Source organism: Cibotium barometz, chromosome 48, assembly GCF_041138505.1.
Source record: "Cibotium barometz isolate CiBa-2024 chromosome 48, ASM4113850v1, whole genome shotgun sequence".
In the NCBI taxonomy this organism is placed as follows: domain Eukaryota; kingdom Viridiplantae; phylum Streptophyta; class Polypodiopsida; order Cyatheales; family Cibotiaceae; genus Cibotium; species Cibotium barometz.
In genome coordinates, this window is record NC_141093.1 from 33,117,869 (window position 1) to 33,189,957 (window position 72,089).

At 41.8% G+C, this 72,089-nt stretch overlaps 1 protein-coding gene across 1 annotated transcript; it reads left to right on the plus strand.

Moving 5' to 3' along the window:
* Positions 1–14,859: 14,859 nt before the first annotated feature.
* LOC147611094 (transmembrane protein C9orf5 protein) lies at positions 14,860–41,752 on the plus strand. Its single transcript, XM_086785755.1, has 2 exons — positions 14,860–17,604; positions 41,297–41,752. The coding sequence occupies exons 1-2, from the start codon at positions 15,448–15,450 to the stop codon at positions 41,390–41,392; spliced, it is 2,253 nt and encodes a 750-aa protein (XP_086641881.1). The 5' UTR covers positions 14,860–15,447; the 3' UTR covers positions 41,393–41,752.
* The last annotated feature ends 30,337 nt before the right edge of the window (positions 41,753–72,089 follow it).

The window sequence follows — 72,089 nt, forward strand, 5'->3', positions numbered from 1 at the left end:
CCCTTCCATGGCTTCTGAGTCGGAGGATGAGTCACTATCCACTATTCGTGGATCTTGGGTTGCACTCCCTTGGGTTCCAGCCGAAGGCCAAGATGCCAACGTGGAGGGATGGTGTGAGCCTGCGTAGACTGAAACGCTTTCTAGTGGCTCAGACTCCAGCACCCGACCAGAGCGTAGATGCATGTGACGTGGGTACCCTACGTGCGTTGGTAACTACCCTTGAAACTCACACAAGTGGTTTCTTAGGTGTTTTGCACCCCGTTTTTACTTGTTTTTGTGTTGTTTTTAACCCGTTTTTGACCCCCTTACCTACGGTCGAACTTGGACTAGGGCGTGTGATAGCTCGAAACGAGCGTATCGTTTAAAGGGTCCTAGTGTGCTTTACAGCACCGTGTTCGCCTATCTAGAGCTCCTGTAGTCCTCAAAACAGTCCGTTTCCTTTGGGGGAAAAGGGCAAAAGCCTATTTGCTTGTGGAGGAAAGGGTGAGGGCTTTATCCCACATGCTCACTTTACTCCTTGGGGAGTGGGCTACATATAGGGCACAACTTCCCATAAGCTCTCACTTGAGAGAAAGCTATGGAGGCTCACTCTCCTATATATATATATCAAAAGACCGAGGCCGGGGCCGGGGCCAGGGTCGTGGGTCAATTGGGGTTCTTTCTTTTCAAAATTTTTTTCTCCAATTAGAAAATCTTTCCTCTCCACATGTTTGGTTCTTTCTTTGAAAATAAAATTTAATTTTTTGTTTTTTATTTTTTATAATTTTTTTTATTTTTTATTTTCTGTTTTTTTTGGTGAGATAAGTTTTCTAGGGTTTCCTTAGGGTTCAGCCTTGGCCGCGGTGCAGTTCGCACACACAGCACAGATCTGGGGATTCAGAAATCCCTCTCACACGCGGAAACCAGATAACAGAATGCACGCCCACACGCGGAGCGGAAAAATAACAAAAAGAAACAGAAATGCAGAAGACAACTTGCAGAAACAGAGATTGAAAACCACAGAAACACCACAACAGCAACACAGACGCCTTTCCTACAGTAGTGTAAATTAAACTTCACGCAGCAGCAGCCGAGCTGCAAACTGGAGCTTGGTGCAGGGCAACTCCCCGGCAGCGGCGCCAAAAATGTGCGCTTTTGCCGCACAGGTCGTAGCTGGGGACTTGCCGGACACCGTATGCGAGCCACGAATGGCTGCAAGCATACAACCAGGAAGGCAAGCTCAAAACAGAATGCAGAAGGTGTGTCACTCACCGCTTAACTGCCGCCTTGAAGGATTCCCGCGTCGCAGCCGTGAAGGAGGAGCCGCCGTCGCCGCTCTACCGCGCCGCCGCCGCCGCCGTGCCGCTACACAGTGCGCTCGATCGCTCTCTCACTCTCTCTCTCTCTCTCTCTCTCACACGCAGGAGAAGGAAACCAAGGAGATAAGGCAAGAGCACTCTTGTATTCACAACACATGAGAATGAGGATTTTAGGGTTACATTTGACTCATATAGGTGACTTGGCCGTTCACACTTGGGCGCCCATACATGGCCGGCCGACCCTAACCCTTATCCTACTGATATCCAAGGTGCGCCTCTCATCGGCGATCACCCAATCCCTTCATCCTTAACATATGGTGCCGACAAGCCCGGCCCATGACTCAGAATATTTAAATTAATGACGTAAAATATAGTATGTCGCAATGTCCGCCATGGGTTAACATAATTAGAGTAAGGAAAGGGACACAGCATGTGTCGGCCGATCATATGTCAAGAATTCCAAATAGGGAACCAGCGAAATTGGTGTTGATGATGACCTCCCTAATGCTTGTTTGTTCAAACTGGACATGGTGCCCGAATGGAGCGAGGAGATATCGGATTATCTAGTTTATGGTTTTCCCCAGGAAACTGTTGAAATATACAAGTGAATAGGGTGTGTGTGGGAACAAGCTCTTGGATAGAGGCTGTAAAAGAGGAGATGTAATTGTGAAAGAACCTGTGAAAAGGTTAGGAGAATCTACTGGGAGAGAATAATGGGTAGCATGAGGGAATTTAGGAGTGTGGAGTTATTCTGGGAGATAATCAGGGAAAAGAGAAGAGGTGGAGAGAATCAGGCAAAAGGTGGAGATATTCTGGGAGTGAATCATGGAGAAATCAATGGGATTTGATGCTTGATGTAAACTCTATAAATTGAGGCATAGCCCTAATGAGAATTTGCTGGTTTTTGAGTATCCATGCCTACATTAATCTATGTGCTAATTATTCACTAATTACGTCTTAATCACTTGCTAATCACTTTGTTAATTATATTGATTCTAGTGTTTGATCCACCATAGCTCATCATTTAGCTCAAATTTTAACAGAAATACCCTTGAACAAAGATAAAATGCGACGGCTTATCAAGCTTGCTGCACCTTATCAATTACAAGAGAACTATATAAGCTAGGTAAGGACAATGTCCTAAGAAGATGTGTGAGAGAAGATGAGTTCGTCATCACAATATTGGATGAGGCTCATTCAGGGATAGCCGGAGGGCATTTTGCTAGAGAGATATAGCTTGCAAGGTACTTCAAGCAGGATTATGGTGGCCTAGGTTGTTCGGGATGCCATAGAGTTTGTCAAAAGGTGTGAAAAATGTCAGTGATTTGCTATCCCACAACAAAGGGACAAGATGCCGCTCACTCCCTATTAGTGTAAGACAACCTTTCGAGAAATGGGGGATTGATTTTGTTGGACCTATTAGTCTAGCGGCACTTCTATCGCTCGTAAGCCCGATATGTAATTGTGGCCACCCACGGACTACTTCACCAAATGGACAGAAGCCAGAGCCTCAAAGCGAGCTGATACATGAACAACAAACAAAATTCTTATATGAGAAAATTATCTCGAGATTCGACGTTCTCATTAGAATTAGTTAGTGATCGCGGTTCACATTTTATTAATAAGGTGATTGATCATTTACTTCCTGGATTCTTATTAGTCCTTCAGAAGTCATCATCTTATTATCCACAAGCTAATGGTCAAGCAGAGTGTACAAACAAAATTTTGTGTACTATCTTGATGAAAACTTTGGAAGCAAGTTGAACGGACTGGGAGCATAAGCTGACAACCTTATGGGCATATCGAGGTAGTGACGGGATACACTCCCTTCCATCTAGCTTATGGTGTTGAGGCAGTAATGCCTATGGAATACTTAGTTCCGAGCTTAAGGATTGTAGTGCAAGAACATCTGACGGAGAATGCATTAGCTGAAAGGTTAATCGATTTAGAGAAGCTTGATTAGACCAGACTAATTACATCACATGGATTCATGGCCGCCGTGAAGCTCTGCAGCTCCCACCACCAATCAAGATACACACCCATGCCTTTGACAAGATGCTCCTGGATGCTATGATGCTGAAGAAGAGCTCCTATAATTCCAATGGAGCTGAATATGACAACATCAGAGATGAAGCAATAGAGAATGCATGCAGGCAATGTCTTTAATCATCATGCAAGTGAAGCCAGTGGACCGATACAATAGGGTACCACTGAACAAAATTGTGAAAGTCCATGAAGAGGAGGACTGGGCATACTACATGCGCTGGGAAATGGAGAACTACCTCAAAGCCCATCAATCCAAGATATGCAACCCATACCTCATGACACAAGTCCTAAACTATGTGGCTTAGAGGACCCTTCCAGAACCAGCAGAGCAGATGCAATTGGCACTCCTTCCAGAGGAGCAACCAGCACTGACTGCTATAGAGATGCAAGAAGGGCAAGCTGCCCTCGTGGAAAAAAAGCCATATTGAAGGAGATCAAGAAAGAAAGAAAAAAGAAGACGAAAAGAAAGATGAGGGGCATCATTCCATACGTGGCTGAGGAAACACAACAGATTGAGGCTGAGCTCACACAAGAGATCAAATCATACCATGAAGTATTGGAACTACAAGAAGCCACTGTTAGTGAGGCCACACAAGAACAAACACAGACGACTCCTCCTCAACTCAGCTAATATTCAAAAACATGTCTTTGCTCAAGGATTCTACTATGATAGACACACCTGCGGGAATGAAGCCAGAGACAGCAGCAAAAGCAGTGCCAGCTGAAGAATCCCGAGAAGCTTAGAGAAGCAACATCAATCCCAGTGCAAGATCCAGCAACACCACTTGATACAAGTAAAAGACCAAGAGATGAAGATATATCTAGTCCGAGAGCAAAAGAAGGTGTCTGGAGGATTAAGAAAGAATACCAGAGTTGTCATTCCTACAGAATATAGACTATGAACAGTTCATGCAGGAAACTGTGGAAGGCTTGGATGAGTTACTGAATCAGTTGCATGCTGGACTGGAAGGGGTAGCAGTGGGCACAAGTGCATCACTTTGGGAGTAAGAGCAACGAGTATGGCGGTGCCATCTTCTCACAACACATATGCTTCATGATCGTAACGCTACCCTCTGGAAGCAAGTTCAAGAGTCCAACACACAAGTACAAACCATAAAAGAACACTTGACAGCAATAGAGGCCACACATCGAGATGTGATCATAAGAGTTTAAAGGCCACTGAGGAGCAAGAGGCTAGATACAAAGTGTTGGAAAACAATAATTTGGTTCTTAGCCAAACTATTGTCCAAAGAATCTAAACAGAATACGAATCTCAAGGCGAAGATAGAGCAGGCTAAAGAGCAACTCTAGAAGGAAGTTACCCACAACCATGAGCTAACAGCCATCCATGCCCAGCAAGTACAAGAGCTCTAGCATATTTCCTTAGCCAAAGAAGAGCTACAAAGACAGATCCAACAGTTATCCTTAAGTCTGAAGGAAGCATAGCTGCGCACTTGCAACAAGAAAGGGAACAGACAAACAAGGCACATGTAGAAAAGGTGCTTTATGCATTGTCCTGGCACTCGGCATTAGTAGGCAGTGAATTGTCTCTTCTGATACCTTCAATGCATTGTTTTACAGCAATGTGTCTTCTTTATGCTTGTGTGCCTACATAGACAGTTGACCAGGCAGGATGTTCTCACACAAGAGTGTCAACCAGTGGATATTGTTTCCTTCTTGGCAGCCCATGTATCTCATGGCTCAACAAGAAGCAGCCAATAGTAGCCACATCCACTTATGAAGCTGAATACATGGCAGCATTGACACCTATTGTGGAATGTGTTTGGCTTCACTGTCTTATGGCTAATCTTGATACCAAACAGTAGTGTGCTACCACCCTTTACGGTGATCATTAGAGTGCATTAGCAGTTGTGCAAAATCTTATATTCTAGGCACGAACAAAGCACATTGAGGTGCATTATCACTACGTTAGGGAACATCTCCATGCTAGAGAGATAACCTTAACCTATGTGCCAACACATGCCAATGTGGTAGATGGCGTTACCAAGCCCCTTTCTAGGGAGAAGTTTGAAGATTTTCGACAAGCTCTGAACTTATTACCTCTACCAGGGTAGTCTGCTATACCCTATATCAGTTCACGCCATTCACTCTAGGGTGGTTTGTTAGCCTTCTGCCTCTAGGAAGTTTAGGTGTGAACGGAGCTGACGGGCACTTTTTACCATGTGCTGGCAAGGGTTTTTTTCTTGTGAGAACACACCCCTAGTGTGTTACTGGCCATGTCAGCTCTCTAAGGGCTACTACTATGCTGTATTCCACATGCTCATTATCCAATTGAGTACATTCCAACTATCGCTCTATTGTCTCTGTTGCCCTCTAAGCTTGTGTGTGTGTTCCACATGCTCATTATCCAATTGAATACATTCCAACTATCGCTCTATCGTTGACTACTATGTTGTATTCCACATGCTCATTATCCAATTGAGTACGTTCCAATTATCGTTCTATCGTCTCTGTGTTACTGGCCATGTCAGCCTCCACATGCTCATTATCCAATTGAGTACATTCCAACTATCGCTCTATCGTCTCTGTTGCTCTCTGAGCTTGTGTGTGTGTGTGTGTTTTGTCTGTGAGTCTGTGCAAAGCATCTCCTTTCACATCTCTTAGTAGAGGAACCCTCTATTATGGTGGAGAGCTAGGGTCCTCAACCTTGCCTGCCTTGTTGTAAGGAAGCCTTGCAAATGGGTGGGGGAGTAAAGAGGGAGATATAGCATTATATATGGTAGTGATGTGTGTGAACACACTTAGGACCGTTGGGGCACTTTTTCCCTCACTAGGAGGTTTTTTCCCCCATGCATATGTACACCCTCTTATCTACTCATCTTGGGGTGTGTACTTATCTTTTGTATCTGGCACACGTTTGTTTATTCTAATCTAGTGAGTTTGTGTGCTCTCAAGCTTCTCTATCTTGTGTGTGTGCATTGTTGCAACCCTAACCCTAATTCCAACAATTGGTATCAGAGCTAGCTTCCTTGACACTTGATCTAGTAGTCTCCCTCCCTTCTTTCACGACCCTATTTTTCTATCTCCGATTGAGATACCCTCTTAGGAGAAGAAGGTATATAATGTAGTGTTATGTATACGAACTATATAAAATTTCGAGGTTAGCAGCACAATTCGAGTACGTTTTGGGCACCACAAGGTTTTTGCAAACGTTCTAGAGAGGCATCATTTTGGATCGTTTCTACTTGATTTTGGATGTTTGGGCTATGTTGCGGGGCAAAGATTTGGTGTACAGCATCTACAGTGTCTTCAACAACATCAACCATCATACTTTTGGTGTATAGCAGCATCTACAGTGTCTTCAACAACATCGACCATCATACTTTTGCTAGTAACACTCTATTCTCTACTTTTGCGGGCAAAGATTTGGTGTACAGCAACATCTACAGTGTCTTCAACAACATCGACCATCATACTTTTGCTAGTAACACTCTATTCTCTACTCTGTATTATTTTTCATACACTTTGCAGGTAACACTCTATTCTCTACTCTGTGTTATTTTTCATACACTTTGCAGGTAACACTCTATTCTCTACTCTATGTTATTTTTCATACACTTTGCAGGTGATTCAGTCACAATTGGCAGCCATATCCAAGGCTACATTCAGTGAATACTAAGTACTTGGCAATGTGTTGAAAGATTTTGTATTTGGTAGAAAGTCATGGCTAGGAGTAGAAAGTCATGGCTAGGAGTAGTGATGTATTTGGTAGAAAGTCATGGCTAGGAGTAGTGATGTATTCAACATGTCTGCTGCTGTGAGGACAAACTTGATGGGACTAACTACACATTGATGGTAGAGAGTCATGGCTAGCAGTAGTGATGTATTCAACATGTTGTCTACTGTGAGGACAAACTTGATGGGACTAACTATACATTGTGGTCCTATATGATGAGGCATGTATTGGTTGCTAAAGGCCTTTGGAATGTGGTCAATAGTAGTGAAACTCGTCTTGTTTCACAACTACCAGTGCAACCAGGTGCTGCAGGTAAATCTGAAGTAGAATTTGATACAGATGTGGCTCCTCCACATGCACCACCAGTACCTCCCACTGCTGTGCTCAAACGAGAAGGGATGGAAGAAATGCACAGGCACATGCATTGCTTGCACTTTCTATGAAGTGAAGCATTATTCCTCATATTCGGTCATGTAAGACTTCAAAACAGGTACGCAATGAAGCATGTGTTGCATATTTGTGCAAATAGTTGGAGTCTGAGCACATGAATGAGGGAGACTCAATGGACAGCTTCTTGACCAAGATCAAAGATTTTAAGGAGCAGCTTGCTAGTGTGGATGAGATATATCCTGATAGTACATTGGTGCCCACAGTTCTCAATGCATTGCTAGATTCTTATTAGAGTTTTGTCTCTACCCTTAGACTCATGATAAAGGGAAATCCAAATGCCCTTACATTTGATGAGCTGGTTTCAGTGCTCTTACAAGAAGAGCAGTCTAGGCAAAACAGATCTAATATGCGAGTTGGTGACCAAGCTTTTGTTGCCAATCAGAAAGGCAAAGGTAAAGCTTCCTCTTAATCCTTAGGTAAGGATGCTAGAAGGTGATAAGCCTAAAAATAAGGGCAAGTGTCACTATTGCAGGAAACTAGGGCACTACATACATGAGTGTAAGAAAAGGCTAGAGAAGGAGAAAAAGAAAGATCGGGCATGGCTGTAGCTGATGCATCTGCACCAAGCACAGGAGGAGAAGGAATCTGCAAGTTTTGCTTAAAATGATTGGGCATGGACTATACATTGCAGTTATGACATTGCAATTATGACCCTTCTGTTCTCATAATGTAGAATCAGATGCTTGGTACTTTGACAGTGGTGCTAGTAAGCACATTACTTGACAAAAAAAGTTATTCTCATCTCTGGAATCTGTCCCAAGTGCAAGAACCGTCACAGGTGTAAATGGTTCCTCATATCCTATCAAAGGAGTTGGTAGAGTTGTGCTCACTGCTACAAATGGGGGACATTTACTCTTTCTAAAGTTTTATATGTGCCAGGAATTAAGAAGAACTTGCTGTCAGTTTTAACCTTAGCCTTGTTAGGCTTGACGGTGAAATTTGTGGATGACAGATGTACAGTTCAGGATATGAATGATGGTTATTCTATCATTGCCTCAGGTACCTTGTTTCATGGCCTATATAAGATGGATGTATTTGAGAAGTTGCAGCATGATGGATGTATTTGAGAAGTTGTAGCATGATGCTTGCTCAATCTCTCTATGACTCGTGCTGTGAGTGATGCAGAATTATGGCATGCACGATTTGGACAGTTTGTTACACCTTCACAAAGGCATGATATGGTGTCTGAGTTGCCAACTCTTGAGACCCCTACTAGACATGTATGTATTCTTGGTAAAATGAATCTGGCATCATTTCCAAAGGATGGATCTGTGAGAGCTATTAAGAAATTTCAGCTTATACATAGTGATGTATGTGGTCCTATGAGGACACCATCTATAGGGGGATATCTTTACTTCCTCACTTTTATTGATGATTACTCTAGATATAGCTAGGTGTATCCATTAAAGTAAAAGTCAGAGGTTTTTATGTGCTATAGGCACTTTGCATCCATGACTAAAAATGCATGTGAATGTAAAGTTGGCACCCTTCATTCATATCGAGGGAGGGAGTATATGTCCAAGGAATTTCATGCATATATGGCTGAAAAAGGCATAAGGCATCAATATACAATGCCATACACACCTCAACAAAATGGTGTGGCTGAGAGGAAGAACATGTCTCTTATGGAGATGGCACGATGTATGGTGAAAGCCCAAGATTTACCTCATGCTTTTTTGGTGAGAGGCGACTATGTGCGCAAACTATGTGCGAAGAAATGCCCTACCAAGGCCTTGCAGTCTAAAACTCCTTATGAAGCTTGGCATGGCAGGAAGCCTTATGTGGTGTTTTTGGTTGTCTTGCTTATGCTCTTGTGCCTGAGCAACAACACACTAAGCTTGATGATAAGGCAGTTAAATGCATATTTGTGAGATACAGTTCAGAAAGCAAGGGATATAGACTCTACCATCTGGTCTCAAAGCGGATTTTGGTAAGTAGAGATATTGTTTTTGTCAAAAACTCAGTTCAGCCCATGCTTTCATGCAAAAAACAACATAATGTACGCTCACAAGACATGTTTGATTCGCTCCTACCTTTGTTTAATGGAGAGCAGCCATATATAGAGCAATTGAATGCTCAACCAAGTGTTAAAATTCAACCTTTGCAAGTGCAAAATCAGCCTACAAATCAGCCTTTTGATGAGGCAATTATTGAGGATATAGTGAATGAGGAGAGAGCAGCCATAGAAGAATCTAGGCGTATGCCAAAATGGCTTATGCAGACATTAAGGGATAGCAAGTTGGCAGCTCCTTTACCTAGCAGAACTTGTGCAGGCTCTCATCATGAAAATTATTCTCATGTGGATCATGTTCTCATTTTTACTTTATGTAATGAGAAAGAAGCATAGAATGATGATCATTGGATGCATGCTATGCAAGATGAGTATAACTCTATACTCAAGAATGACACATGGTATTTGACAGATCTACCTCATGGCAAGAAGGCCATTGTTACTAAGTGGGTTTACAAGTTAAAACACAAAGCAGATGGTAGCATTGATCACTACAAGGCCAGACTTGTTGCAAAGGGGTATGCCTAGCAAAAAGGGCATTGATTATGTGATGAGACCTTTGCACACACCCACATCTCGTATGACTACCATTAGGTGTCTCATTGCTTTGGTAGCACATCATGGGTGGAATGTGCATCAGTTGGACATTAAGACCGCATTCTTGAATGGTGATTTACATGAGGAGATGCATGTATCACAGCCTCCTGGTTTTGTAGTTTTGTGAAAGGAGAAAAGTCTAAAGTATGCAGCTTGAAAAAAGCTCTTATGGCATTAAGCAGGCTCTTAGAGCATGTCATGATAAGATTCATACATACTTGGTTGCAAATGATTTTTGCAACAATCCAATAGAGAGTACCCTCTATGTGAAGAGGAGTAAGGATACATTTTTGGTCATCGTTCTATACTTGATTGCAAATGATTTTTGCAACAGTCCAACAGAGAGTACCCTCTATGTGAAGAGGAGTAAGAATACATTTTTGGTCATCGTTTTATACATTGATGACATGCTACTCAGGGGACCCGATATAGATCAGATTTCAGCCTTTAAGGCTAATTTGGAGTCATTGTTTGAGATGTCAGATTTAGGACCGTTGCATTACTATTTGGGGATTGAGTTTATGCAGCGCAATGATGGTATTGTTATGCTGCAGTCTAAATATATACAGAAGCTATTGAAGAGGTTTAATCTTGAAGACTGTAAATATGTGGCTACACCTATGGAGACAGGTACTCGACTTAGTCTTCAAGATGCAGGAGACTCTTTTGATGCTAGTTTGTATCAGCAGGTTGTTGGATCCCTTCTTTATGTATGCAACACGAGGCCAGATATATAGTATGCGGTCTCACAATTGAGCAGATTTATGCATAGCCTATGTACGAAGCATTGGCAAGCTGTTAAGCGGGTTTTTTGCTATTTATAGGGCACTCAGTATTTTGGATTATTTTATCCAAAAGGGGGTGAGTCACAGCTGCATGCTTTTAGTGATTCAGATTGGGTTGGGTGCTATAACACACAAGTGTACACTAGTGGGTTTTGCTTTCGCCTTAGTGATTCATGTATAACATGGCTCAACGCCTACAGTGGCCACTTCCAGTTGTGAATCTGAGTACAGGCTAGCTTTTATAACTACAGTTGAGTGTGTGTGGCTCAAACATCTTATGGGGCTGATTTGGGTGTCGGTGGACAGTTGTCTAGCACTACGATTTTCACTGACAGGCCAGAGCGCATTAGCAGTTGAGGAACCCAACGTTTCATGCTCACACTAAGCACATTGAGGTGCATTACCACTATGTCAGGGAATGACTCTCTGCAAAACAGAGATCACCTTGGTCTATGTGCCTACACATGACAACATGGAAGATTTATTCACGAGGATGAAGGCTCTTCCTCATGAAAAGTTGGAAGCTTTTCGTAAAGCTTTGGGGGGGTTACTGCCTTTTTTTAGATTGATCAGCCATACCATGTACATGTTCACATCATCACTCCAGGGGGGATTTATAGCATTATATGGTAGTGATGTGTGTGAACACACTTAGGACCGCCGGGGCACTTTTTCTCTCACTAGGAGGTTTTTTTCCCCATGCGTATGTACACCCTCTTATCTACTCATCTTGGGGTGTGTACTTATCTTTTGTATCTGGCACACATTTGTTTATTCTAATCTAGTGAGTTTGTGTGCTCTCAAGCTTCTCTATCTTGTGTGTGTGCATTGTTGCAACCCTAACCCTAATTCCAACAGGAGATAGCTATGGAAATCTTAACCTCTACTTTAATGCCTTGAGAGAGGCAAGGAGAGCTACATCACACTATCACTCACACACACATAATCCTCAAACAAGCATGTACCAAAGAGAGGAGAGATCAATCAACAAGAGCAAGAAAGGCTCAAACTCAATTATGAGAATGGGATTATGTCTTTTCTCATTAGTCAAAATGTCTTATATACAAGACTCATATTTACAATGCCCAATCTAGACTAATTTCCTAGAACCATCATTACACATGTCATGAGCTATGTTTTGACTATCTTTTGACATTACACAAGTCGTGAGCTTGGAGATTTCCCATAATCATTTACATGAAGCGCTTTTCCCGATATAAAAAGTATGGCTCAAAAAGTGTTGCTGCATGTTCGGAGTAATGTTAGCTAATGTGGTTAATATTAGAGCTCTTTGGTCATATGATGTGCACACTAGTACTTTCTTGGTTTTGTAATATTATTGTGGAGTTATCTATATTATGCTAAATCAAAGGACCAATTGGTTCTCTTTACTCTTAAAGTCTCTATAAATTCTTTATTTTTCAGGCTTAACAAACTAAAATTTCTAGTTTCTCCACTTGTTAAGGAGGGGAGTCTCTTTGGATATCTCCTTCCTCATTCTTAATACTCCATTATTTTTAGTTAGTAAAGGGTTTCAAGCACTTCCTTGACCACTCTTTCTTCCAATATTTTTGGGAATCTTATCCCAACATCTTATAAGCTAAGTCACTCAATATTCCACACCGAAGGGAGCTTTGAAACTAGTAGGGTGACTAGCTAAATCTTGTAAGCTAAGTTACTACACTAAAGGGAGAGCTAAAATTTATAGGGATAGAAGTAGCACATCACATAAAGCTCATCATTAAAACTTATCATAACGAGCTAGATTTGACTCACCTCATAGTTTCCAATTGCTAGGCTATGATGGAATTGGATTTAATGAATGTGACATCAAAATGTTAATCAACAAGTTGTCTTGACTTTTTATACATCATATACATACCACTATGAAAAGCACACAATAAACTCCATATCTCCTCCTCTTTGGTGCAAACGATGAGAGCCTTGCCATGCTTGGCATAGGAGATTTCCCTACTGATCATGTTCCATACTTCAATGGAAAGATTGTTGTTAACATTTTTTACAATCAAAATTAAATTATGTTACAATGAAGTCAAGAATATCAACCACCCAATTACTAGAAACATACAAACCAATGACATGATTCAACTTTAGGTTGGTGCATGCACATGATTGAACTTCATATTGGCATATTGACATGAATAAGAAGTAGATCAATTTTACTCAAAAGAAAAACATGAGATACATGCATTCATACACGATAAAAAAATGGTAGAGGTTATTATGTCACACCCGAAGTGCTCATTAAAATTTATTGTGGCATGCTCATGTACAACAAAGCTGAACACTTTATTACATTAAAGAGTTGGTTAGATATCATTACAACATGCTTGTTTCTTATTCGTAACATGCTAACGTCAAAATGTTGTAGTGCTTAAACAAAGCACCTTAAATTTTAAAATTAAGATCGCACTAATTGCTACTCTCATAATTAACCATATAGCCATTCACTTGGTTCACACTTGGAAGAACTCTACAAATTTTCAAAAAAGGACCACAAAAGAGGAATATTTTAAGATAGGTAGCAAACACTAATGGTAAACGTAGTGTAGACAAAACTATATGTTAATTATTTCAAGATAATGATCTAGAGTAAAAAAGATCTACATCAACAAAGAATGATGGGTATTCACCAAATCGCCAACTATGTCATAAATTTCATCCAAGCACATTGCCATTGTGTTGATATTGTTTCTTAGTTGTATTGTAGCTATCATGTTGGCTTTGATTGACCTCGTGATGTGGTTGAGGTGTAGCATCCATGTTATAAATTTCATCCAAGCACATTACCATTGTGTTGACATTATTTCTTAGTTTATTGTATTGTAGCTATCATGTTGGCTTTGATTGACCTGGTGATGTGGTTAAAGAGTAGCGTCCAGTAGCTCCTCTCTCACTTTACAATGACACACATTGTTGGCTTGAGACACAATTGTGGACACACCCATATATATAGGCCCATGCCCTTTAGCCAATCCATGCCAAGGATATAACGTAATAAATACATCATATAACATGTAGTTTTTACCTTGATTATGTCGGTGTGGAGGACTCTTGCAATACGTGGGAGGTCTTTGAATCCTATGAAGCTATGGTTTTTTTTGGCACATTGCAAGGATTGAGATACGATTGCCTCCCAATTTTTGAAGGGGAATCACATGAAAAGTAGGGACAATGCAGTAAGTGCCTTTTTCTCGGCCATGGATATGATAGCTTGTTGGTAAACTTGGTCTTTTTAAATGAAATTGTCTCCATTTCGGCACACTTTTGTTTTGTCTCGAACAGCAGCAGCAGCGAGCTGTCTAGGGGAGTCCTCTTGGTGGTAGGAATATTGTCTTAGGCACACTCTTCTCAAGCATCCGAAATTGGGTGGGGCAACATCCCCAAGCCACTTGATCAACTTTTCCACTCCCATGTCCTTTGGGAACTACGTAGCAACCATAGGTGCAGAGATCCACATCCCTACCTTCTAGCTTGCTTACATTGCATCTACAACCTAAGACTTTGAGTAACTCAATTAAAACCTAAGACTTTGAGTAACCCAATAAAAAATGCAAACATTATGCTTGCTTTGCTTAAGGAAGATCACTCTATCATTCATTGTGCCTTTTCAAGTGCCAATGTGAATAGACATTGTCAAGATCCAACCAGAAATACCATAAAATACTACACGTTTTTTATTTCAAAATTAATTGTCGCGGCTACAAGGACGGCGCCGACTGAAACATGGCGAGGAAAAAGGCGTCAGTCTACAATTTTCTCTCGCAGAAGCTCATCAAAGGTCTTCGTTAAGAGGCGGACCTAAGGGAGGGCAAAGAGGCCATGGCGGGTTCACAGCTGGAAAGTGAGAAGAACCTTCGGCAAAGGAAAGTGAAAAAATTGCAGAGGGCGGGCCCGTTCCTGCAAGAGCATGATTGTAAGTGCTTTGGGACCCAAATCCTTTGATGTGGAGTCTGGACCACGGGACGTCACGATGCTTTTTGTGTCCTGATAATTGCTCCCATTCATCCAATTCGCTTCATCATCCTTTTCAGCAAAGAAGTCCATCTTTCTCGGCATAGCAGTCGCAGATTCGTCTGCAGAAACTGTTGTTTTTTCACGCTTCCAGGTGCGCCTCTCTGCACGGCCTCAACGTGTACGGTTATGGGTCCTACGTCTTGCTCGAATGGGCAATCGGCCTTCAGGCTCTAATAAGCACCCACTTAGGTGATTCGAATTGGGTCCACTCGAAATTGTACGACCTGTTGTGGTTTTCTGTTTCATGTGCCGCCCAGAACCTCACATACCTTACAACGCCTGTCCATTAGTGTTTACAAGTGCCCAATCGCTTGGACTGGTCTCCTTGAAATTGAGTGTAGTGTTTTGGGTCCCTCTGAATTTAGGATTACTTAATTGGATCTGTGTCGGGTCCTGTGGGATGCACAAAGTGTGTTGGATGCTTTGAAAGCCACATCCTGTGTTGAGTCCTCTTCAATTTGAGTATACTGTGTTGGATCCTTTGGAGGCTACATACTGTGTTGGGTCCTCTTGAACCTGCCCACCATGAGCTGGAGTGACACAGATCAGAGCCGAAGTTCAAGCCCCATACCATGGAAAGAGATGTTCGAGAGCGCTTCCAGCCCTTTGGTTCCCCTTGTTCCATCAAGCTTGACAGCAAGTCGCTCCTCTCCGGCTCTTGGCTATGTCTCCAAGTCACTTGAAGCCAACTCTCGTCTCAAAAGAGACGCGAAGAAACCTCCTCTCCCCAGCAAGGAAGAAAACGGGCGCTTTCTCACCAGCGGGAAGGTCTCCTTTGATCGCTCCTCCACAACCATGATTGGAGAAACGGCTTCTAACAACATTCACTCTGTCCATGATGATCCTGCTGTCAATGTGAGTGATCAAGCGTCTGGCCCATTCCATTCTAATGAGCTCTCCAAAGAGCCTACCGACTCCAACCAACAGAATTTTCAACTTGCAGTCTACATAGCAATGGCGCATGCTGTCCTTATATTTTTGGTCATTGTATTGTATGGGGTTTGGAAGCTCTTGGAATGCTATCGGAAGCCCATTCAATGGGCAGTACTCTGCTCAATGCCCTTGAGAGCTATCCATGGAACCATTGTAGCCTTTTGGGAGACATCCCTGAAGCAGGGTCTTCTTGGAACAGTCTTAGCAATTCCTTTTGCCTTCTGCAGAGCTTTAATAGTTACCACACTGGATGCTCGGCTTGCTTTCCTACATCTCATTGGAAAGCGGCGATCACAACAAGGGAGGACTGTTAAGTTTAACACTCTTATGGAGTGGTTGGTCTCCTTTGCAGTTATGACACTTGCATATGAATACATGGGCCCAATTGCCTTAGCATTTATACCCTTTGTGGTGATCACTTTGTACTCCTTAGGGGTTTTTCTTGGTCTTGTGCCGGAAATTGAGGATCTGGAAATGGAGACTAAGCGGTCTTTACTCTCTGCTGAGCCTAGCCAAAGATGGGAACATGCCAGAAGTTGGCTTGGATGGATTCTCTTACCAGTCACAAAAACATACAAACTATTAGGGGTACGGATCACTGGTGCTTTTCTGAATAATTTGCACCATCTGGTTGCAATCTTTCTTATGGTGTTGATGATTGTTGGGTCTTTGTCTGGGCTGGTCCTGTTCTCTTACAAAATAGGTCTGGAAGGCAAGGGTGTAGTGGTTGCTTTGAAAACTCATGTAGAGAGGAGTAATTATGTAGAGAAGGTAGGATTAAAGCAATGGATCGAGGACAATAGAGTTCCTGAGCTTATTGACACTTATGCAGGCAAGGCTTATGATACTGTATCTAGCCAAATTGATGTTTTTGCAGCAAAATATCAGATGACAGAGCTGGCAGATGTGGGCAAACAGTACCTTATAGGGCTTGCACAGGGACAGTGGAGAGGAAACCTGACAGCTAGAACTGAGTCATCAACCCCAGTTTTGGACAGAATGCATAGCATTATGGAAAGATGTCGAGAATATGATTTTAAAGGTGTGTATTCGGAGCTTCAACAGGGTGCCCTTCTTATACTTGAGCATTTCAATATTCCTAGGGAGGAACTGTTGGACAAGGCAAAGCAAGCAGCAGAGAGATGGCTAGATGTTGGGAAGCATGTATTTGCAAATAGCTCAAAACTTGTTTCTGCTCTTACACGCCTGTTTATTGCAACTGCCAGCACCGTCCTCTCAGGGGCTCCTGAACTGATAGGTTTCTGTGCTGATGCTTTTGTCTTCTTTTCTGTACTCCATTATTTAATTGCTTCCAAGTCTGGAGGTGTAATGGAGCAGGTGCTGGGTATGCTTCCTTTGTCTGACTCTACCAGGACCAGATGTGCAGTTGTTCTGGATCATGCTGTAAGCAGTGTGTTGCTGGCCACAGTGAAGGCAGCCTTTTTCCAGGCCAGTTTTACATGGCTTCTCTTCCGTGTTCTGAAAATCCACTTCCTGTATATGTCAACCCTATTGGCATTCTTCAGTGCATTACTTCCAATTATCCCGACGTGGTGGTCATCCATTCCTGCTGGTGCTCAGTTGGCTATAGAGGGGAGGTACATTCAAGCAATTCTTCTTATGGCCACGCACATAGGACTTATGGACTATGGAGTTGGTGCCATTCAGAGTGGTATTCCTGGCCATAATGCATACCTGACAGGGTTGAGTATTGCAGGAGGCATGGCTCTCTTTTCATCTGCCATAGAGGTTAGCTCCCTATCCTTTCCCTTTTCTACAGTTGTAATGAAGCATGAAGTATTGTGTGATAAAGAGGTGGTGCCGATTGGCTCATGCCAATTGTTTTATAGTTCCATGCTGTCAAGGTCACCTTTCTCGGTGTTTCACTTGTGTTAATGGTGTGCAGATGGACCCAGCAAGGGTGTAGGCTATTTTGTATCGCTAATTTGTGGCCAACTGCAAGATTTTTACAATTTCTTGGGTTTGACATTGTTCCACCATATGTTTGTCAAGCATAAGTCTGGAGAGGAACCTGTTAATGGGATGGACAAAACTAGGTTCACGAAGATAAAGACACTGTGTTGTTGCCAGCAGTTGTGCTATAGCTGTGAGAACTATTCACAACAATGGCATGCAAATGCATTTGGACACGGGTTGCCGTGCAACAATATGAAGGGCTGGCCACCTTACCTGCATTGGAAGGTTCTCCAAGGTTGGGCTAAGCTTATGTGATCACTCAACACTAGATTGTGTCCTGAACATATAATAAGGTGTGCCAGGCATTTCCATTGGAAGGTTCTCCAAGGTTGGGCTAAGCTTAAGTGATCACTGAACACTAAATTGGGTGATCAACAGCTTATAACCGCTGCTGCTACTAGGAGCTATTTCTGCAACTGGTTTTGTCAGATGCTGTAGCAGAAATGCTTTGCAAATGACTGAAATATAGGCATAGAATCCTTAGACAACAAGGCAGAGAACTGAGAAATAGTGAGCAATTTATCCAAACATATGAGAGTGGACAAGATTACAAGGCGGCCTGAAACAACAGTTGCCTCATCATGCGCTTGCAGTGCTATTCAGGCCATAACTGTAGAAACGATTGATTTCCCCCTTTCATGTTGCTGGAATGTGCTTCTTTTTTGGTAAGTTATGGGCTTAATCTGGCAGTCTTCTGGCTGCTGATGGTTTGATAGCCAAAATGGGGAGGCTAATGGCCTATTTAAGGGAAAAAGGGGCGGTGAATCCTCCATTTTACTGATCCTGTCTTTTGCCCCTTGCTGATTTGTCTCCATCTCTGCTGTTGAGGTGTTGTTCCTCTTGCTATTGGTCTACCACTCTTCTTATGGAATCCTTTTATAGGTGTGCACCAATGCTATTTACATGCATGGTTATGGAATCCTTTTATAGGTATGCCCAATGCTATTTAACGTGCATATTTAACCCCTTTTGCTGTCAGGGCCTTTCTCCCTTTAATAAACAGGGCTCAACAATGGCCAGCACTCTCTCCTAAACCCTAACACCGGTGTTCTTCAGTAGTCAATGATACATGCATCTGCTGTTTTTGGATGATGCACGTGGTCTTTCCGTCTTATTTTTGAAGGGGTGGGGAGGATTATCAGATAAGGTGCTGAAAGTGTTTCTGAATGAGGACTGTTTTAAACATTAATGAAAACACTTAAAATTGAGGAAGATTCACCCCACAAACAAACACCAGCACTGCGTACCAATGGCCAACCCCCCCCTCCCCCACACCGCCCACAACTTCTTCCCCCTCCCCCCTCCCCCCTGCCCTCTTCCCTCACCTTCCTTTCCCTTGTGAACTGTTTGCTCTATTGATATGAGAATTAGAAAGTACAAATCAACGGCTGAAATATGAACAAAATTTGCCTCCATGTGCTCTCTGTACAATTTAGGTCCGGAATAGAGCTACAAACAAAGTTTCTCCTCTGCCAAACTACAACTACCTTTGCAAGATTGAGCCTAGAGATTTGTTGCTGTATTTCTGAGTTATTAGGCTGACTTTGCTGCTAATTTCTGCTCAAGAGGGCCTGAAGGCTGAAATGAAGAATGGGTCCTTAAAGAAAATTTCAACCTCCTATTTTGTTCTTCAAATTGATCATTGTCTTGCTCAAAACTGTTCCATATGCGAGGTGGTAATTACCAGATAGCTCATGGAGCATGAATTGTGATTTGTATATCTTTTGAGTAGCTAATTTAGCTAGAATGCTCATTTCTATTTACGGGTGGCCATTGGCGAGAATGCCCAAAGTTTTTAGTTGGGTGGTCCTAGACCAGATGCCCAGATGACTAGATTTAGCACTCGGGTGGTCAAATTGACCAGAACGCCCGAATGAGTGATGAGTGGTTTTGAAGGCGAAACCAGATGCTCAAATCATTTGAACAAAACATGAATAGGTGAATCTTTACAACGAATCCTTCTTGGACCTGAAGCATGCAACTCCTAGAATCTAAGAGAGTTGCTATTTTTGATAGACTTATGGAAATTCTGTTCGTGTCAAAACATCCGGATTTTCGCTAGGATCAAGAGTTACTACAGCCCCTTTGTCAAATTCTTTATGAGTTGGGATATTTTTAGCATAGAAGGTTATGGAAGAATTGATAAAGTTGCTCAATGCGGAAGAAAAACATAGGAGAGAGGGAGAGCAAAGGAGAGAGAGAGACATTAGACAATGAACATCATGTTATGCAGCAAGAGGCTTTTACAATGGTAATATCAACCAACAGATGTTGTAGAACTAGTGCCTATGAATGACTGAATTGTTGGATGACAAGTGGGAGGAGATGAGGCCTTTATATAAGGAAAGGTGAAGCTGGGCGATCTATAGCAAATAACGGTTAACTCCCACGACTAGGAAATCCTCACGACTAGCATAAATACATGAGATAAATGTCCAACCTAATACAAGACCAAGATCCGACTCAAAACTGATGAAGAAGATGCGACCATGGATATCCTAGTACCGGCTGGATATTGAGTACACTATGGAAGATGCACCTGCCAACCTGTCTCTTCAAAACAAAATGCCACCCTGAACAACAAAGAAATCTGCTTGGCTCCAAATTCCCACACGAGTGTGCAGTGAACTCCAAGTATAGAATGATGAGTTGCTGGACATACCGCGCCCATTATCCCCCAACAGTGGACGATGAATACATCACGTCTCAGAAAACCTCGAACAATGAACTTGGAACTCATCCAGTCCATAATCTTTGCTACATCAACCAATAGACATGGAATACATCCATTCCATAGCTCCAAAAAATGAACTTGTCTTGCTAAATATTTTTAATCCTTGGAACTTCGACTCATGGATCCCATGCACCAGAAATGGAGCTACTTACAGCCACCTCTCCTTCCCACAAGCCTCCTCTGGCCCCGGAAGCACATGGGAGAGAACTATTTGTATAACTATAGAAGTTGACTATCCAAGTCCTCCCTAGCTTGTGCAGCCTTGGCGAGACTAGAAGTATTAGAGTCATCCTCTTGTATATGATCATTGCCTATCTTTGAAAACGTGGTCCTGGCTTGGGTTGTACCTTTGGTCTTGCAATCCTTGGCCAAATGAACCTGCTTTCTAGAAGAGTAGCAGTGGCACCGTCCTGTTTGTTGCACTGTAGCAAGTGCTTAATCCTGTCCACTAGGAGGGAACCTTACCTGCTCTTGAGAAACAAGGATAGATATCTCCTCCAAGAGGGAACCCATATCCACGGCAATAGCACACCTCTACACGGAAGGAGATAGCACATGCGGAAGCATAAACAGTAAACATATGAGAGAGTGCAAAGGAGATAGAGAGAGTTGGACAAGATCACCTTTTATAATAGCAGTGAAGCTTTACAATGGCAATGGCTAGCAACTGAGTGGTGAACTATGTGCAAGGGAATTGGATGAATGAGTGAATAATGGGGAACTCCTTATATAGTGCATGAGTGAGCTGGCTGACTGCTCATAGGACAAATAAATAGGAGAAATACAATAAAATACCCAGATAAATGGTAAAGCTACAGAACAGTGAGATGCACAATTCTAACACCCCCTGTGCAGCTCATAGTGTGCTAGAGTCGGAAGAAGATAAGTTGATGAAGATGCAACCATGGACCCTCCAGCACCGCGAATACGGGAATCACCTCGGAGAGAGCATCCACCAACTTGTTTCCTCGAAACAAGATGCTACCACGAACAGCAAGGAACTTTGCTTGGCCACGAATTCTTACATAAGTTTGCAGTGAACTCCAAGAATAGATGATGAGCTGCTGGACATACTGCGCCCATAATCCCCAACAGACGGAACACATCATGTCCCAAAAGCCTTGAACAAGGAACTTGGAAGTTGGAACAGATCCAGTTCATAATCTTTGATGTACCAAAGATAACCATGTTCTGCCAGATGCTTGGAACTCCAAATCACGGTCCCCATGCACCAGTAGGTGGAGTTGTAATCAGCCCCCTCTCCCATGGGGGGAAACTGCATGTGTACTAGAGAAGCACACCATCTGGGGTCTCCTGAGCCTAGAAGTGGTACTAGAATCTGTATCACTATCTTGTGTCGTGTCTTTGCCTTTTCTCTGAGATGAAGCCTTGCCCTTGGTCTTGTCCTTCTTCTTGGACAAACAATCCTTGGACAGATGTCCTCTTTTCCTGCAAGAGAAACAGCGACTCCGACCTTTCTTTTGAACTGAGGAAAGTGCCTAGTCAGAATTGTTGACTGACACCTTCAACTTACCCTGTGAGATGAGAACGGACTCCTCCTCCAACAGTAGGGAGCTAAGATCATCGAATTCCAAATGAGTGGAAGTGACTTGGCACCGCAGAGATTGAGAAATAACGTCATAGTCCGGAGGAAGCTTGGTGAGGATAAGAGCAGCCAGTTGAGAAGAGGACAAAGCAGCACCCATAGCCAGTAATTGGTCATGGATACCCTTGGTCTTCATGAGAAAAGACTGTATGGAATTGCCTTCAGGAAATAACAAGCCGTAGAGCTGCCCCTACAAGGTAACTGTCCTCATTGATGAATCTCGTGCAAAGAGATCCTCCAATTTTGACCATACCTGATGAGCATTGGTGAGAGTTTGCACTGTCAGTGATGGTCTGCACAAGCACAGAATGCGCCTTCGAGTCCCGATTCTCCCAGTCTTGTAATTCCACAGCAAATTCATCCTCTTGATCTTGAGTCCATCGCTGAGAGTTTTGAGGACGCTCGGTCTTCCTTTCAGTGCCCTGAACAATGTCGCACAAACCCTTGTGGATGAACCAGACCCGCATCTGAAGCTTCCAATGAGCGTAGTTGGGTCCTTTCAACTTGTCATCTTTGTTCGTACAAGGGGGAGCCATATCCTCAGTAGCAAAGAACAAATCTCAGCTCTCGAACACTTCTCTCAAGTGCTTTCCAACGAAGCGAGGCACCAGGAACAATCAGCCCCTTCTCAAACCGTAGAGAGGAGGAGGCGGGACAGCAGCAAAACAGTCCAAGATCCACCGGGAGCCTCCTACTGGAAGGGCAGGGACTCGTGGAGGAAGAAGACAATGTAGGGCCACTTGTCTGGGAGCACCACGAGCAAGAAACGCACCACCAACAGATACTGTAGTAGAAAACGCAGCCAAAACACTTCAAAATCTGCCTCTGAAGAGCAAAACACAGTCTGTAGGGTTGGTTGACAGCAACTAGAAGAGGGCTGGACAGAAACGCGGCAAGAACGCAGCTACTGTATGGACTGATCTGCAGCGGGAGAAGTGATGGAAGCAAAACGCACAACAAGGTGGGCAGATTTGCAAATTTTGGAGCAGCCTGGACCTAAGCGTATGATACCATGAAGGAGATAGCACATGCGGAAGCATAAACAGTAAACATATGAGAGAGTGCAAAGGAGATAGAGAGAGTTGGACAAGATCACCTTTTATAACAGCAGTAAAGCTTTACAATGGCAATGGCCAGCAACTGAGTGTTGAACTATGTGCAAGGGAATTGGATGAATGAGTGAATAATGGGGAACTCCTTATATAGTGCATGAGTGAGCTGGCCGACTACCTCTAGGGCTGGCCGACTGCTCATTAGGACAAATAAATAGGAGAAATACAATAAAATACCCAGATAAATGGTAAAGCCCCAGAACATTGAGATGCACAGTTCTAACATACACCACCGCCGCCTTGAGGTGCCGGTCACCTAAGCGAGTGATACCATGATAAATGTCAAATCCCCATAGGATCTCCTCGTAGAACGCTCGTGGTATAAGACTCAAAACCTGCAAACAAACCAAACAAACGTGAAGGGGGTGCAGGCTTGACTCACCTCCCAACCTCGACAGCCGTGGGCAAGCCCACAAGTCTTGGTTGTCCCCACCGAGCCACGAGCTGAGCTAACTAGATGGATGTACCGACCAATCTCTACCTCGTGACGTCCCATACCGCCACGAAGCTACTCTCGTGGGCCTTGAGACTGTTGCCGGCCTTGGTTGCATAAAGCAGGTGCACGTCTGCACTAGATCCAGGCTCTTGACCATAGAGCTCTCACAAAGACACACGAGACTCTATGAACTAATGATTAACCTTGGCCATCCTTTTATAGGCTCTTGGCCGGTCATCGGGTGTCCACACTTGGGTGCCCGCCCGTTAGTCTATCCCTAACTCAGCTCGCCAATCAGCCTGCCTAGCTCCAAGCTTCCCCAAACCTCGAAGCTAGTCTTGTGTGCGTGTAGCACACGGTAGATACACACTGTGCACATGACATACTTCCCTTCCTCTAAGAGCTCACTCCTGAGCTCACTCCTGAGCTCACTAAAAAGCTAGGGTAATCCCTATGAAGAGTAGTCAATGTCTTCCATGTAGCTTCCTCCTCAACATGATCCTTCCACTTGATGTTATATTGCGTGATAAGTGTATTACGCAATCGTCTTTCACGAAATCCAAGAATCTTTTCAGGTTCGTGTGGAACAAATGTCATATCCTCGACATCTATGATTTCTTGAGGAGTAACTAACTGGTCTGTTCCACCCAGTACTTCCTTAAGTCTACTGACATGAAATATGGGATGGACTTTCACATGAGAAGGCAAATCCAATTCATATGCGACTGAACCAATCCGTCGTGTAATACGAAAGGGTCCACAATATCTAGGGGATAATTTTGGAGATCGATCTGTCCGTAAAGTCTCCGAATCTTTCGGAACTCGCAAATACACCATCGTTCCTTCAGAGAACTCTCTGGGTGAATGATGTCTATTAGAATAAAATCTGTCTTGGTCTTGAGCACTTCTAATAGATTCCTTCGCAACTTGTAACATTTCTTGCATATCTTGCAAAAAATTACGTGTTGCATCATGCTAAAGTCCCGAGAGGTTGAAAACCATACATAAGCATGAAAGGACTAAAACCTGTACTCGTATGCTTAGTACTGTTATATGCAAATTCTAACATAGGAAGATAATCCTCTCATAAACTCTGTCTTTTGGATACATATGCTCGAAGCATATCCTCCAAAATCTGATTCACTCTTTCAGTCTGGCTATCAGATTGAGGATGATCGGAGGAACTCAAATTCGAAGTTGTTTCCAACTTCTCAAAAACGAGTCTCCAAAAATCACTTGTAAACTGTCCCACATATCCTTTCATCTTCGGCCAATAAAAAGTGTGCTTCACTAACGATAATGTCCTGTGTACCCCAGGGTGTCCAGCAGAAGAGGCGTCATGACACTCCTTAAGAATCTTGGACCTGATGTCCGGGATCTGTGGTACACAAATTTTGTCATTACGGAATAGTAAACCATTTCGAATCATCTACTGACGTCCTGCAGCCTGAATGGTAGGCTGCTCAGTCATTGAGTCTTGGTCAATCAATGAGCTCCCGTCCTGGATCTTCTGCCAATATGGACCAAAATAACTATCAGTCTTGCAAAGCCCTCTCAATGACTGAAATAAGTCAGTAGAAATCTCGGTGAACGACAAAGTATTCACCTCTCTAATTCGACTAAGCGTATCTGCGACACTATTCATGGACCCCTTTCGATAACGAATCTCAAAATCAAAATCTTGCATTAATTCAGTCCATCGAGCTTTCCTTCCTCTCTCAAATCATCTGCATCACACACATACTTGATTGACTGATGATCAATCAATACCACAAACTTGGAGCCATATAAATAATGTCTCCAAAGCTTGAGAGCGTGAATGACAGCATAAAGCTCCTTCTCAAGAGTTGGCCAACGAAATTGAGTGTCGTCGAGCTTTTTACTTTCAAAAGCAACAAGTCTACCATCTTGAAATAGAGCAACCCCGATTGCATAGTCACTGGCATCAGTTTCAAGAACATAGGGCCGACTAGGATCGGGTAATGCTAAGATAGGTGCTTCCTTGACTTTATCTTTTAAAAGTCTGAAGGCCATATCCAGATCGTTATTCCAAGTGATAGGTTGATTCGACTTACGTCCACGACCTTTCAACAAGTCGGTCATCGACAGTGTGAGCTGAGAGTACTCTCGCACAGATTTTCGAAGAAAAACAACAAAACCGAGAAAAGAACGAAGTTGTTTCACTGTTTGCGGCATAGGCGAGGCTAGAACCTTTTGAACTCGGTCATAATCAATGCTCAATCCATCTCTAGTGATCTTGTGTCCCAAGTAAATGATGTCGGTCATGAAAAACTCACATTTACTTAATTTAGCATATAGTTGATTCTGTCTTAAAATAGTTAAGACAATCGTGAGGGGTCTAATGTGATCCTCAAGAGTACGACTATATATCAAAATATCATCTAGGAACTCAACCACAAATTTCCCCAAATGTTCACGAAAAAGATCATTGATCATTTGCTGGAAAGTGGCTGGAGCATTGGTTAACCCAAAAGGTAGTATGAGAAACTTGTAATGGCCATACCTAGTCCGAAAGGCGGTTCTTTCGACATGCCTTTCATGAATACGTATCTGGTGATAGCCAGTACGTAAATCTATCTTCGTGAAATATTTCGCTTCCGCTAACTGGTCAATCAGGTCATCTGATCCAGGGAGAGGATAATGGTTCTTAATTGTGTTTAATCTCTTGTAATCTATACACATTCGCCAGGTGTTGTCCTTCTTTCTTCTGAGTAACACAGGTGCACCCCAAGGTGATTTACTTGGACGTATCTGGCCCATCCTCAAATAATCTTCGAGTTGTTTGGCCAACTCATCTTCCTCAGCTTGGCTCATCCTCATCCTGTAAGGTGGAATACTAACAGGGTGAGCACCAGGGACCAGGTCAATACGATGATCTACTGCCCTTTCAGGTGGTAAGCCTGATGGCAGTTCCTTAGGAAATACATCTTGAAACAAATCAAGTATCTTCTTTAATTCTTTGCTTTCAAACACACTTAATTCATTAACATCCATAGTAGGTATGAGAAATGAAGAAAGTGGAATCAAGACACAATGGAAAGCAGTATACAAGGAAGAATCCATTATATTTTCAAAATCAACTGTATGTACAAGAGGTCCCTAAGAGGGATGTATACAATCACCTAAGATACTATACTGGGTGTTCCTATGTTCAAAAGAAAAAGTATGACTAGACCAATCTATCTGGACTTGAAGAGTCTTAAACCACTCAATCCCTAATAACAAGTCTACATGCTCTAAATGCATAATATAACATTCCAGAGTATTTTCGTAGTCCTGAATCCGGATCAGTAGCGTCTCCACCTTTCGATCCCATACTTGCCAACCCGTAGGTAGACGTACCTCATAGGTATGATCGTTGGGTGTTGTGTCAAGACCCAATGAAACCGATCCCGTCAAGTGGGAATAGACTCCGTTGGACACCCACACGCGTAATAGCACAACTTAATACCACAATTTGAAATGGACAACTTAATAACAACTTGAAATTGAAATGAAATGAAATGAGACAGATGGACACCAGCACTGGGGCCGGAACGGGCTGACCCTCCCCTCAATATATGATATATTTATTGGGAGTATTTAACAATACAATGCTCCATGGGTTCCAAGAACCAGATGATGTCCATGTACAAATGAATACAGTACCAAACAAATAGGCTCGAAGTAGATATTCGAAGCAGAACGACCACCAGCGTGGTCCAGTCTCTACGGTCCTGTGCTTTCACTGGACTCCGCGGAGAGCGCCTAACTGGTGTTCCAGGACTATGCACAAACAGGCGCTCCCGTACTAACGCCTGAGATCAGGAAACGCCTGGCTCTCCCGATCTCAGCACCTTTGGACCGAGGGTCTCCAAGAGCTTGGACTACCCGGCACCGAACGGGTGTTGCCGTGGAGAGAATCCTTTATCAAATTTATCACAAAGTACCTTACTTAAATCTGAAAATTCACTTACTTGTGGATGGTGGATGGAAGGCCAATACCCATGGTGTCTGTCTGTGTGCAGCTACTAGTGGGAGACACCAAGGTACAGCAGCATGTCGGCTGCCTGGAGTAAAGTATAGCCTCTTGGCTGCGGGAGCACAACCACCAACAGGAGGAGATGGAGGAGTAGCCACCAGTTTGCAGAGCATAGCCGCCGGCCGCCTGGCTGTCACAGTCGCTTGGTTGCAAGGAGAAGATGGAGGCGCCTGGTAGCCTGCTGTAGACAGGCGCACAGTCGCCTGGCTATAGTGGAGAAGGTGTAGGCGCCTGCAGAAAACAGGCGCAATCTGTTGGTCGGGTAAAACATGCACAATCTGCTGGAGATGGCAGCCCGCTGGAGGTGGAGCCACCTGATCACCTTGAAGGGTCCATAATAGCGAGGAGATAGCTTAGGATAGGATCCTTCTCGTCCTGGCCTCTTCCAAAGCCTAGCCTTCTCAAATTTTAGCAAAACCCAATCACCTTCTTTGACTTGCATGTCCCTTCTATGTTTGTCAGCAGCCATTTTATGCTTATCTTGTGACCTTGCAATGGTTGTCCGTACCTGACCAAAGGCTACATCCAAGTCACGAACATATTCATCAGCTGCAAAAATCTCATCCTTTGTACGAAGGATGGGTGGCAATACCACTCTGCCATAAATAATCTCGAACGGAGCCTTTCCCGTGGAAGCATGGATTGTATTGTTGTAGGCAAACTCAACAAGTGGAAGATACTTCTCCCATGCAGTCTTTTGATCTGCCACATAACATTTCAATAAATCCAACACGGCTGAATTTACAGCTTCACTTTGGCCATCCGTTTGGGGATGAGAAGCTGATGAAAACTCAAGTTTAGTACCCATATTATCAAATAAAGCCCTCCAAAAGAGGCTTGTAGTCCTGGAATCTCTATCCCCAACAATGGATTTAGGCATACCATGATGCTTGAAAATATTAGCAAGAAAAGCCTTTACCATATGTTCAGCTTTAATGGTTTTCTTGATGGACAAGAAATGAGCTTGCTTGCTAAACCTGTCCACAATGGTCCAAATAGCATCATTCCCATGCTGGGATCTAGGCAAATTCATAATAAAATCCATAGTAATACTTTCCCAAGGTTGCGAGGGAATAGACAATGGCTGAAGCAAACCTGGAGGTATTTGCCTGTCAAATTTTACCTTTTGGCAAGTAATACATGCACGTACATAAGCCTCAATATCTTTACGCATGCTTGGCCAAAAGAAATATCTCTGAATCATGCGTGTAGTGGGCATAATACCTCTATGACCAGCATAAGGTGGAGCATGACATTCGTCCATAACCTTTGGACGCAAATCCTTCACCACACATAGGCAATTATCCTTCATAAGATAACCCTCGTTGATAACATAAGAGGGATGTGAATGACCAGCCATCAAATCAGTCCATATATGGCAAAAATCAGCATCCAAATGATACAATTCTCGCATAGCAGATAAGTCTCCATGAGAGGCCACTGAGACTGCAGCTACACAAGACCTCCTGGATAATGCATCGGCCACCACATTTTTCTTTCCTGGAGTATGCACAATCTGAAAATGAAACATGGAAAGAAAGTTTGCCATTCTCATCTGCTTCTCTGAAAGCTTTGTTTGAGATAGAAAATATCTCAAGCTTTGATGATCTGTCTTGACTACAAATTCAGCCCCAAGAAGATAATGTTTCCATATCTTTAAGGCATGAATTACAGCCAAGAGCTCTTTCTCATAGATATCCATATGAAGCTCAGCATCATGCAAACGACGGCTTTCGCATGCAACTGCATGCCCTTCTTGATTTAGGACAGCTTCTATACAATCACCACAAGCATCACATTCAACTACGAATGACTTGTGCAAGTCAGGAACAATCAATACTGGACCACATATAATAGCATGCTTGAGCTGCAAGAAAGCATCCTGTTCTTTTGAAGTCCATTTGAAAGTGATTTTCTTCTTTGTGAGATCATGTAGAGGAGTGGCAATCATAGCGAAATGCCTTATGAAACGCCTATAATATGAACATAATCCCAGAAAACTATGTACTTGATGTACGTTTTGCAATTCGGGCCAATTCCAAATGGTCTCTATCTTTGTAGGATCCATTGTTACTCCATCTTTGGATACAATATGACCCAGATAATGAATCTGTGAAAGGAAGAACTCACTTTTCTTGGCATTAATGAAAAGTTTATGCTTGTGCAACTCTTCAAACACTGTGACCAAATGAGTTCTGTGTTCTTGCTCATTCTTGGAGAAAACCAAGATATCATCAAAGAATACTCCTGTAAATTTGCGATGGGGTCGGAATATCCTATCCATCATACGATTAAACGTAGCAGGAGCATTGGTGAGACCAAAAGGCATTACCAAAAATTCATATAGTCCAAAGGCTGTCCTGAATGCAGTTTTATGGACATCTTGTGGAACCACTCGTATTTGGTGATAACCACTCTTCAAATCAAGGCGGCTGAAACAAGCCGAACCATCAAGCTTATCCAAAATATCATCAATACGCGGAATTGGGAATCTGTTCTTGATGGTAAGCTTGTTTAAAGCTCTATAGTCCACACACATGCGGAATGATCCGTCCTTCTTTTGAACAAGAAGTACAGGAGAGCAATAAGGTGAGGAACTGGGCTGAACCAAACCTTTATCTAAAAGCTCATTTACCTGCTTCATGATCTCTTCTTGTTGTGCAGCACTCACTCGGTATGCAGGTTTGTTGGGTGGAGAACTACTTGGCACAAGATCTATGCGGTGATCTTCGGGCCTTTGGGGAGGTAATTCTCCTGGCAAAGTATCAGCAAAACAATCATTGAATGCATGAAGAAAATTCAGCCTATCATTAGACATAGCATCCACATTTTGATGATTTGGCACAAGGCTATCACGAACAAAAACCAAGTACGCAGAAAGACTCTTTTTGATTGCTTTATTAATTTGGATGTGTGATTCAAGTGGGATGGAATCCCCTTCTTTGCTAGCATCAATAAAATGCATGTAGCCTTTATGCATAAAAGAAATCATATTGGACTTGTAGTCTTTGCGGGGCTCAAGCCTATGGTGCCACGGCTTGCCCAACAATACATCACATCCATTTAGTGGAGTAACTAGGAAATGTTCATTATCAAGGTAGCCCTGGATGTGTATGCGCAACTTCCCTATCAATGGGGTAACCTGCACCTCTTTGCCAACAAATGCAGCTTCGGCTTCAATTTGAGGTCCCATGTTCTCAACCTCAATACCCAATGCAGCTGCCGTTTGCATAGAGATGAAGTTATCGGTTGCACAGTCATCAAACATGAATAAGGCGGGCTGATCCTTGATTTGTCCCCAAGCCTTGCATACCATACGCTCTTTTGCATCATGACTTGTATTTCCTTGCACATCAGGAACTGCATGTACATTAGCCTTGGTCTGCTTGTCCTCGTGCTTAGGTTTGCGGTCAGGGCATTGTCGAAACATGTGGTCTTTGCTACCACAAGAAAAGCATTTTCCATCCTTGGCATATTGCTCTCTTTGCTCCGGGGTTAAGCCGAATTTATTCTTCCTTGGGCTTGATCTTTAGATGTGGTATTTTCAGCTTTACCACCCTTGTGAGTCTCCCGGAAGTTCTTTTTAGGTGGCTGTCCATCCTTTTGCAGATTTGGGACAGCCTTGTCTTTCCCCTTTGAACCTCCTTGATCTTGTTTAATCTTGAGTATCAATTGCTCCGTAGCAAGAGCAGAAGCTGTGAGTTGTTGCAAAGTATGTTTCGGGTGCAATTCAATGCTCGAACGATATGCTGGTTGCAGTCCAGAGCGAAACTTCCTCTTTCTATCATCCTCAGTGATTTGCATAAAGGGAGTTACTTCCAGCAACACTTTCCAGAACTTGTTGACATACTGTTGCACGCTTTCATTATCTCTTTGCTCCAGCCTGTCCCACTTTTGGGTGAGAGTTTGCTCCGCATTTGGTGGCAAAAGCTGAGCATAGAATCTATCCTTAAATTCCTTCCAGGTGCAAATGGGATCCTTGGTGATCTTTTCAGTGATCCACCAGTTTCATGAGGCACGGTGGCATGTGCTCCACGAACTTGAAACTCAGATGCATGTGACTTTTCTGCATAAAGCAATGTCTCTCCATGAGACAATTTAGTGGGCAAAACTCTTCTAGAAGCAGACCTGTCACCCTTACCATGGGATACATGTCTTGAATGCATGTGACCTTCATGCCCTCCGTGAGCACTAGCATACATATATCTGTCAGGTTTTGTGCCTTGTGGAGAAGATGCATGTCGAGAGGTGACTGTCACCAGACTTCAGCCTTTGAGATGCGGAATCTCCATGCTTCAAGCGAGGTGGATTTCTGAATTTCAGCTCTCTGTCATTCCCCTCTTTGATATCACCTTTGCGGAGGAGGTAGGCAAGTGCCAACTCCCTTGGCTTCTTGCCCACTTCCCGTGCCATGGACTCAAAAGTTACATCTACCATTGCATCAGCCTTCCTAGCTTCAATGGCACTTTGCACATGGGGAGCTTCATGCAAAAATTTTAACTCTTGCTCTTGTGCCTGCAAAAGTTTTCTCATATGTTTCATTTCAGCCCTCATTGCATTAGGCTCTTGTTCAAGCATCACTGTCTTTCCTCGAGACAGTTGTTCCTTTGATTCACATTTACCCTTTCAAGGGGCTTGTGCCTTCCTCGCAGAGCATCAGACCCACGAGAGGCACTAGATGGACCCCTCGAATTTGGCACTTCCAAAGGGTTGCCTTGGCTGTCCATTGTATTAAGTGTGCTAGAAGCGGGGTGTCCAGTACACAGGTTCGTTTCCCCACTAGGAAGAGGGAAACAACCGTGCTCTGATATCAATGAAACCGATCCCGTCAAGTGGGAATAGACTCCGTTGGACACCCACACGCGTAATAGCACAACTTAATACCACAATTTGAAATGGACAACTTAATAACAACTTGAAATTGAAATGAAATGAAATGAGACAGATGGACACCAGCATTGGGGCCGGAACGGGCCGACCCCCCCCCTCAATATATGATATATTTATTGGGAGTATTTAACAAATACAATGCTCCATGGGTTCCAAGAACCAGATGATGTCCATGTACAAATGAATACAGTACCAAACAAATAGGCTCGAAGTAGATATTCGAAGCAGAACGACCACCAGCGTGGTCCAGTCTCTACGGTCCTGTGCTTTCATTGGACTCCGCGGAGAGCGCCCAACTGGTGTTCCAGGACCACGCACAAACAAGCGCTCCCGTACTAACGCCTGGCTCTCCCGATCTCAGCACCTTTGGACCGAGGTTCTCCAAGAGCTTGGACTACCCGGCACCGAACGGGTGTTGCCGTGGAGAGAATCCTTTATCAGATTTATCACAAAGTACCTTACTTAAATCTGAAAATTCACTTACTTGTGGATGGCGGATGGAAGACCAATACCCATGGTGTCTGTCTGTGTGCAGCTACTAGTGGGAGACACCAAGGTACAGCAGCATGTCGGGAGAAGTGGCTGCCTAGAGTAAAGTATAGCCTCCTGGCTGCGGGAGCACAACCACCAACAGGAGGAGATGGAGGAGTAGCCGCCAGTTTGCAGAGCATGGTCGCCGGCCGCCTGGCTGTCACAGTCGCTTGGTTGCAAGGAGAAGATGGAGGCGCCTGGTAGCCTGCTGTAGACAGGCGCACAATCGCCTGGCTATAGTGGAGAAGGTGTAGGCGCCTGCAGAAAATAGGCGCAATCTGTTGGTTGGGTAAAACATGCACAACTTGCTGGAGATGGCAGCCCGCTGGAGGTGGAGCCAAGAGCACAGTTGGCTGGTAAAGTCACCTGGCGAAGAGGGTAGCGTGCTGGAGAACCAACGCAGCTGCCAACTACAGTTATAGCAGAAGTACCTATCTTCCCTCTTCTCATTAGTCTTCCCATAGCTCAATAGCACTAATCACATCTTATCCATTTCTCCCGCTTGTGGCCCAAATTTGACGTGCTCTATTCTCTCAATCCTTTGTACCATTGCCTAAACCCTCTTAGCCACACATTCCTCAACCTATTGCTAAGCTACACATCCAAGGGTTTGGCCAATTTTATCCTCTACCTCCCGATTTTCGTGTTGCAAACCGGCGGGCTGCTATCCACGTTGTCTTGCTCAAAACTGTTCCATATGTGAATGTATGAATGTATGCTGTGTGTGCGCTGGGGTGTGTGTGTGTGGGAGCATATATTGATACCAAGTTTTACACCCAGTATTGGGCACTGATGACGTTAGTGGGGATGTCATAGTATCTAGTCCATACTATGCATGATGGAGTTGATGGTTTATTGTCTTGTGGATGACTACCATGAGGTTATAAATTGCACTTTCTTATAAGGTGAATTTGGGCATGTTTCTGGATTCATCTAGGTATATCTTTATGCTGTTTTAGCGGACATGCAAATTTCACATTGTGAAGTTTTCATCCAAGTTGCAGCCAGTTGATATTGTGTTAATTCTTTCTATCTTTAGTGGTGCATATATCCTATCAACTACCTTTTTGTTGTAATAATTCTTTGGCTGAGTTTGCCCTGTATCTCCAGAGCTCTGACAGAAACTCAATACACAGACCTTTGTATGAATGTATGTTGTGTGTGTGCGTGGGGGGTATGTATGTGGGAGCATATATTGATACCAAGTTTTACACCCACTATTGGGCACTGATGACGATGTCATAGTATCTAGTCCATATTATGCATGATGGAGTTGATGGTTTATTGTCTTGTGGATTGAGGTTATAAATTGCACTTTCTTATAAGGTGAATTTGGGCATGTTCTTGGATTCATCTAGGTATATGTTCCATATGTGAGTTGGTAATTACCAGATAGCTCATGGAGCATGAATTGTGATTTGTATATCTTTTGAGTAGGTAATCAAGCTAGAATGCTCATTTCTATTTACGGGTGGCCATTGGCCAGAACGCCCAAAGTTTTCAGTTGGGTGGTCATAGACGAGATGCCCAGATGATTGGATTCAACACTCTAGGTGGTCAAATTGACCAAAATGCCGAGATGAGTGGTTTCAAAGGCGAAACTAGATGCTCAAATCATTTGAATAAATCATGAGCAGGTGAAAATTTACAACAAAGTCTTCTTGGACCTAAAGCTTCCAACTCCTAGAATCTAGGAGAGTTGTTATTTTTGACAGGCTCTGATGGAAATTCCGTTCATGTCAAAACCTCTGGATTTTCGCTAGGATTAAGAGTTACCTCTTAAATTAAGACATGTGGTATCTAGAATAGGACATGTGGCATCTAGAATGAGACGAGTGTCCATACACTTGTCATTTCACCTTACACTTGTTAATTTAGCTAACACTTGTCAATTAAAGTAGCCACTTGTCATTTGGAGCGCACTCTTTCCATTCTAGGCATTGTAGCCTCAAACCTATAAATTGGAGCACTCCCTCTTCATTTGAAAAAAGACACTTCTCAACTATTGTAAAGGTTCAGGCACTTTGTGCTCGTGGTTTGATTCAATAAATTCTTGCAAAGGGGGAGGGGCCTATTCCCCTCTCAATGAGGTCTCGTTTCTCTTTTCTTTGAATCCTACTTTCTTTCATTATTTGTGATGTTGATTAAGTGGGTTTGTTACAAGTAGTTCATCAATTTTGTCACTTTCACGCGTCCTTGCGTTACACCTTTACTTCCATGCAGTTGATCGGACTATAGGCTTGTAATAGCCAAAATTATGGGGTTTCTCCCGAGTTGGCCTTTTTCACATGCCCAATTCCCTTGGTTGGGCCTCAAGTATGTGGTGAGTGGATTTGGGGCCGTCCATGGACAGTAAAACAGGCCCAAAACCTGCCAAAACCTGCACAGTGCACTCTTGTCCATGCTGAAACATGCCCCTTCCATTCCAAGCTTGTCATTCATGCAGGCCGGTGTAACATGCCAACATGATGCTAATCTCTCTTAGTTTCCAAGTAGTATTGCCACATGCATGCTTGTTTGTGAACGGTGCACGCGACATTCCCTCTTCCTTATAAGGAAAGTGTGGGGAGTAAGTCATCCTTGATGCTCTACCTTGATCAAGCATGTCTTCAAGTCTTCTAGTTGGATATGATACATGATCCTTTGATGCTGGGAACAGCAACGGCTTTGGAAAATCAGCTGCAATTTTTGATACAGCAAGGACCTTTTCAAGATCTTCACAATCTGCTGCTTGTGTACTAAAATCTGTTGCTGTTCTTTTCACAATATAACTGCTATTGAAATCCATGTGAGCAGAAACAAAGTATGTCTAAGAGGTTAATGACACCTTGTGGTTTGATGGGTTTGTGCAGTACCTTTAGCAACATATATGCACCACCCCACCTTCTCCTTTCTTCCTCCCTCTTGCACATCATTTTCTTTACTCATAGGAGATTTCATGTGCATCAGTTGATTTCAATTCTCATGGACATGATTATCCTTGCTCTAGCAGGTATATGTGCAGATTTAGGGACAGGTTTGGACCTGATTTTGCAACCCCGTAGACACCCAGAAATGTCCGGAACATGCACCCATGGATGTGACACCTTTTAGGCACAGTTGGGAAGCCAAATATGACTTTTTGGACATTATTATGTAGGTAAGAAAGGGGAAACTGACTTGATTACGACTTCCCCACTTGTAGGGTATAAAAGGAGGGATTAGACCCTTCAATATGGATCCATAAGCCATAGTCTACAAGCTTAGAAGTAGGGCAACAAGGGCTTGATTGTGGATCAGCAGAAGACAAGTTGTGGAGTAGTAAGAACATCTTCTCCTGTGCATCAGCTTCTTGCACAAGTGAAGGACAACCAGTGCGTAATAGTAGATGTGCATGCTTTCATCTTAGGCTTCTAAAACATCCGTTGTACCAAATTATATGTTCGTTGTACCCTTGGATGACCTTTGCAGGAGCGTCATGACATTCTTAGAGGATCCTTTTCCTAATCTCAACGTTATCCGGTTACACAAACCTTCTCATTCCGGAACCACAATCCATTCCGGATAAGGAACTGACCACCTGCCACACTCACAGATGGCATGACTCCTGAGTCTTGGTTTAAATCTATGGGGCTTCGTGCCTGGACCTCCTGCCACTACCGATCAAAATGATTGTCGGTCTCACATAGCCCTCTCTAAGAGTCATAAAGGTTAGCCCTAATCTCGGTGAAGCTCTTAGAGTTTACCTTCCCAGTTCTACTCAAGGCAACTAAATCAATCTTATGAGGTAATGTTCTCTAAAGTGTGTCTCTCTCATACTTCAAGACTAATTGAATTAACCTCTCAATTAGCATCAGATGACATGGTATCTAGAACACATTGAAACACTTCAAAAATAGAATTCTTCACTATATTTCAAAGTGCAAGTGAGTTTACGAGAGTAGTGGATGGAATCAAAATCACCCTATAGGCAAACTGGACACGGCCCATGACAAAAATTAACTTATGGCCCTTCCAATCTATCTGTACATCGTGGTTATGAAACCACTCTTTACCTATAGTAACATCTACTCTATCTAGATCATAGGCACAGGGAATGGGCATTTTTAGACTCGGGAATGTTGGGGATGGCAGTATCTTCCCGTTCCCATTCCTGTCCCATGTCACTCTATAGTCACAGGGAATGGCCATTCTCAATCTTTTCCGTCCCCGTTCCCCGTCCCCATTTCACGTCCCATGTGACTGTGATCTAGATTCATAATCATGATATCTAATGGCTCTGAGTAGCTCTGTATAGTCAAAATCTGTGTGCTCGATGGCATGTCGACACGATACTGGTGATCACTTGGTTGCGTCTCACTCCCAACCCACGCACAAGCTTGGCATTCACGAAGTTGTGAGTACTCCTAGTGTAAAAAAGAAAGTGTACAATTTTCCCCACGATTGACGTATGGTCTATGGGAGTGAAAACTTTCATGTTAAAGCTATGACCCTTGCAAGAACTCTAAAAAAATAGTGTCTATGGAAGTAATTTTACCTTTATCCTTGATCGCATGGGCTCCCTTTGACTCTGACTTGCCTTTGGACTGTGGGCAGTTCGTCCTCATGTGCCCTTGTTGACCACAAGGGAATCACTAACTCTTCTTAATGTACTAAGTGTTTGCTCTGCTTTCTTTGATTTCTTCAAATTGGGGTCTCCCATAATTGTTGATTGACTTTGGGTCTCTGCTGGAGTGTGGGAAGTCTTCCCATGCTTAAACTTTCATTTACGCTGGGATCCTACTTGGTCTATCGAAGAGGGTTTTTGGATGTTTCTTCGCCACGATCTCATCATAAATTGGATGGCATCATCCAGAAATTATCCTTCTTTCCTTGTGACGATTTGACTGCCCGGGCTGAGGAGTTCCACTCCTGCAAATAGGCGACCAGAAATCCGCTGATGATCTGCATTTTCTTCATCAACACGGATGGCTGAAAATCGCTTATGCTCCTTTTGTCCTCCCTTGCTTGCATTTATGCTTCTACTGCTTGCCTTTGCTGTTAGCCTCTACAGGCCAACTGGGGTTTTTGGACATATATTTCAATAAATGCCTTTTTCCTATTTTAAATGGGTAGTGCCAATTGGCTGTCTCAGCCCTGCCCATGATCCCATCAATTCGATCATCCTGTTAACTTTCTAGTCACCTTGGACGGAAGAGGCTTTCGCACAGGTAGACATTGACTTTTCTAAATGACTCGACTAGTGTTTTAGACACCCAACCAAGGTTCTATAAATGCCTGGGACACTTGTACATCATTACAGCTTGCAAGTGGGTTACATTTGATTTGTGCGGGACTTGCACATAAACTCTGATGCTGACTGTACCCTAGACCTAGGTGGTGCAAAAAAATGTCAAGCAATCGGTGAATCTCCACTTATGTAATATGGACCACCAGCTTTGGTTTAACAAAACCCCACATATTCTTGCCAATGAAAGAATTAAAAGGAAACATAAGACTCCTGAGAATTGCCACATCAACCCTGTATCTGCCAGTACCTCTATGCACAGATCAGCGCCCCCCGCCCCTGCCCCCCCCCCCCCCCCCCCCCCCAAACCCACCCAAAAAAAGAAAAAAAAAAGAAAAAAGAAAAAGAAAAGCCCCCTCTTCTTTCTGCCTATTTGGTGCCTATGCTTGGTCCTCCTGAAACATGTACTGCCCAGCTAAAAGAAACAGAGGACTCAGCATCTCAGGTACAAGCTCTATGTTAGGCAATAGGGATCAATGTGTCTCCGTCACATCTGTGATCTCATACAAACTATGCACTGGCACAGTGAGACTGACCTGTGATTGTGATTGCTCTAACCGCGCTCTGACTTCGCGGTATATCATCCTCCTCCTCATTGGTCTCTTTGGCTCTCAGCTAAACTGCACTCTGGAAAATGTGTAAATTGGCTTGAGTATGATCCTGTGGTCCCTTCTGGTGTTGGGGGGGGGGGGGAGTCACCTGGCTGGTCAGTTTGCCACAGTCAGCATGTTCCACAACTTGCTCCAAAAAGGTTTTTGCATGTGTTGATACTGCCCACCACCCCTGTATGCTGCACGTTTGCCCATGTGCTGTCCCTGCCCTGTATGCTGCCCAACCAGCCACACGGCTGCCCAGTGTGGGGGCCCTGATAATTTGCAGGTGTGTCACAGAGAGAGCTGTATTTAAATCTTTGGGGGACCAAATTGGCCCATGAGACCAAGAATAATACATGGTGGCACATATATATTCAGCATGTGCATATTCTATGTATGTATGCAGTATATGTGCACGTGTGTGTGTGTGTGTGTGTGTGTGTGAAAAAAGTGCAAGGTTTCTAAGGTACCATATGTATGTATGTGTGTGTATCTATATATGTTTGTATGTATGTATGTATGCAGTATGTATGCACGTGTGTGTGTGTGTGTGTGTGTAAGAGAGAGAGAGAGAGAGAGAGAGAGAGATGAAAGGTTTCTAAGGTACCAAATGTTAAAACTGGTATGAGTCGTGTACCGTACGTCTCACTTGGTTTTACATGAGTTTTGAACCAACTGCCTAGGATCATGAGTCTCCTGTAAGACGATGAATCTATCATCCATTAGAGGCTGATAGGGTTACATAGTCGTTTGACAATCTTCTCTAGGAAGGAGAAAGAAAGAAAGGACGTTATATTAATGTTTACAAAAGACCAAAGGGTGTATGACCAAAGGTGCTACAATACAAAGGGTGTATGACCAAAGGTGCTACAATACATCCATGAAGTAACTGTCATGAAATTATTCTAACTTAAAAAACAAAACATTCATGAGTATGACAATGTTACAATGTATCCACGTAGTAGCTGAAATATTTAGTGAGATAAACTGCCCAGCTAAAAGAAAGGGAGAACTCAGCATCTCAGGTACAAGCTGTATGTTTGGCCAATAAGGATTAATGTGTCTCCCTTGCATCTGTGATATCACACAAACTCCGTACTGTCACAGTGATACTGACCTGTGCTTGTGGTTACTCTATCATCCTCCTCATTTGTTTCTTTGGCTCTCACTTGACCTGATCCTCTGCTCCCTTGGTATGCCTCATGATTTTATATCTCTGTCTCTTGTATCTCTTGTAAGTATAGGGCCACACGTCTTTGATCCTCATACTCAAGAGAGCACCAAATCCCTCTCGGGATGAGCAACGGAGTCTCTCTCGAATCTCAAAGTACACTAGGCATTGATGGCATGCTGCTCCGTCTTTACCTCATGCATGTCTCACATTGGGCATATCCATAGCTCGCGGTTCTCCCATGTGACACCTACCTGTCTTCTTGTCTCGATGTGGAGCATGTGTAAAGAGACCCTAAGCTGCCTCATTGAGATCCTCAGTGCATGTGACGTGTATTCCTAAGTAAGCTTGCATCTGAATAACAGCCATTCCAGTTATTGTGAGTGACTCTGGTACATGGCCACTTTAGATGGGAGCATCTCAGGCTCAATTCACGCTTCTGAATATTTTTCTGCAAACTCTGCTCATTCACCTGAAGTGGTTTATGGGTCACGCCATTATATTGCATCGAGAGAGCACTCACGGAAAGTCACCCTCCTTGGGACATGAGCAGGTCAGGTGCATAGATAATGTGAAAGCAAGCCATGATAGGTGTTTTCCGCCCTTTGGCATGCTTCCTAGGGGACATCCTCAATATGTATCTGACGAACTGAAATGAGTCATCTGTATGAAGGGGGCGCATGACAGGCTGCAAACTTGCTAGAATGATGTGGGGGTTTACTGCACGTCAGATCATCATGACTTGTAGTCTCCCTTCTTGGCTCTATTCAAAAGGGGTGAGGTATACTGCCTGAAAAGGTGCCTCATACATTGTTGCTGGTCTTACTAGTGACTGAAAAAAGAGCATGCATTTGGTTGCACTTGCTGAAAGTGTGTCTGAAAGCATTCCCTCTCTTACTATGCTGCGAATGATAAAATGCTACTTCCTAGTAAGTCAAATCTTTTCCCATCTCAACAGTGTCATCCTCAATTCTAAAGTTTTTATTATGAATGTGTGTGTGGGAGAGAGAGAGAGAGAGAGAGAGAGAGAGAGAGAGAGAGTTGACCAACTGCATACATTTGGCTCTTGGTGTTCATGCACAGGGAGCGATCATGGGGCCATTGCTCATGACAGTTGCAATATCTTTAAAGAATTTATACTCAGAGTTCGTTTTGACTACTGCCAAGAGGAGATACTGAAAAACATGCTGCATAATTTTTCTTTTTCTTTTTTTGATAATCTGTTTTCGTTTTTTTTGGGCCGCGGCGCCCGGGGGGGGGGGGGGGGGGGGGTGTTTGTGTGTGTGTGTGTGTGTGCGTGTGTGCTGGTATATAGAATTCTTTGTAGAAGCCTTGTAATAAACTCTTAAGTTATCTGAAGACGACAAGAACGAGCTCATAAGCTCTGTATGTAGTGCTGCAAATTGCTTGAATAATGCAAGGGACTGGGTTCTTTAAACTGGTCCAATGTAAGGATACAACTTTGATGTGAAAGATTGCTCTGTATATGGCCATCATCTTTGCTAAATGATCATCTATTTGGGTTCTATAGAAGAAAAATCCCCTCGGATCTTTTTCTGCATGGCTAGCTGGTCACACCTTGTTTCTTGGCAAGTGCTATAGACTCTTAATGCTGTTGATTTAGTGTGTATAAATCCTTTAAGTTGTGGAATGCATCCAACTTGAACAATATTTTTATACTTTTTTCCTGTGACTGCATCATTATGACCCTTACCCCTTACTATTCCTCTTTAACTGAACTTGGATTGCCTTTGAAGCTCATCATTGCCTACGATTGCATTTATTTATTACACGCTTCATTTTTCCAATTAAGGAAAGGAAAAGGAGGAGGAAGAGGAAGAGGGGAGGAGGAGAAGGGGTGGTTGGGGAGAGAGAATGGGAGGAGAAGGGGGGGTTGGGGAGAGAAAATGGAAGAAGAAGAGTTGATGGTGATGATGATGATAACAAAGATGAAGAAGATGATGACAATGATGATGAAGAAGAAGAAGAAGAAAAGATGATGATGAAGAAGAAAAGTTGATGATGACAATGATGATGAATGATGACGATTTTTAAAGGAGAAGAAATTGAAAATTAGGTAAGCTCTTTTTTTCTTACTTGTTATCTTCCTCTTCGTGATCTCAAGACCACAAAGTAGAAGAAGAAGAAGAAAAAGAGTCTCTTGCTGCTCCTCTTTCCCCTCTCCCTCCTCTTCATCTTCTTCTTTAGTCTTCCTCTCCCTTTCTTCCCCTTTATTCCTTTTGCACTTCCCTTCATTCTTCTCTCCCTCCTTTTGCTCCCTCTTCTTCATGTCCTCTTTGCTCTGCTTTCTATGCTTTTTTTCTAGTTTGAATGGAGGCAAGTAGAATTGGCTTCATAGCACAATTTTTACTCTACATTTGAATCCTCACATGACAAAATTGGGATAAAAATTGAAATTAGAAGAGGATTTGTAATAAAAAGAAATTTTTTATGTTTTTGCAGTAGTGCAATTATGTAGGTTAATTATCTTAATCCTCTTTCTAATTTGGGGCATCTTTACTAGCTAGCCATATTTAATACGTACAGCCTTATAGCCCACTAGTCACAAAAATCCAAATCCTGACATTAACCAATTTTGAATAATTTGATATGGGTTGGCCACATTCAATGCATGTAGAATTTTTCAAAGGCCTGCCTAGAAGTCAAAGATTCTAAAATTACCCCCTTTTTGGTAAAATCAAAAATCAAAATCGTGAAAGTAAAAAATAAAACAGTAAAAAAAAGAAAGGAAAAAGTAAAGTTTTTTAAAAAAAGGAAAAAGGAAAAAGGTGAAGGGAAAAACGAAAAGATAAAAAGGGGGAAACATAATTTTTTAGAAAAGTGCGTACACAAGTTGACCCAAAACGTGTTTTTAGGATGTTGCGATCATTTTGATACAATGTGTAACACCTTAAAAAAGTTCATTTTTTCTCGTTAGGTGTGAACACGTATATAACAATCACTTAGACAATTAAATGGAAACATAACAAAGCTAAAAATTAAAATTTACACAAGTATACTACATTGAGGCCTGAATTGTTGAGAAATGTGGTACCATAGTACAAGAAGTGTAGAGCAAGGAGGAGAGCATGCACATTAAAGAAAAAGAAGACACACTAAGGGTCCTAAATCAAAGGTTGATTTGTATGGTCATTTGCAAAAGGTGAAATCAATGGTCAAAAAGGTAGCACATAAGCACAAGATGGCACATATAGTGTGAGCATTTATGAACACATGGGTGGCACAAGGGTGGCACATATCTTGTGGGATGGAGGGCTATATAATTATGTATTTGGATCAAGCATAAGGCAATGAAAATCATTGAGTTTGTGTCTTCATTATTGTGTCATTAGTTAATATGTAACTTAATATTGCTATGAGCCTCCCTAGACACATATTTTTTAACATGGTATCAGAGCTTCCTAAGGGCTAGGCTCATTAGCAAGAGATTAGGCTCAGATTAGGATAAAAAATAAAGCTATTTTGCCCTTCTAAGGGCTAGGCTCATTAGCAAGAGATTAGGATAAGAAATAAAGCTATTTTTGGTGATAAGGTCTCAACAAAGCAGCACTCTGATCTCATAAGTTGGATAATAAATGTGCAAGAGCTTGTAGTGAAGTAGACACCAACAGATGCACACAATCGATGCCCCTCAACGCACAGAGGCCACGACCTCCTTCACAAATGGCAGCGACATCCTCCACAGCGATGACTTCCTCCACGAACGTCTCTAGCAGCAGTTGGGGCCTCATAGGAAGAGATAAGGTTTAGTAGAGCCTTGGTGTAAAGGGCCCTCCTTAAGAAGTAGTTCGCATGGCCAACCTAGCAGACATTTCCATCTATATAATGGGCTTCCATATCTACACAAATTCTTCCCCCCAATAAAACCTTCATCGAGTGTAGCACCTTCTATTGCTTCATCAAGCAAAGAGGAGATCTCTAATGCAGACTCTTTTAAGAGCTACATCAACAAACCCTCATTATCCAAGCCATTGTAAAAACGTACACCAAATGAGAAGACCTAGTATTTTGTTTTTTATCACACCGGACCACCTGAAAGTAGCAATTTATGCACCAGGGGAGGTGATGACATATTGTAATACCACAGTTGACCACATTAAGTAGCATGTTACACCAAGGGGGAGTGATGGATCTTTGGTAACTCACATCCAACCCAACCCCAAGGGGGGTTGTTGTTGAGAAATGTGATACCATAGTGCAACAAGTGTAGAGCAAGGAGGAGAGCATGCACATTAAAAAGGGAAGAAAGAAAGACTAAGGGTCTTAAATCAAAGATTGAATTTTATGTCACTTGTAAAAGATGAAGTCAACGGTTAAAAAGATAGCACATGGAAAACACAAGATAGCACATGTAGTGTGAACATTTATGGACACATGGGTGGCACAAGGGTGCACATATCTTGTGGGATAGAGCTCCACGAGGGCTATATAATGATGTACTTGGATCAAGCATAAGGCAATGAAAATTATTGAGCTTATGCCTTGATCATTGTGTCATTAGTTGATCTATAACTTAATATTTTATTAACATTTACTTAGTCTTTTATTATGACCTTGATCACTTGCTGATATTTTTAACATGGTATCAGAGCCTCCTAGGGGCCAGGCTCATTAGCAAGGAGATTAGGGTAAGCTATTACTTGTGATATATTGTTAGGTCTCGATTAGAGTTTCTCTCTCTCCTTAGCTTCCCCGAAGTACACATATCAATTGCAAGGCAAAACTTTACTCTCAGGTCTCAACAAAGAAGCACTTTGATCTCATAAGTTGGGTAATTGGTTGACCAACAAGAAGCCCACAACAACATTCTAGTGATCTCCAACCACAAACTTGGTAGATTTTGTGCCTCGATCATTGTGTTATAGTTGATCTATACGTTAATATTGTATTAACATTTTCTTAGTCTTTTATTATGGCCTTGATCACTTGCTATGAGCCTCCCTAGATCCATATTTCTTAACATGGTATCAGAGCCTCCTAGGGGCTAGGTTCATTAGAGCAAGAGATTAGGGTAAGCTATTTCTTGTGATATATTGTTAGGTATCGATTAGAGTTCATCTCTCTCCTTAGCTTCCCCCGTAAGTACACATATCGATTGCAAGGTAACATTTTACTCTCATCTCTCAAAAAAGCAACACTCTGATCTTATTAGTTGGGTGATTGTTTGACCAACAAGAAGCCCACAACATTCTCGTGATCTCCATCCGCAAACCTAGTAGACTCCTCAAAGTAGAAAATAGAGGAGCAGAGAAAGAGAGAAAAGTCGAGAGACCACCAAGGTGGAATCAACAACTCATGAGACAGCTTGTATTCAACAGCTCAGTGCGTACACTAATCCACAAGCAAAAGAGAAATCATGTTACTGCAATACCAAGGTAGTAGTGAAGGTAGCAAAAGATAACCGGGTGTATGCATAATAAGGTGCACCACTATTTGGACTATTTAGTGGTTTGCACTAGTGGTGGTTGTTAGCACTTTCAAAAGGGACAAGGCGCTTTAATTTCAAGGAATAAAAGTGGAGTGGGGTATTTAATAACAAAAGAAAACGGTTATGTTGCCACCATTTTGTATCATCATTTTGAAGAAAAGGGTCTATTCATGATGGGAGGCTACACACACTCGAGGAGACATCTGTTTTGCATGATCGACTGAGGAGGCGCGTAGGGTTTGGAGAAGACAGGTGCACATTAGTCTGTTCTACATGCTTGGCTGTGCAGAGTTTGGATGAGATAGGTGCACGCGCTCGGCTGAGGAAATGCACAAGTGTGGAAGCTTCCATTGCGGTGGGGTGACACACACTAGGGAGTCAGCGATCGTCCTTTAGGCTAAAAAAGAGGTGTGCATCTGTTTATCACTAATGCATGTTCTATTTCCATTCATGCTCTCCGTGTTTCAACAACATGAGCCCTCATGCGCTGCTAGGTTGTCATCTCGGAGAGGGTGATCACAATAATGGCATCTAAAATAGGCTCGTCTCTTTGGGTACCTCCGTTTGTTGAGCTTCCCATGCAAAGACGATATTTTCATACAAAGCACAATTTTCATACCGAACATGGGCTTAGCTTGGAAGGGGCCAACCCGAGGCAATTGACGGATGCAGATGTACCAGTCAAAGATTGGCTATCAATATTCTAGGTTCCTAGGATACAAAAAACTGTGAAGTGTAGGGATTTAAAACCTCACCTCTATGCACAAATGGTGACCTTGCATTATAAGGTGTACCACCGAGAGCCCATCAATCATGAGCTTTCCATTTCCTTCGAAAATGGTTTTGTTTATGAGAATAGCACAACAGCTCTTATTGTTGACAAAGAAAAGTACAAGGTTGCATGGGCTGAGTTTGCAAAGTCTATTAATGCAAATGTTAAAGCACATGGGAAGCTGAAGAAAAAAATCCAATGGGTTACTCACATCATTGACTCTAAACAACCCAGCACTGACAATAAGCCTACCCAAATTGCACAAGAGACTACTCAGTTTGTGTACACCTTAGAAGATATGAGTAGATTGGTTGACTTAATTCAGCAAATCAAGAGGAGGGTAGAGGATGCAAAGGCAAGCTTTGAGCATGTAGATAATGAATTGGAACAAGCAAAGAACATGCTTCATTGCAATGCGGGTGTCATGGAAGCTGTCAAGAAGTTTAATTTGAAGTTGGCTATGTTGGAAGCTGAATTGCAAACTACAGATGCTGGCAGAGCTCAACAACTCACAGCAGAGATATTGGCATGCAATTTAGCATTACAGCTACATGGGCACTTAGATAAGATGGAAAACATGGAAGAAAAGGTTGTATCTTTGACGATATGTTCATATAGTTTACCTATTTTGGCAGTCCATCCAAGGTTTAGGTTTTTACGCTAACATGCTCTCTTGCTTGATTGCTAGGTGACCTTTGCGGAGAAGAAAATGATACTCGAGAAGGCGAAAGCGCACGAAAATTTCGTTGCTTCAGTTTCCTTGACTAAAGAACGACCAGTAGTCATACCTGAGCTGCCAAAAATTGGAGACAAGGAGGAAGGCATTACTTATATAGTTGCAAAGGCTTGCTCAACATGTGGCATGACATTCAGTAATGAGGAAGCCCACTTCTCGGTCCTCCCTTGTAGGCACGTGTATCACTTATTTTGTTTCGCGATCATTTGTTTGGATGTGGATACGTGCATGGAAGCATATTGTTGTCAGAAGATACCTGTAGCTTCCAAGAGGTTCATAGTTTCACGTGCCTCAAGAATGCAAACAACCAGATTCAATAGGTTTTTGAACTAGTAGTCTAATAGCATTAAACTACAAATAATTAGCATGATATCATATGCTATGATATTGCTGGTGTTGGTAGTACTATTATTGGTGCTCTGATATTGCCTCTGTGTTGTTACTACTAGTAGCACCATAAGGACTAATATAATAATAAACTATTACGAATAGTGCTTTACTAAAACTAATGGTACTATGAATATTCTATTAGTACTATTAGGATTCTATTAGTAGTCAATACTATTAGGATTCTATAAAGAATCTATTAATATTCACTACTACTAGTATTGTCAGTACTTTAAGTATTCTATTAGTAATCAGTAGTATTAATATTGTTAGTACTATTAGGATTTCCATAATAGTCAGTACTATTAGTAGTTCACACTATTAGTATCCACTACTATTAGTATTATTATTAAGATTCTATGAGGAAAGTCTTACTATTTGTATTGCCAGTACTATTAGGATTCTATTAGTACCTTTACTACTAGTAAGACTCTACTGGTCTATTAAAACTATTTATGAGCTATTAGTACTATTAGTACTAATAGTACTATTAGGACAATATATACTAAACAATTTAATACTGATAAGTCATTAGGTATGCTCTTATTAAAGTATTTCTACTATTAACCTAGGTGACTTTTTGTGTTTTTTAATATTGTTATGTTGTCTTTTCCTCTCTTACCAGATGGAACTCCATCCAATGCTAGGTCTAATGTGTACAAGCCCTTTCTGCAGTCTGACTTTAATAGTGTTTGCTCTGAGTCTGCAGGGAAGAAGAAAAAGCATTGATACATCCACAATAAGATATTTTACATAGTAATCTTTCCAGTAACCATTCTTGAATGTTTATGCAGATAAAATTCCAATAATTTCCATTCAAGGTCAATCAATGACAAGATCTATTGCATCTAATGAACATGTTGCCCTTGGTAATATTTTGTTATTTTAATCAATATCCCTAATAGTAGTCTATCAATAGTCTATTAGTACGTTGATATTGACCTTGCATTACCCCTGATATGTTGCCTCTAGAATGTGAAAACACCCTAGGTACTCCTGTTAGGGAAAAAATGTGTCATATGGAATGGAAGAAGAAATTATGTCCAGAGAATCGAAGAAGCAAAAGGTTGTTGATAACACATCGTTTGTTGAAGGTAGTACACTTGCTTAAGGGTCACAATTTATTTTCATCACTCATATCTTCAAATTGGTATTCTAATGCATTTCTGTCAATCTCATAGCTTCAAATTGGTTTACTTGTATGACTGTTAGGCATTCAGGCAGGACAAGGACTTGAGGATGAAGACTGTACTTTGCAAAAGTCAAGAAAGAGGAGGAAACCAAAGACTAAAGCCAATATTGGAGGTGAGATTCAGACTGAGGTATCTCTGAAGTAGTTTACACCTCGACAACGTGACGCAAAGAAAGAAAACAAGGAACACGGACAAATAATACACCGAGGAAACCCAAAAAAGATTCACCACGTTCTACTACTACAGCATGTAGACCTACATCATGCAAGCAATTGTAGTCAATGTTTCAATGTAATCAGCAATACTTCAAGTCCTTTCCAGGATGTGTAACAGACTCAATTAAACTTTTGGAATATCTGTTCATTGGAACACGTTCTTTTTTTGCCACACTTGTGTCACTTTTTTGTTGGTTATTATTGTCCCCCTTTTTTGTCCATATTTGATGTGTTTGAATGATGATATTAATTTCATGGTCATCAGTAACATGTGCTTTCGGATACCCGGTTTGCGTCAAGGTGACCACAATGCAAAAAATTAGCATTTATCTATTTATGTAAATAGTAAAATACATAAACATGCGCAACCGAAGGTCATAACACCAAATCCGATAAGGCAGAAGAGGATGGAGCATACTAAATGGGACCGGATCTGTGCTTGGCTTTTAGACATTGTGGATAGACTAGAGGTAAAGCCATCTGGACCAGTTGCCATCCTATTGATGGATCACCTAGAGTTACTTTGTCTCCCTCCACCCCCAGCAAAGATGGTGCCGAGACCTCTAGAGGATGATCGAAGAGCAATTGTGTTGGATTTGAATGGACTCTTGGTGTGAAGGTTGTTGAGTACAGTCAAGGACAAGAACCCCCACCGTATGCACCACAATTGGATAGAGTTCACGAGAGCAGGACACACACTATGTCTGTACGAAGAGATTCTCTTGCTTTCTTAGATTTTTGCCTTTAGTGGTTTGAAGTATTCATTTGGAGCACTTCTCGACTAAAGAATGTCGAAAGAATTCTAGATACATGTTTTCCATTCCAGAAGAGGAAGATTACAAGAGTTCTGCACAGGGTGAGTGTGATGAGGCATGCTTTCTTGTGGATAAAAACTTGTCTTTTTTAAGAATTTACAGCGCAACTGGAACGGGTTCAATTGGCTATTTGAAGGAAACACTATCATTTTGGATGACTCATTATACAAGGTGTGCCAAAACCCATATGGGACTTGGCTAATACTTTCAAAGTTTGAGCTACAAGATAATGAAGACGTCTAGTCGTTCTTGATTAAAAATGTGTAGCTCTGGTTGTTTCAATCGGCGGAGGACTGTCGAGAGTACACAGCATGCATTGAGCATGCACTGTACTACGACAAAGAGTTGATAGCGGTCATGGAGAAGATCAGTGAGAGTACAATGAGATAGGTAACCAAAGACGAAGGGAAAGGAATATATGATTATCAACATGGCTTTTTTTCAGATGCTTGTAGCATGAGCATGAGGCTGGCCACCTCTTGTCTTAGTTGTATGGCTAGTTGGAAACATGTATAATGGACTTGTATTTGACCACTACTAGACTTGTACACAAGGTTTGCTTTGGTGAATGATAACATATACTTTGGAGTTGTATTATTGGTCAAGTTGAAAATTGGATTTCTTTTGGTCAGCTTGTGAACTAGAAAGTGTACTAGTAATAGGGTACTAACAAGCTAGTACGAGTGTATTTCACTCATAGGATACTAACAGACTACTAATTAGACTACTCATAGGGTACTAACAGACTACTAATAGGGTACTAATATGCTATTACTAGTGTGCTTCACTCATTTGGTATTAACAGAGTACTAACAGAGTACTAATAGGGTACTAACAGGCTAGTACTCATTGGGTACTAACAGAGTACTAATAGACAAAACCTAGTAAAAATAGGCATTTTACTATTAGACTACTAATAGTCTATTCTTAGGGTAATAATAGGTGAATATTAGGATAATACTACTGCTAGACTACTGATAGGGTGCTAACAGATTACTATTAAGGGACCTACTACTAATAGGGTAGTACTAGTAGGATACTACTAGTCTATTACAGAAGGTCAGTATTAGGGTCGGATAGACATATACTACTAATAGACTACTATAAGGGTCTAATAGAATACTGTAAGTAAACAAATTAGACTAGTAAAGTGATTTTTATTAGATGACATAATGTATGTAATGCACCACAGTAATAGTAGAGTACACTCATGAACTATTCATGAGTGTACGTGTGTGTGGTGGAGAGACCCGCAGTTGCATACGAGACATTAGAAAAGAGAAGACATACAAGAAGAGAGCATAATAATCAAAATTGAAATATTGAATGTTTCTTAAACTTAATCAAAATATAGGTTTGTTACATGTCAAGTGGCATGTTATTGTATATTGATTCATACACTGCATTTGAAATCGAAAAAACTTTCCTTTCATCGTTGACTAATTCCATTTGAACCATTTGGAAACTTGATGGCATGTTATTGTATATTGATTCGTACACTGCATCTGAAATCGAAAAAAACTTTCCTTTCATCGTTGTGACTGGTTCCATATGAACCATTGGAAACTTGATGGTCCTGCCTGATAAGGTGCGAGTAAGTCAAAACTTCACGTTGGTCATCAAGAATGTTCCTCTCCTCATTCTTGGAGAACACCAAGATATCATTAAAGAACACACTTGTGAATTTATGATGCTCACGAAAAATGTGATCCATCATTCTGTTGAATGTCGTTGGGGCATTCATTAGATTGAACGGCATGACTAAGTACTCATAAAGTCCAAAAGCTATCCGAAATGCCATCTTATGAACATCCTACTGTACCACACACACCTAGTAATATGGCTCTTCAAATCAATGTGGCTACAACATGCTGATCCATCAAGCTTATCAAGAATGCCATCTATGTGCAGAATCAAAAAATGATTCTTGATGGTAAGCTTGTTTAATGTCCAATAGTCAACACACATACTATAAGACCCATCCTTCTTTTGTAGAAGGAGTATGGGGGAGAAAAATGTGTTTGAATTCATGGTGGCTCATATGATATAAGGATAGTCATGGTGTAAGAATGGAGAGCATCTAAGCAAGATGGTTAACACTAATCATAAAAAGATTAAGCTAATGACAACATAATGATGAGAATGAGAGAATGTACTTTCATTAGATGAGTACCTCATTATATAGGTTGAGTACAAGAGATTAAAGCTTTATTAGGCACAAGATTAGGTGTGGAATCATCACCTAATGTCTCTCCATGATTGTAGCACCAAAAAGTTAACTCCAAGACCTAAACATGGGGAGAGGCATCTCTAGCTACCCTTGATTCACGAGTTCTTTTCACCTATATTTGGTGATTCTCTTCCCCCCTTTATTGCTGGATAACTATGGTTTTCGACCTTTGAATAAAATTCCCTTAGCCCCATGATATTTTGGTGTTTATTTCAACACCCTCCATCAACAAAATATCCATGACTATAGATGAGGACAATGCTTGTCCTAGTTATAGCTTACAATGTTGATTAAGATGGCCATGCTAGTGCCTATAGGTCTTACCTCAGTTAGGCTTACAATGTTAGTTATGATGGTTGATGCTAGAGATCTAGTTATGTTTACATCATGTAGGATATAGAGTAGACTTCCAAGTGGGTTGGTTCTGTTAAGCTTTAGAAAGCCCACCAGCTGTCCTTGGTGTAGTTGGCCTTGGTAGGTGAGACCTCTTCTTCTTTCCCCTCAACTTCTTCATCATCTACTTCATCTCATGTGCAAGGTAGGCCTTTTGGGCCTTGTTTTTGTAAAAACAATCTTTTTCTTTGTGTTTGGATTTCCCACAGAAGTTACAAGACTTCCTTGAGAATCCTTTCTCACTTGAGCTCCCTTGGTGAAAGTCTTGAGTCCAGCTTGTAGAAAGGTCCCTCTTGGATGCCGTGCCACTGGTTGATTTTATTTTCTTCCTCTAAGAGTGATGTTTCTATCTCTACAAGATTTGGAGAAGCAATGTTGGTGAGGTTGGTTACTATGTTTCCATAGTCTTCTTGTGGAAGACTCTTTAAGAGCATTGCAATGCATACATCCTCATCCATATTGATGTTTATTCTAGCCAATTGAGTAAGCTCATCATGTAGTTTAGGTGTGTAGGCATAGAATCTCAAGAGTTTATTATTAATTCAAAATACTTGATGAGCAAGTTGATTTTAAAACTCTTAGCTTGCACGTGCCAAAGAGCTTTTCTAGCTCTTCCCAAGCTTGAAATGAAGTGTCCTTACCATCTAAGTGATGGATAAATTCATCATGCAATCCCAAGGCAATAATGGTTGGCGACGGCCTTCTCGTCTTTGGCAACCCAAAGTGCTTCAACATCCCTAGTGATAGGTTTCTTCTCCTTGCTATTTTCTACACTCCACAAGCCCTTCTTTATTTCATTAAAATGAATTTGATTTTAGTTTGCATGTGTGGAAGTTATCCCATCAAACTTGAAATCCACTAGTGTGCCCATGATTTGTGAATGAGATAGAGTGGTCTTACCATTTGATCTAGTAAACCAATGGCAATGTCTAGACCCTTTACAAATGGTTTTGATTAGTGCTAAATAAAGATTAATCAATGAATGCCAAACACACTCCCAAAAGCATAAAACAAAGAATAGACTAATTTGGAGTGGGTATTTGGAGCACCAAATCAAAGGGCTTTTGCAATGTGAGGTGATAGAGAGTTGTAACAGATCCCCAATGATATGAATGAACTCTCAGTGGTTCCAAAGGACTAAGATTAGTACCCAATAACCACGAATTTGCAATGTGAGGTGATAGAGAGTTGTAATAGATCCCCAATGGTATGAATGAACTCTCTATGGTTCTAAAGGATTGAGATTAGTACCCACTAATCACCAATTAGTGAGATTAATTCACTATTTTTTGGGGCAAAAAACAAAGCATGCTTGGAGAATGGATTTGAAGGAGCTACGCTTTGGATGAGGAATTGATATAAAGGAGCTATGCTTTGGATAAGCTCAAATTCTTTTAGGTATCTACTTGAGATTGAGCACCATAAACTTGAACTTTTACACATTAATCAAGTTTTAATCTCATATTTACTAGAACATCTTTCTCTAAGCTCATTAGGCTCAAAGCTCCGACTCAAAGAGCTATGTTGTCAAAATTGACTCCACCATCGTGTTTAGCACCATCAAAGACAGTGGAAGCTAAGAGTAATTAGATGATTTCAGCATGTGGAGCTTGGGAGCTTCAGATTTGTCAAAGAAAAAGGCACTATTTTGTAGGTCGAACATTTGGTGTGACGGCAACCTCCTTTGACGGGGCTTCTCGATTTGCTGAGAGCTTAGGGATTAAGCTACATGTCTGTGTAGAGAGTTTTTAAAAGAAAGCTTAGAGAAGTGAGAGCCAAGGCCTCCACTAACTGTAGGTATGGGAAGATATGAAAAAAAAGGTTAATATGAGATTAGAAAAGGATTATGGATAATGTATCATGTAAAGAGCTTAATATGAGTAGTTGATGATGATGAGGGAGTGGATCTGAGCTCCAATACCATTCTTGAATTCATGGTGGCTCATATGATATGAGGATAGTCATGGTGTAAGCATGGAGAGCATCTAAGCAAGGTGGCTAACACTAATCACAAAAAGATTATGCTAATGACAACATAATGATGAAAATGAGAGAGTGTACTTCCATTAGATGAATGCCTCATTATATACGTTGAGTACAAGAGATTAAAACTTGATTAGGTGTGGAATCATCACCGACGAGTATCTCTCCATGATTGTAGCACCAAAAAGTGAACTCTAAGCCTTGAATATGAGGAGAGCATCTCTAGCTATCCTTGATTCTCCATGAGTTCTTTTCACGTACATTGCCCCCTTTGTTGCTGGATAACTATGGTTTTTGACCTTTGAACCAAATGCCCTTAGCCCCATGATATTTTGGTGTTTAGTTCAACAAATTGGCAAGGTGCTTGGCTGAATCAAACCCTTCTCCAAAAGCTCATTTACCTGCTTCATTATCTCCTCTTGTTGTGTGGCACTCACATGGTAGGCAGGTCTATTAGGTGGAGAACTTCATAGAACCAAGTCAATGTGATGATCCTCATGCCTTTGAGGAGGGACCCCCCTAGGCAAAGTGTCAGCAAAGCAATCTTTAAATTCAGCAAGAAAATTCAGCCTCTTGAGTGAGAGTATCCACATGCACATCACTATGTTCAACATTGTCCGCGAAAAAAAGCAAGTACGCAGAAAGACCCTTTTTCATTGCGTTACTAGTCTATATATGAGATACAATGGGAATAGATTATCCCTCCTTGTCGGCATCAATAACATGCATGCAACCTTTACACATAAAATAGATTCTATTCATCTTGTAGTCCTTGTGGGGATCAAGATGGTGGTGCCATGGCTAGCCAAGCAACACATCACATCCATTCAATGGTGCAACCAAAAAGTTTTCATGGTCCAAATACCCTTGAATATGCACATGGAGCTTGCCTATGATAGGTGTAGCGTGCACCTCTTTGCCCACAAAAGTGGCTTTCAAGTGTCAATTTGGTGTGTTAAGTTCTCTACATCAATGCCCAAGGCGGTAGTTGTTTGCACGGAGATGAGGTTATCCATGGCATAGTCATCAGACATAAAGAGAGTGGGCTGATCCTTGATTTGCCAAAAGCCTTGCATACCACTCTCTCATTACCTTCATGATTAGTATTCCCTTGCACATCTGGAAGAACTACATGCACAATCACTTTAGGTTGCTTGTTGCTTTCATTTTTCTTCCGTTGAGGGAATTCTCTAGACATATGGTCTTTGCTCCCACATGCAAAGCACTTTCCTTCCTTCACATATTGATCCCTTTGCTCCAACGTGAGTCCAAACTTTTGCCTTTTGTTAGGATTGTCTTTGGTAGAGGTGTTCTCAAATTCTCCCTCTCGTTTGGCCACTTTTGACACCCATTTAGGTGGCTATCCACCTTTTTTCAAGTTTTGGGTGGCCCTCTCGTTGCCTTTGTTACCGCACCCATTCTTATATTGGATTGCTTAATCTTGTGTTCTAGTTACTCGGTGGCAAGAGCATAGGCTATTAGCTGTTGCAAAGTTTGATTTGGATGAAGTTCCAGCCCCGATTGATAGACAACATGTAAGTTCGACTTAAACTTTCTTTTCTTCTCTTGATCACTAATATATATAAAAGGTGATACCTTCAAGAGAATCTTCCAAAACTTTGACACATATGCTTGCACCGGTTCATGCTCCTTTTGATCTATGCTATCCCACTTCTTTACAATCTTCTTTACCGCATTAGGAGGGAAGAATTGAGTTAAAAATTGCTCTTTAAACGCATTCCAAGTAGTGATGGGATCTGAGGAAAATTTTTGGAGATCCATCAATGGGTTGTCGTGTCCTTCAAGAACATGCTCATTTGTTTTATCTTGGACTTCTTTGTAACGTCTTCATATCGCTAAAGGCAATGTCAAATTGTGCAATAAAAGCCAGTACCTTGCTTCCATCAAACTCACATGATATGTTTCAAATTTGATTAACTTGTGTTGCCGGCCTTGAATTCCTTGAGGTTCTTGGCATGGTGCCCTCATCTTTATGCTTTCTCTTTCCCTTTTTCAATGAGGCAGCCCTTGCTACAAGGGGCTCGTATGATGCAACTCGAGACACGAGGACATGTGCTCTCCAAGTTGGTGGGTTAGACAACACTAGCCTTCTTGCATGCATATAAACATCTCTCCCTATATCACCATGCTCTTTGGCATGAGTACTATGAGCTGAATTGTCATCACGTGCATCACCTGTATAGCTGGAAAATCTCAACCCATGTGTAGTTTCCCCACCACGAGATAATTCTATAGGCAATGTAGCATGTTTTGCATGAGATACATGCCCTACATGTGCATGACCACATGGCTATCCACTGTCTTTGGCATAGGCATGTCTCACATCCCTCGGTGAGAAGAAGCATGTCAAGACGTCATTGAAGGATCCTCTCTTTGAAGAAAAGACGATCTTGTGAGATTATATGAATATACTAAAACTTAGCTATATCTCTCTTCTCTCGATCTTCTGCTTGCGTTTTATATCAACATGTTCCAGCATGGTGTTTAAGGGTAAAAGAAGACTCTTAGAGCTTCCACATCATTAGGAACTCAATGGAGTCTTCTTGGGCCCTTTAATTTGGACGTTTAGTGAAATGCTAACCCATCTTTGACCAAGCCTAGAGGCCTAGTCCTAAAAGCATATATTTGATTTTTCACAAAAACAAAAAAAAATAAAAAAAAGGAGATATTCTTAGATCTGGCCACCTAGGTGACTTTAAAGCTTTGTAATGGGCTGTTATCATAGCCTTCTCTACCTTTTCGAACTCCAAACATTCCAAAAATTTGTCACTTTCTTCCCCCCTTTTTTGTGTGTGCACCAGATCTCTTTCTCTCTCTAAATCCTCTCTCTGAAACGCCCTGCACTCCTTCTCCATGGAAAAAAGCGTCTTTCTCTACTCCAAAAGCCATAGCTAGCAGATCTGTACTCCTAAATGAGCCTTCTCTTTCCAAACCCATAGTAGTAGCCATGGCTTGCACGGAAGAAGCTTACCATGAGCATTCTCTCTACAATACTTGGTCCTCTCTCCATAGCTAGTAGGTCTGTACTCCTAAATGAGCCTTCTCTCTCCAAACCCACAGTAGTAGCCATGGCTTGCAAGGAAGAAGCTTACCAGGAGCATTCTCTCTACAATACTTGGTTCTCTCTCCAAACCCACAGTAGTAGCCATGACTTGCACAGAAGAACCTTTTCATGATGTATTCTCTCTCTATATTGCTTAGCAGCCATAGCTTGCACTAAAGAAGCTTCCCATGATGCATTGTCTCCTTTGCATTTTCGTCTCACCATTGCCAACCCTCTCTATGTTTCTTTGGCTCCCTTTCTGGCTTCTTTCTCTATCCACAATGCAGCTCTAGAGAAGCAACCCTCATCTCCATTCTTCCCATTATTTTTTGATACCATATCCTGCTCCTTCCACTCCTATTCAACCCAAGCTTACAAGCCTACTTTCTTGTAGATGGCACTACAAGACATCACCAATAAGCCTTCTAAGATCCGCCTTCAGATTGATTTGGAGACAGAATACGTAACCCTACGCAGTAGGCATGTTGCACCCAATATTTCATACGATCAGCTTCGAATACAAGGAGCAAAGGCCATTGATCTTTGGATTGATGGAAATCTTTATCCACCAGATCCAATATCTGGTACCCCTCCACCATTCAAAAGCATTACAAGTTTTTTTAAGTTTGTTGGTGATGGTTTCAATGGGCTTCTTGGCTATTGTAGGAGATTACACATGTTGTGGCTAGATGAGGCAGCTGAAAAGAGGCAAACACAATTTGCCTTCGACCAGCTTCAAGCGGCATCGACTAAGCAGATCAATAGTTTGATGCAGAGGATTAAAGAGCTCTCAGAGGAGCTTGAGGTGCAGAAGAATAATCTAGCGAATCGTGTGCGCACAATAAATCAATTTACCGATAATTTGTTCGTCTTCAACACTCCACTCGCAATCTTCGGCGTCGTGTTCACCATTTCACTCACCTTCCCATTGGATATCACGCAAGGCAAAGAAAACGTAAAGCTGTTGGGTTACTTTCTAAGACAGCAGGCGCATGCAAGAGGCGTAAACAAACAACCAGGTAAAATTTTTTGTAGGAATTATAGCAACTTTGAGAAGCAATTAATGAATAAAGCATCTCTCATGGGTGACTCTTGCGATTGTAGGGCATGTGCAACAGCTATACTAGGATGTAACAACGCTGAGGACAATGTTAATGTCTCCCTTCTTCAGCATGTCCTTCAGGAGAAGGATATCATGGAAATGATAACAGGTTCTGGTAATGATAAGCTGCGGGAGACCCTTCGTCAACATTTCTTGAAGGAAATCAAAGAAATTGTCACACCCAAAGAGATGCTTGATATATGTGACTCAGCAGGTATTAGCCAGAAAGGTTACAGAGCAATGTACAGGTCAATCACTTTAGGGTTGCGAGCAAAGGGAGTTACGCAATCCTTGCTTCCAACACTTTATAGCTTACAGATGGCAAAGAAGTGTGCTAATGGTGATATTGCATCCATGTTTAATGGTGGGTACAAGTGGGTTGAGGATATTATGCCAATGCCAACAATCAAACCCTTTGAATACAATGCATATAACAATGTCTACATTGACATGGAAGTGCTACAAAAAGCAATGATTCAGTACTATGGCCTCACACTTGAAGAGACAGGTGGAAATGCCGTGTTTGTCTTGAAGCTGGATGAATGTCAAGTGGTTAAAGGTCAAAGACTGGAGCGTGTTAGTTTAACCTTGATGAGCCGAGCACTTAGAGGAAAGCCTTTAGAGACCCAAGAGTTGGATGCAACTGAAGACAGCAACAATAGGGGTCAAGGGCATAAGCAAGAATACTACGGCATTCAATCAGAGAAGAACATCTGGTGGCAAGCAGCATGGGTCCTCCCAAAAGAGAACCATGATACCTTGAGGTGGTATTTTGAACGGTCTGGCATTCAACATGTCGTCTCTTGTCAGGTCAATGGTCAAAAGCTTGATGTTCCCGGAATAGGCTGCTTTAACATTGAATAGGTGGCACTTGGGTGGCGATCTAAAAACCTTAAAGTGTATGTTGGGTTGTAAAACAGGTGCGAATACTATATTCTCATGTGTTTACTGTTGTCATTCCAAGACAGCAGTAGACTCAAGAGTAAAAGGAAAACAACCTAGCAAAGGCAAAAGTCAAAAACAGGTGGGTGCAAAAAAAGCAAACGTTTTTGGTGCTGAACAGAGGAAAGGATCAAAGGTATGGCATAATGGCATATTAAGTTGTGACCAGAGCAAGCCACCTAGTCGTGAGACCAGGAGGACCATGCTTGGAACCCAATCTTGGACATTCCACTATGTCAAGTGCATGTGTGCACATTACATGCAAGACTCAGGATTTTGGATAAGCTATTGATGCTCCACATAAACTATGTCTGGAACATGGAGCCCGAAGATCGACGAGAAGAGTCAATACGTGCACTAGAGGGTGTACTTTCCTCTATGGGATTACATGCTGGAGCAGTGGTCTTGACAAAGGATAGAAAATCAAACCCTACACAAGACAACCCTAATAAAATTTGCATGGGTGGATCAAAGGCAAGACACTTGCTATCAAACCACTTGGGTTCTCATAGCCACACTGACTTTGAAATTTGGAAGAAGATATGTGATGTTACAACATATCGAGGAAATGATGCCAGGCTTGGCCTAAAACGTGCACATGTATGGGAGGTGTGTAATAAAATGGTTGATCTTCTAGAGCGACCTCACTTGGATAACCATGGTATTGAGGCACTTAAACAAGCCACTTGTAGATTTACAGAGAAGAAATGGTCGAGGCATGGGGAGAAACACACATTACTCACTACATGGTAATGTTATATTTCTTGTGTCCTTGTAGTATGTTCTTCATACTGTTTGTTGACTTTTTGTAATTTTCTATGCAGCATATATTGTATGCACATGGGCCATACTTTCTCGATAGATATGGCTCTTTAGCACTTTGGAGCAATCAAGGCATGGAGAAATCACATTACCAAGCAAAGGCCGTGTATTTTAAGGGCACTCGCCATGGTGGTGGCAAAGTCAAGAGTAATGCGCTCCATGAAATGTTCAACTGGTTCTATCGCGTTCTGGTTGGCAAAAAAAGGCAGAAAAGTCGCGGTAATTTGTCTCTTAGGCGTCAAATAATGAAAACTCTTAATGCAAGAAGAACTGAAGGATACAACAGATCAAATGCTAGGGAGAGTATACGGCAGTGTGGGTGGCAAGCAAGCGTCGGTGTGGTTCCTCATGGGCTTAAACTCTCTGATTTAATCTTTTTGTGTTTTTAAATTTTCTAAAAGTTTTAAAAAATTATATTTATAGACATATTTAAGTCATTTTTCATTTATAGCCACCACATTTCAATTTCTTCTTTGTGCTCTACTCTCTCTTGCCCTCCCACTATCTCTTGCACTCGTACATACCTAGGCCATCCCAGAGGAACAGGAGCAAGACTTGCGGTTTTTCGATCAACTCGGCCCACTACCTGCTACAGCAAAAAGGACAAATCTACCTATAGTAACAGAGCAAGAGGCAAAGGAGATGAGAGAAGAAGAGTGCAGGAAGGAGACCGAAGAAGCGCAACGCAGGAAGGAAGCTGAAGAAGCAGAGCCTAGTAGAGAAGCAGAAGAAGAGCAGCGTCGAAAAGAAGCCGAGGAAGGTCAAGGGCAACCACCGGAGATTGTTATTGAGGCCGACACCCTAGAACAGCTAGAGGTTATCTTACAGAACAGGGAGGTCGAGCTCTTGTCCTATGGCATCACGAAAGATACCATTGACAAAGAGTTTGCTCTTGTGAGGGCGGCTTGGGAGACAGAAATGCAAAAGAGACAGTAGCCCAAAGAGGACGCAAGGAGGGCAAGCCAAGCACAGCCACAAGCAGCCACAACATCCAGACGTCCAGTCAAGAAGTGTGGCAAAAGAATGGAGGGCAAGTTTCGGGACCAGCAAGAAGAGGAAGAGCGTGCACAAAAGAAAAAGAAGTTCAGGTCTGAACGACCACCGTGTGAGAATCAAAGACCACCACCGCCTCCACCAGTTACAAAGAAGAAGAGAAAATGGAGGCCAGGGACAGTCGCGCTACGAGAGATTAGGAAATATCAGAAAAGCACAGATCTTCTCATCCCCAAGGCACCATTCTCTCGATTGGTGAGAGAAACAATGGAAAAATTTACTGACAGGGTTGACCGCATACAGAGCACAGCTCTTGAAGCTCTTCAAGAAGCTACTGAAGATATTGTAGTTTCTGTTTTTGAAGACTCAGTGCTGGCTATGGTACATGCCAAGAGAGTTACTTTGAAGCCTGTAGATATGTCCCTAGCCCTACGTCTACGTTTAGAGCGTAGCCTTCTACCTCAATAGGCTAACCCACTTTGTAATTCTCCCTACAAAATTTTGTAATGTTCCCAAATTCCTTTGTAGCATTTTCACACATTAATGAAAGCTTTTTGAGTTTTGTTACATTCTTTGTTGAGTCCAATTTTTTTTGTATGCTCAGTGCCAATGAACGTTTCATTAAAAAAATATAAAAGCACTATACACACAGGAAAAAACACACACAAACACACACACACACACACACACACACACACACATATATACACACACATACATATATACACACATATATATATACATATACAAATATATATACATATACATATATATATATATATATGTACACACACACACACACACACACACACACACATATATATATATTTATATATACAAAAAAGGTAGAGCCTATAAAGTCACCTAGAGACCCTTATAGAGGGCCTTATGAGCCTCAAGACCAAAAAAAAAAATGCCATGTGCGCTACGGCGCGTTAATCGCTAGTTTGACCAGGTCAAAATGTCGATTTCCGCGCCGTAGCGCACATGGCATTTATTTATTTATTTTTGGATATTTTTTGTTTGGTGAGGCTCATAAGGCCCTTTAGGTGCCCTAACAGCCCCAAAATCTTATATATTTATATAAGATATTATATATATTTATATATATCTTATAATAGTCCCAAAATCTTATAATATCTTATGTCTTTTATATATATATATATATATATATATATATATATATATATAATATATATATATATCTTTCAATAGCCCCAAAATCTTATATATATATATAGGTACACACACACACACATACACACACATATATATATGTATATATATACATATATGTACATATATATACATATATGTGAGTGTGTATACATCTATAAATACAACATTTTTTTGTACCGCTCTAACCCAATCTCGATTACTTTTTTTAATCACAATCACATTTAAAATGAATCCTAAACAATATTTTCTATGAACACATGAACAAAATCTTAAAATTGCGAGGCTTGAAATGGTATATCACAAGTACGCCAGGAAAAATCACAACAAAATTTTTTTATTAAACTTGGAAGAGAAGTTTTCATTACATCTTTTTAATAAGCTCTTGGATCAGGAGAGAGAGTTCTAGAGGCTAGTTTCTGGCCTAAGCTTTGGAATATATCACTCGGCTCATTGATTCCTTGAGCCTGAGAAAGGGCACAATGGCCTAAAACTGAGCCGGGATGCTTGCCCGTAAAGCAATACAAGGCAGCTTCCCTAGCTACCAAAATACATTTATTTATGTTCGAGGCTAAGAGGTTCTCCGACAAGACTGCACTAAGTGCCTTACATTTTAGGAGCTCGGCATAGGCGATCTCTGAATAGTCTAAATGAAAAACCCACACTATGTCGACTTTGAGGGCAGGTATGTAGTGCCAAAGAGATGCATCTCGACCCTCTGACTTTGGCCGCGTTCCTCCTACGCGCATAGCAAACTTGTCCACTTCAAAAGCAGTCTGTCAACATGTCAATATAGAAGTTAGGAAGCGTGAAATGATACAACTAAAAATAATTTGCTTCACAACTAAGAAGTTAGGACATACCTCAGAGTTGCATCGTCACTTGCAACTAGTTGCTCATTTGTCAAGTTTATGCTTCCTTGGTCTTGAGCATCGCCAGCAACCAAGGGCATGTGTGGTTCAAAGGTAGCTACGCTCTCATAGAATTGCACATCTTGCTTTATTTCAACGAGCGCTTTGGCCACTATATCTTCCAAGGAACTGCTACCAATATCGTATGCAAGCGCTTTTGTGAGGTTGTCGTCTTCAAAAGAGATTTTCACTTTCCCTTTGTCTTGACCCGCAGCATTCACGGCAATAATAGACAGTGCCTCATCCTCGCGAAACCCGAGTGTCTTGGCAATGTCATCCAAAAACAAAAATTCTTTCCCATCAATAATGATTGGATGCAAAGCCATGATAACAAGGTCTAGGACCTCCTCAAGTACTTCATCCCCCTCTAGAACTAGGTCCGGAACCTCCTCGGGGACATTCTCTTGTAGAGCCACCAATGCCATTGAGGCCTCCCATTGTTCTGTAACATTCTCTTCCTCAGCATGGGCCTCTTGGACCTGCTCCATTAGCTTTACTTTGCCCTTTTCTTTTTCCTTGCCACTTTCTTTCGCCACACCCTCTTGTAACAGAAGGACCAAAACCATGTCCCAGCTCAGGAAAGAAGTGCCGATGTTGCCCATTTGTAGATCCAAGAGTAAGTCTTCCTCCTCATTCCTGTAGTCCTTTTCTGTGAGGGATTTTAAAAACCTTGTTAGGCGAAATCTAAAATTCTTGTCTTCCCTGAATATGTACTTGATGAGGTCAACTAGAACCCATAGGCCCTCATCACCCTCAAACATGATGGAGTATGTGCTGATGTGTTCATCCATATACTGAATGACATCTGTAAAAGCATCCGCATGTAGATGCATTGTTGCACGCACATCAATTGCTCCCTCAAACATAGGGACGATCTCATCAACCCTATGAAGTAACTCAAGCTTTCCTAGCTGTGCAATAAGTACGTCAAGTACGTCAAGTACGTCAAGTAGAGGTGCCATGACTATGAGTGATTGCAAGAAATAGAGAGTGTGTGATACAGACAGGTGTGCAAAATTGAGAGCAAGTGTTAGGAGAGAACGATAATTGTCAATTGATGAAAATGAGTAAAGTATCGTTTATAAATGGGCGACCTTGTTATAAAAATTTTAAAAACTTTTAAAATTTTTAAGTACCAAAAATTTTTAAAAAAATGGTATGCGAAAGCAAGAACGTATCCTTCCATCGCAAGGTCATTTCTAATTTACTAGTGGCTCAAGCCACAGATGCTTGTGTGACCAACCTTACACTATCACAAAAAAATAAAACTTGCACAAGACAATTGAAAAACCTTAATAAGACAGTGAGGCAAAAAAATTAAAATTGTATTTACTTCAATTCAAGATTACATATGGTTATTTGATAGCTACACAGCCAGGGAAAGTAATTTCTCTACAAAGAAAAGATCGTTCCTGCCTTTTGCGCACTACTCTACCATTGATTATCAAAGCAAAATCACCACTCAGTGAGAATCGAAGAACTAAGTAGTCACGTAAGTTGACAAGGGACCAGTCATCATTCACAGCAACATCTTCTACATCCCCACCTTGCATGGATATATGTAGCACACCCTGTTCTGTAGAGGTTGTGTCGGAGTCTAACGCCTCCCATTCTCCATTTGTAAGCTTCCATCGCCTGTAAGGATACGTAATGGACAACTGTTGCTTGGCAATATAGTAGCGCATCACAACCTTCTCAACTATTACTTCGCATCTGATGGTGTCTCCATTGTGTTGAACAACTTTTTTATCCCATGCAGGTGATAAGAAACAAGTCAGAGCTCTCTCCCCCTTTGCAATCCATAAAGTTGGGGTACGATGTGTGTCACTTGTAGGAATAGGTACACAAAGAGGTGTAGAGGTATGAAGCAGGTTATGGTTGCTTTGTGAGATCCATATGTGCACTTCATAGCATTTTGCACCTTGCTTTCGATCTGCAAACAAGCCATGGCCACTGAAGCATTGTCTGGAATTGGCCATTCAATAGATGTCAATAGATGTGAGAGTTGGCGTAGGTTTTGGAACTAATTTTCCAGTACCATTTGCTGTCATGGGAACCACATATGTATCCTCATAGAAGAAGATGTTTCATGCAAGAAGTTGTGCAGCTGGACACCCTCCAAAGATTAAACTACCAAGCTCCACATGGTATGCTTCAAAGGTTCCTGAAATTGCCTCCATAGGCTCCCACTCACTATAGTTTGAGGGAAAAATATCTACGCAGAGGAACCCAAGAACAATCAAAGCAGTGCTCAGTATACCATTATTAACACACAATTGATTTAAAAACAAGAATATGAAGTGGTGAAATAACTTACAATTTGCAGGAAATCGTTGACGTTGGTCATGGTCTGCTAGTTTCAGCTCTGTTGCCTTGTAAACATGTTGGACCTTGGCTAGCTTTTTTCCATCACGATCTTGTTTGAGCTCCAATATCCGCCCTTTCCAATGGTAACTTTGTATATCAACGTATCGCTTTGACACCTTGTGGGTTCCTCTTGTACTAGGCTGCATCGTAATCCAATTCCACTTCTCGTACTGTTTGATGTTCCAGTGTCCATCCTCATCTTGACCACTGCTACAAGAGAGAGATTGGATACTGATCGGAGGCCTTCGAGCTCTAGAAGAAGACATCAGATGTATATATTAGGGAGATTATAAACCTTGATGGCAAAGGAAAATAGAATGGTGAGAAAAAAACTTAGACTAGGGAGATGTACAAAAGAGAAGGAGTTGTAGAGCAAGTTCCAAGGGCTTGGAGATGTACAAAAGAGAAGGAGTTGTAGAGCAAGTTCCAAGGGCTTGGCTGTGCTATTACTGCACTTTGAAAGAGGATATTAAAGGGGGTGAGAGGAGACAATGAGTAAGATTATGAGAGCCAAAGCATTTGCAACTCAAGCTTCCATAGCTTGGCTCCACTGTTACACTCTGTAAAAGGAGGTTGGACAAGGTAGAAGGATGAAGTAAGGAAATGTAAGTGAGGATCAAACTTCCATAGCTTCTGAGAGGAGGTTGCAGATCAAGCTTCCATAGCTAAGCTCTGCTGTTACACTCTGTAAAAGGAGGTTAGACAAGGAAGAAGGATGAAGTAAGGAAATGTAAGTGAGGATCAAACTTCCATAGCTTCTGAGAGGAGGTTACAAATCAAGCTTCCATAGCTAAGCTCTGCTGTTACACTCTGTAAAAGGAGGTTGGACAAGGAAGAAGGATGAAAGAAGGAAATGTAAGTGAGGATCAAACTTCCATAGCTTCTGAGAGGAGGTTGCAGAGCAAGCTTCCATAGCTATAGATCTAGGTTTCTGAGTGAAGAGAGAGGTAGATCAAGAGGTAGATAGCTAAAAGAAGTAGTCTAGAGAGTGAAAAACGCCCTGCTATGAGAAAGGGGAAAGAGAGAGCGTTTTGGAGGGAACGTGGGAGAGAGGGATAGTGGAAAGTGAAGGGGAATGTGCATTGAATGCATGGGAACTCGTTTTTGGGCCTCTATCACTTTAGAGACCTTACTTAATGATGGTTGCAGGCTGCAGCTATCCTTTTCTATAAAAAATAGGAAAAAAATTCATATACGTATAAAATTTTTGAGTTTTAGTTGATTTTAAAAATTAAAAAAGAGCCTATTTAGCCTATTATTCTAAGTTTGACCACTACCTTCTAGGCTCTTACAAACCATTGGTTTCAGTCCACATGTAATCTCCCTATTTGTCTATTTCTTAATCACCTCCATTAGGTAATGGCAAATTAAAGGGCCCAAAAAGATTCCATTGAGTTCCTAATGGTGACATTGTCATCAGAGAATTAGGATCAACAAGGATAAACACTAATTCAGACCCAGATAAAGGTGCACAGTCCAAGGAGAGTAACACAAGACATGGAAGAAGTTCCCATGAGATTGGTTGGTGGTGTTCCACAAGAACCAAGGGAAATGGCGATCGTGTGAGTCAAGTACCACTTGGGGCATACCAAAAAAGGCTTTCAAGCAACGGTTCCAAGGGAGGATGATCCTCTAAGGGGTGGAGTAAGAGTGCATAAGTTGGAATCCCATCATCAAGTTCAGCAGAAGAGGATGCCATGTGCAAGACATGTGCATGCTCATTCCCAAGGCTGATCCTTGAAGGGCAACAGATAAAGAACAAGTTTTAGAACCAAACTCAGGAGCTTGGTGCTAGTATGGGTAGGGAAGACTTGTGGATGGACCAACAGGTGGCTGTCAGCCAACACATAAGTGGAGCATGCTTCTATTGGGTGCAATAGCAAGGGAGGTTTATAAGATCGGCCAATCCATAAGGGCTTCCAAGGCCTATATAAGGCACACTTTGCTCATTGTTTTGACATTCACTCCTTTAGGGAGTATAGCCAATAGACTAGGTGTTTTTCACCTTTTGAGGGCATTCACTCCTTTGGGGAGTAGAGTCAATAGACTAGGTATTTTCCACCTTTTGAGGGGTAGACAAAGGCTTGCCACGATGTACAACTTTTTGTACTATATGAATATACTGAAACTCAGCTCTCTCTCTCTCTCCATCTTCTGCTTGTGTTTTACATCAACATGTTCCAGGATTTTGTTTAGGGCTGAAAGAAGACTCCGAGAGCTTCCGCATGTGACATCAACTTTAGTGGCCTCAAGAAGCGTGTGAACCTACGAGTTGTCATGCAAAATCTTTAGCTCCTCTTCCTTTACCTGTAATTACTTCCTCACACAAGCAAGTTCAACCCTCAATGCATTGGGCTCCTCTTCTTGTACCTTCTCTTTGCCACAAGATGGTTGTCCCGCAAAAACCATATGAGACTCATGAGTGCTTGCAACATACCTACCATGAGATGTATCCGAAGCATGAGTAGCACAAGAGTACCCTCTAGAATTGGGCACTTTTTCATGTCTTGTTTGGTTGTCCATAATGTCGCGTGTGCTAATTATGCAGTGTCAAAGCCCACAAGATCGTTTCCCCACCAAGGAGAGGGAAACAACCGAGCTCTGATACCAATGTAATCCACCCTGCTTGGGTGTGAGCACATATTGGGCATTGTCTTGTAAATAACAATCACTTAAAACACTTAATTAAATGGAAATAGCACAAGATATAACAAAGCTCAAAATTAAAATTGCATAAGTACACCACACTGGACGAAAACCTAGACCGCCGACCCCTCAATACCAAGTATATTATTGGAGTATTTTATTTGTACAATGTTCCATGGGCTATCATAGCCAGATTTTACATAGACCGAGGAATGAATACAAACACCAAACTAAGTTGTTAGAGAAGAATTCTTCCATGAAGACTTTCAACAATTCCCCATCACTCATTGGAGAGATGGAAATGGGCTATTGGTGTTCTGGGTCCACATAGTCCACCGATGTGCCCGTACTAGCACCTGGCTTGCACTCTCACAATGCAGGAATGTTGAAAAACGGAGAACTGGCACTGGTGGACACTCCGGGTCGCAATTTCTTGATGATGTGGGGGCACGATGGAAGCAATCGGCTGGTCACATGCACCGCCCATAGGCTCAAAACAAGCGTAAAGCACCAAAACAATATTCAGCACCTGGATGATGGGCGGCCTGCAGCAAAACAGGATGACGAGGAGGGCCACGAAAAATTATCCAACAAGCGCTGATCAGCTATGTGCTCCCGCGATCGGGTATGCGTAGCTGTAGTGAGCAAAAATGATGAGAAGATTGGCGTGTAGGAGAGATGGCTAACTAGTAACAGGCGTTTTGGAGACCTAACCCTGTGAGGGGTCGGTGGCCAACTACCCACCACTGTGGAATGTCCACCTGGCCCCCCGCACTTAATAAATGAATGTGAACGTGCAAGAGTTTTTGAGTGCACTTACCACTTGTGCACATGCCACAAAACACTTCAGAATACAAGGCATCTCACGATTCACGGGTGGGCATCCCAAGCCCATGAACTGGACATTCATAGGCAAACACACGAAAACAATCCACACGAAAATAGTTTCAAACATGTGTGCGTGTGCACTTTGTTATGAGCAAATCTATCCGTTATGGACAAGTACATCACTGGCATTTTTCTGCACAAGTCTAGCACATCAGAAAGCATGGAACTAGGATCCCAATCACTCAGATGCAATATCTATTTTATGATGTGATGACAAATTCGTGGCATCTTAAGGTGACAAAGTAACATGTCATTGAGTCAAGTTTTTGATGTCTTTGGGGATAATTTCAATTACTTCCTAACAAAAGAAGTTTGTAGGGGTGGGGGAAGTAACCCAACGGTAGAGCTCTAGGCTATCATCCATGGGACACGAGATTGAATCTTGACTCGCCCCTCCCCTCAACCACAATGTAGGGTGGAATAATAGAGAGTGTGTTGTGGGTAAAATCATGGCAATATAAAAAGAAAACAAAAGAATCTTGTGGATGCTTCGATTCCATCAATAAGAAATTCTATGAAAAATGATTCCTCTCTAATGGTGATGTTAGGTTACGCGTAATACTTAGAAGTGTATGAAAAGAGTTCAAGACAAGGGCACTTAACTTATTATTGAAATATTTATTAAATTTTAATCTTGGTTATTAAAAATTAATTATTTTATCGTCGTAATCCAAGTATAGTAAGGTTTGTGCTTTTAAAAAAAAAGAGTATTCAAATCCATGACTACTACGTTGCTTGCAAAAACAATAATAATTTACTTTTATTCAACTTGTTTTCTTTTAAAAATCCTTTGAGTACTTTCAATATAACATTAATCTCCACCACTATGCATGTGGATGGCCCGATTATCCATGTAATGGCTCATTTTAGCACCAAAATGACACCAAATAGCAATCAATTAATATCCAATGGTATCAATATCACTCGCGGATATCCATGGTGGGCAAGGCCCGGAGTGTGGGACCCTGCCTCGCGCAAGAAGTGCTACTTCCGCTGCTAGCACCCCTGAAATTGTTGCGCGGTGGTGGGGACAGGGATCTTACAGTTGGTATCAGAGCTATTTGGCTAATGAGGATCAACCGAGAAGCCAAATATGTCAAAAATTTATCAAGAAGCACTAAAAGGGTGTAATTGTGTGATAAAATTCATACAATTTGATATCGTACCGGAAGCTCACAATTTAAATCGAACCAAGGCTGGTCAAGACCTCGACGACCTTGCTACGCGAGACGTCCTCCATTGACTCTCCGTCAGCTGTTGCAACTTTATCAGTTAGGTCTCCACGACCTTAATCACAAGACGGTCAAAATGCTTCCCTAGCATTCTTGACATAAAACAGTCATTTAAAAATAGGTCGTAAAAGCAGTTTCTATAACGAACTTCGTCTTTCTACATTGTTCCACATCAATCCACATTACTTAATCCACATCCATTTCATATGTATTCCCACTCTCATCTTGCTTGAGGCCTAGACATGATGGTATTTACCTTATAGTTCCAAGAACCATGACTACCCGTATATTTCGAGGGTATAACTGCAGCTAAGTTTACTAGCAGTATATACGAGTAAGCCTAAGACTTGAAATTATAAGCATTAATGCTATCTAGATGATAAATTCGAATGTGGTTGATATGATTTTTAAATTCTAGTTGAGAACTGATGAGTTGATTTGGATTCTGATTGAAAAATGATGATCCCTGAAATTTGGTTGAAATGTAATAAGCTAAGCGAAACGGCAATGAGGATGAATGGGACGAGTCCCTGTGATGCTGTCCTTAACTGGAATGACGTTAATGACTTCAGTCAATCACTATGAGATTAGTGGATTGTGCTGGCAGATTGCTACTGTTAACTTTTGTCCAGTGGATCAAGTTAAGGGATGACAAATTAAAAATCTGAAAAATTAAAATCCCCATGGAGGACTGTTCAGATGGGAAAAATTAGTCTGATGGACCATTATTGTGTTAAAGATATGAATGAGATATTTTGAATGAATTATAACTGATAATGCATTCTATATGAGTATCTTTATCCCTTGATTCTGTGGGGAGCTGACCTATTTAGAGAACCCCGGAATCAGTTGAATCAAAAATCGGATTGAATCATAAATAAAGAGACTTAACAAGAATTTTCGTATTGATAAGAACATGGATCGAGGTCGTCTTCGTGATAGAAATGTTAACCCCCAACTCGATGAAGAAGAGCTCGACCTGGATGTTCGTAAAACTCTTCATAGTTCACAGCTTGGACCTTTCAAGGGTGAAGGGAAAAACTTGGGTGAGGCTGTGGAGGAGAAGTGGATGGAATCAATGGAAGAATACTTCGATGTCACCGGGTACAATGAGAAGAGTAAAATGGCTCTTGCAAGGCTGAAGATAGTGGAGACAGCTAGAGTGGCATGGAGAAACCACTGTGAGACAAAACGTCTTGACCGAAATAACTAAACCTGGAATGATCTCAAAATTTACCTAAGGACGAGGTTCTGTCCTCCCAGCTTTTTAGAAACAAAGATGAACGAATTCTTAGAGTTAACCTAGGGGAGTAGAACTATTGAAGCATATCACCAAGCATTCGTCCTCCTCCTCAAATACTCGCCTCCATTGGATGAAGAACAGCTGATGGCCAGGTTTATTCGGGGACTGAACGAACCTTTGAACATCCTGGTGAAGAATGCCAAGCCAGTTTCCATGGTCGAAGCAGTTCGGATGGCGAAGGATTTCGCCAAAGGCTTTGATGTCAAAGTCTCGCCAAAGCCAGCACCATCATCTTTCAAAAGGTTTTTATTCCCAGA

Bases quoted from the DNA above. Each gene is read 5' to 3' on its own strand.
- LOC147611094 (XM_086785755.1), top strand. From the start codon at position 15,448: ATGAGCTGGAGTGACACAGATCAGAGCCGAAGTTCAAGCCCCATACCA. The intron at 17,605-41,296 runs GTTAGCTCCCTA...GTTCATGCACAG, and splicing joins TCTTTTCATCTGCCATAGAG to GGAGCGATCATGGGGCCATT.